The sequence below is a fragment of the Arvicanthis niloticus genome, chromosome X (genome assembly GCF_011762505.2).
Source record: "Arvicanthis niloticus isolate mArvNil1 chromosome X, mArvNil1.pat.X, whole genome shotgun sequence".
Classification (NCBI taxonomy): domain Eukaryota; kingdom Metazoa; phylum Chordata; class Mammalia; order Rodentia; family Muridae; genus Arvicanthis; species Arvicanthis niloticus.
The window spans coordinates 108340418-108393956 of record NC_047679.1 but is presented as its reverse complement, the minus strand read 5'-3'; the positions used below and the strand labels follow the sequence as shown (position 1 = coordinate 108393956).

General features: G+C 41.9%; 1 protein-coding gene across 1 annotated transcript; it reads left to right on the top strand.

Annotated features, from left to right (window-relative positions):
• Nucleotides 1-2635: 2635 nt before the first annotated feature.
• On the top strand, nucleotides 2636-40282 carry Aifm1 (apoptosis inducing factor mitochondria associated 1). The gene is made up of 16 exons (XM_034485859.2): nucleotides 2636-2873; nucleotides 11666-11808; nucleotides 17123-17222; nucleotides 19018-19142; nucleotides 19265-19395; nucleotides 21585-21675; nucleotides 29326-29410; nucleotides 29999-30075; nucleotides 30886-30994; nucleotides 32185-32292; nucleotides 32637-32725; nucleotides 33322-33462; nucleotides 35152-35294; nucleotides 37459-37583; nucleotides 39483-39679; nucleotides 40032-40282. The coding sequence occupies exons 1-16, from the start codon at nucleotides 2771-2773 to the stop codon at nucleotides 40101-40103; spliced, it is 1839 nt and encodes a 612-aa protein (XP_034341750.1). The 5' UTR covers nucleotides 2636-2770; the 3' UTR covers nucleotides 40104-40282.
• The last annotated feature ends 13257 nt before the right edge of the window (nucleotides 40283-53539 follow it).

The following is a 53539-nucleotide window of genomic DNA, read 5'->3' as shown; positions in this document are numbered from 1 at the left end:
AAGTCAGGAGGTGGTGGCACAGGCCTTTAATCCCAGCAGAGGCAGGCAGATCTCTGTGAATTTGAGGTTAGCTTAGTCTACAGAGCAAGTTCCAGGATAGCCAGGGCTATATGGAGAAAAAGCCTTTCTCCAAAAATAAAAGTCACTCATGAGGGCTGGAAAGATGGCTCAGTGGTTGTTCTTGCAGATGACTGAGGTTTAATTTTTTTTTAATTTTTTTTACATCTACATAGCCAGCTATACATAACTGATGTTATGAGGGCACCATAAATGCAAGCAAAACAGTCTTTTGCCATTTGTTTTTTATTTTTGATTTTTTGTCTTTTTATTAATTTTTATTTATATGAGTACATTGTAGCTGTGTTCAGACACACCAGAAGACGGCATTGGGTCTCATTACAGATGGTTGTGAGCCACCATGTGGTTGCTGGGAATTGAACTCAGAACCTCTGGAAAAGCAGCCAGTGCTCTTAACCACTGAACCATCTCTCTAGCCCCACCATTTGTTTTTAAGACAGAGTCTATGTGGTCCTGGCTGGCTTCCAACTCACAGAAATTCTCCTGTATCTGTCCCCCTAGTGTTGTGATTAAAGGCATATTCATTCTCTCTCTCTCTCTCTCTCTCTCTCTCTCTCTCTCTCTCCCTCTCCCTCTCCCTCTCCCTCTCCCTCTCCCTCTCCCTCTCCTCCCTCTTCCTCTCCGTCTCCCTCTCCCTGTCTCCCTCTCCCTGTCTCCCTCTCCCTCTCCTTCTCCCTCTCCCTCTCTCTCTCTTACCGAGATTTGTAGCCTCAGCTTTCCCTCAACTCACTAAATAGCTGAGGATGACCTTGAACTCCTGATCCTCCTATCTCTGCCTCCCACATGCTGTCATTATAGGTAGGTGACTCCACTCTTGGCTTCATTACTTGCAATTTTAAACACTGATCTAATCTGCTGAACAGATAATGAAACTTTGGATATTTTCATGCACTGAATCCTGCTTTCTGGGTTAAACTTCCTAAACTATGCTTTTGTAATTGTATCCCCTATTCCCTTCCACGAAGATTTAAAAAAAAAAAAAGAAATTTCATCATTTTCAAAGATTAGGGCCAAATTCATTTGACAAGTTTGGCTCCATTCCACTTGCTGTCCTTATCACTACTTCCTAATACAGCAAGTCTTTTGTTATTGTCTCCTGAAAATGGACTGAACTTTATTTATGATTTTCTTTATTTAAAACTTTGGAGGGTAATTATGTATGGTGCTTCAAACTGAAAAGAGGACCTTGGAGTGTTTAGCAAACATCCTGCCTCTGAGGTATACTCCCAGCCTTTCAGTGTTGTTTTGAAACAGTCTATGATGCTCGGGTTGGTCTCTCATTTTAATTAAGTTCCATGAGCTGAGAAATTATAGGTTTCCATCCTTAAGTCCAACTGTCTCCAGGCCAGTTGAAGTCAACTGGGTGACTTGTCCAAGTAGCAGAGAAAGGATTCAACCTAGGTTCCTATGGAGTCCAGGTCAACATGTTTAAACCCTAAAATTATTACTTTTGGCCTCAATGTATTTACCCTCTGAACTATTATTCTATCTCTTTCACCAGTGATTCTGTCCCAAACTGCTTACTTGTAGTGGCTCTATGGTAGATATCATTTAAGTGACTAATAGATCCCATTCTCTCAGCTAAACAGTGATCACCTTCCATTTTATATGCACAAAACCCTCTTAAATAGTATTGTTCAGTAACAGGGGACAGGGCCTTTTCACCACGAAGCCTTGGCTACCTTGATATAAACCAAGCTGGCTTCAAATTTACTTGCTGTCCTCCTGTCTCTGCCTCCCCAGTGCTGGGAGTACAGGTGTTAGTCCACTACACACAGCTTTTGTAAATATTTAATATGCAATTCAAACCTCCCACAGGAGAGCAAAATACCTACTTTCTCTCAGTTCCCACTCTGTGTCTCCCACAACTTTCTAAGTCCTGCTTAGGATTTCTTTCACAGAAAAATCTGTGAGGTACAAACTTTTTTTTTGTCAGCTTTCTCTTCTCAAGCACGAAAGCCATAATAGCGCGAGACAATCCACTGTCCTTGGTGCAGCATGTTTTAAGTGATAACGGGGATATAACACGGGAAGTACACGCCCCACTCCACCCCACCTCCAAAAAAAAAAAAAGGCTGCTCAAGATGGAATTTATTCAGGATTCAGGAAGTCGGATGTGATGACTAAGACTTGGGAAGACTAGAATTGGATCACAGAAAGAGATTCAGAAAGGCTTAAATGCCGGCTAGCTAGTTGCCTAAAACACACACTAACAGAAAGTAAGATTCTGGGGTCGGTTTTTGTGACATGCTATCAATTCCCTTTACCTACACAGTGGCAGCACCACCCATTGCCTCCGGGCACAAGTCTCCCTTGAACATGTTTCCTCCTAAGCGGCTCAACCTAATACAGCGCCACTAACTCCTGGAAACTTGAAAATCCGGAGGCGGGGCCCGCAGCTTTGCAGAGCGCGTGGGCAGCCGGACGCATGCGCTGACCTCCTCATGTGGAACCAATTGCAATGCGGCGCTGAGTATTACGCCTGCGCAGTAGGTCTCCAGCCTCAGTGCCTTTTTCCCGGCTCTAGCGGGCCGGTTTCTCTAGCCAATGTCCACTCGGGGCTGGGAGGAGGAGCCTGCGTAGTGTGCGTGTGACGGGAGGGGGAGCGGACCCGAGCCCGTGGTGGTTGACCGTTCGACGGTGGGTGCAAAGAAAAGGAAGGAGCGGGAGCTTCCGAGGAGCGGTCGCCAAAATGTTCCGGTGTGGAGGCCTGGCGGGTGCTTTCAAGCAGAAACTGGTGCCCCTGGTGCGGACGGTGTGCGTCCAGAGGCCGAAACAGAGGAACCGGCTTCCAGGTGACTAGCTGACCCGTCCCAGGCAACCCCTTACCCTACTTCAAAGTCCAATGGCCTAGGTGCCATAGGCTCCCCATCCCTCGCAGAGCTCCCCTATCCTTCACAAAAACTTTTCTTTCACAGTAGCAAGACTTCCAAATTGGCGGGATATGAACCCAAGAGTTTACAAGCTGAGGAATAGGCACACTTACGCCGGCCTGACCTTCAAGAGATTTGAACCCCAGAAGTCAGCATGAGGCCTTCTCCTGGGAGGCTTTGCGATTTGGGGGTAACAGAACGCTTGGCCAAACCATATTGCCCATCTTTTGCTACCTTGCTTTTTTTTTTTTTTTTTTTTTTTTTAAAGCATTGAGGTCAGATGGATGTCATTTAGTGGTTGAGACACAGTCACAAGTTTCTCCTGTAAATCAGATTATCTGCTCTACCTCCCAAAACTCCACATGAGAGCTGTATATTTGAATGCCCTATGGTGTGGAAACGGTGATATCGCCAGTAAAAACTCAACTGTACACCAGACAGCAAGAGAATTAGCTCAGAATCGACTTAAGATGACCAGACAGTTCAGTTCCTGGTGGTCTTACACGCTTCGATGAACGTTTTTTAGAATACACTGTGTTTGTTCTCTGGGAAGTTGTCTCATCAAACTTTAGAGCTGGAAGGGATTTTGTGGTAAACACCAACCCACACATTTTATGGATAATAAACTGAGGAACAGAGAGGTGAAATTACTTGCAGAAGGTCACATAATTAGTAGGTGGAGCTGAAGCTACTCTGTCAGTCTCTAGGCCCCTAACCCTATTGCTACACCCCAATCCTGCTTCCTAAAGTTTGACCTGAAACAGTTAAGAATGAATTAGCTTCTCTTTCCACTAATTAGACCACTGTGTTTCCGATATCCATGGGTTTAGCTGAGCATGGTTTGAGTCCTCTTCTTTTCTACCTATACAGATTTGTGGGAATGAATGACCCCTTTCTTCAACGTGTATTTTTAAATCAACATTTTTTTAAAAATCATCATAGAGTAATTACATTTATAATAACAAATGCCACTCTTGAGTCTTTTTTGATGTGCAGATGCCTTTTGTGTAGTTTAGGAACAAAAGAAGTGGAAAACACTTTTTCATCCTTAGGACCTTTGCAAATGGGTCCACTTGGTGGAATCAAAAATAGTTCTAAATGGGTGTTATCTGCTGGGTGTGGTGACATATGACTTTAATCCTAGGACTCTGGAGGCAGAGACAGTAGATCTCAGTGAGTTCAAGACCATCCTGGTCTACATAGCAAGTTCTAAGCCAGTTGTGGCTATATAGTCTTAAAAAAGTAAATGTTCTCTCAGTTATCTCTTAGAATTTCTGTTTTAGAAAAAAAACCCACCTCTAGGTTTCCTAAAAATCCAGTGAATAGAATTATAATTTCTGTGAGTCCTGTGTGTGGAAATGGTGGTGCTGTGTGTAAATTGCGGAGAAATATTTTAAAATTTAGATAACCGCTATGCACTTATTTTGCTCAGTACATAGCTTTTTTTAAAACCAGAATTCTGGTGGCTAACCAAATGTTCTCATCAATTATATATTCATTTGATTATAATATCAGACCTATGGAAAAATACAGATTGAATTGCTTTTTCCCCAGTGCATGGTTTGTTTGAAGGGCTCTCCTGTAGAAAATACCATGACTTCCTGACATACCTATTCATCTTTTTGCACACACTTCTTTGTCCATGCACCCAGAGTGTGCCATCACCTGCTTTAAAAATGAGTGGGGGTAGGGATACAATTTCCAAAAGAAATTATGATAATTTCATTGTAGGAATTAATGTCTTATGGCTCATTTGCCAATAGCCTTTATTCTGATTTCATTTTCCCATAGCAGCATCTGCCACATATTTTCACAGAGATGGGCAAGAGACAAGGTTTATACCACTTTGCCCTCTTTTATCCCCTCCCCCCCAAATGCTTTGCCAGGTTGTTAGCAATCTTCCTTCGTTGCTTTTATTTTTCTTGTTTTAGTGAACCTTGAGCCTGCATTGAAACTGTGCCATCTACGTCTCTCTCACCATTTTAGGTTTATTTCCATTACACTTTGCTTTTTGTCTTGAAACCTCAGTACCTGCTGCTCTGCTTTATTTGGATTTTCTGTCTCTTTCTAGAAATGACTAAAGGTAACTAAGTCACAACTCTGTGTCTGTATCTATTACTGGGCAGCAGAAGGGGTTGCTAATAGATTATTTTGTGTTCTGTAATATTTTATTTATTCACCAAGCATTATACTGCCTATTGTGACCAAACTGATCACTTAACTCCCTCACCTAAGGTTCAAATATTTAAATATTTTTCTTTATTTGGAATCATAGCATCTTTTTTTGATACAGAGTCTATTATGCTGCCCTGATTGTCCCAGAACTCACTGTGTAGACCAGGCTGACCTCATAGAGGTCTGCCTAGATCTGCCTTCTCAGTGCTAGGATTAAAGATATTCACCAATAGCTTGTCTTGAATCTTTGCATCTTTAAAGAAGAAACTGAGCTCCTTGTGACCTAGAATCCTAGATTGTGGATACTGCCAAATGGCACATTGATATTTTGAGACAAGATCTTGGTATGTATTCCAGTTGTTACAACTCACTGTGTAGCTAAGTATAACCTTGATCTCATGATCCTTCCTCTGTCTTAGCCTTTAGAGTTCTTAATTGTAGGTCTGAGCCACTGTGCTTGTAGCATCTTTTTAAAGCCTAGTTGAGTCTTCTGTACTCAACCTGCCTAGTCAAGGCTTTCCAGAAGAAAATCTTTGACAGGACAACTTTTTCTCTAAGCAGTTAATAAGTTGGATTTTTTTCTAATGTTTTGAGGGAGTTGTTGCATGTGTTAACATTTTTTTTTTTTTTTAGATTATGCTTCTGAAAGTTGCCTAGTTTTATGAATTGAGTAAAGGACAAACCCCACTTTTACTCCAGGATCTGCAAGAGACTCTTGCTTTTCTCTTTTACCAATTTAAGAATTAAGAAAGACAAACTCGGCAACTTTGGTTCTCTTTTGATTTGCTTTGAAGTTATTTTCTCATATTCAGAATTAAATAGGTACTTTTCTGTCCTAAGCCCAAGAACTGGGAGTTTTGACCTACCTGTTCTTGTGTCCCAAACATTCTGTACAATTTCTGGTACATACTGAGTTCTCAGTAAAGGGCTTCTTTTTTTTTCCTTTTTTCCTTTTTTTCTTGTTATCTAAAGCATTTTTTTCTTTTGTGCTTCTTGTAAGAATGATTCACATGGTACTATAGTTAATCATTTTTTATTATTAATTTTATTTTTTTAGTCCAGTCATTGCCCCCCTCCAAGTCCCCACTCCCATAGTTCCTCATCCTATTCCTCCCCCCCCCCCCCCCCGCCTTCAAAAGGATGCCCCCACCACCAGACCTAACCCCTCCCTGGGGCCTCAAATCTCTCAAGGTTTAGGTGAATCTTCTCCCACTGAGGCCAGACCAGGCCTCAGACCAGCCTGTGAATGCTACCTGCTTGGTGGCTCAGTGTCTCAGAGATCTCAGGGAATAGTTATCATTCTTATTTTTCTAAAATTCCAGCAAGGCTCGATACTTTTTCAAAGGCTCATAAAGTTAAATAGCTGATGCATTCTTTACAGAAAGGTATCTAGCTACAGTAGGCACTTTGAATAGACTTTGTTTTATCCATGTTGAAAAAATTAATTTGATGTTTAGGAATCAAGTTTTAAGAGCATATAGACTTCTTAATAATTTGGGATTACTAAGTGTCTCGGTGTATGAATGTGTTTCTAGAAAAGGCTGGGAGTGTGGATAATAGAAAAATTCAAAGGCTCCAAAAATGAGCTTGCTGGCTAAAGTATTACCCTCGTGATACTCTGTGGTACTTAAATTTACCAATTTTTCTACTAAGCAACATGAAATTAATGAGATCTGGTTAGAAATCTTCTCAAAGAATTTTTTTAATGTTTAGTCAATGCCAGAGTCATGGTTCATACCTGTGATCTCAGTAGGAGGATTGCCAAGATTTTGAGGTTAGCCTGTGCTACTTAGTGAGTTCCAACCCTGCCCAATCTAGAATGTGAAACCATGTCTCAAACAAACAAAACAAATAGAAATGAATGTCTAGTCAAAGTACTGGGGAGGCTTAGGTAGGGGGATTCTGAGTTCAAAGCAAGTCAGGACTTCATAGCAAATTCTCATCTCCTAAAGAAAACAACAAAAGTTTGGTAAATACCAATCAAATTAGAAAAAATTTCTGAGCTGGGTAGTGGTGGTGTACGCCTTTAATCCCAGCACTTGGGAGGCAGAGGCAGGTGGATTTCTGAGTCCGAGGCCAGCCTAGTCTACAGAGTGAGTTCCAGGACAGCCAGGGCTACACAAAGAATCCCTGTCTCGAAAAACCAAGAAAAAAGAAAAAATATCTGTTTCTCTTTCATTGTTTAGCAACATATATTAAACCAGGGCCAAGTGGCAGTGTACAGCTTTAATGCCAGCACTCTGGATATTGAGACAGACAGATTTCTGAGTTCAGGGCCGGCCTGATCTACATAGCAAGTTCTGGGCCAGTCAGGACTACATAGTGAGACCCTCACTCTTAAAATATTATTTTCTACAGTGTATCAGGAAAGTTATTACATAAGCAGAGATTGAGTTATTAGATTGCATTTTATGTGTACGTACAAAATCTGTTGCTGCAGAAAAACAAAAACAACTGGTACAGTAATGAGAAGTCTAGAGTAAGCTGCCTTCTCAGAAGACAAGTGGAGAGTCATTCAATTGTGGTCAACTGTTCCCTTGATTGCCTAAAAATGTAAAACTACAGGGAGAAGGCAGAGGAATAGTTTCATAGATCAAAATGGGGGACAGTCCCAGTGGTTTCAGAGTCTGACTCTGCAGAATTACCAGGTTTGATGCTAGCTAACATAAAAAAACCTCAAAAAAAGAAAAAGAAACAAGATAAACTTAGGGGTTTTATTTTTATAATTGACTATTACTTCTAAAAATTAAACCATTTTATTTCATGACGACAAAGAGTTCTAAGCCAGATAAGAAACAAGAAGAGTAAAGAAAAAAATGTATTTTCTTTCCTAGAGAGTGTAGGTTTAAAGACTCTTATTTATATTTCAGAAATTGAAATAGGACTATCATGCTCGTGTAACCCACATCCCAGTATGAAATTTCTGCATTTGGAAAGAGGCTACTTAAAATATTGTTTTAGATTTATTTTCTTTAACTTTATGAGTGTTTCGCTCCTAATTACATTTTTTAAAGTACCACAATATAATTTCTCTTTGATGTATTAATGGATTTGAGTGTAGATTGCTGCCCTATCCAGTGCCAGGTATATGTACTGTATATTTAAATCTGTTCAGAGTTCTAAAATACTTATGCTCCCAACAACTTTAATAAGATACTACAGACCTGGATTAGGCTTGTTAGCCCTTTGTGCCCGACACAGTGAAAGGAAAGGGAGAGTGTTGCATTTTCCTATCTCTGTAAGTTTATATAGGATACTACTACCAAAGCCTTTTCTTTTTTAATTAAACACTACTGGAAATAGACCCTAGGATTTTTGAACATGCTAGGTAAGTACCCTGTCTTGGAGGTGTGTCCCCAGCTCCTTAAAAAAAATTTTTTTTAAAAAAACCAGAAGGTCTCACTAAATTGACTTGACTGGTTTTGAACTCACTCTGTATCCCAGGAAAGCCTTGGATTTATGAATTTACCTCTGTCTCATGAATAGCTAAGATTGCAAGCCTGATCCACCAGGCCTGGCTCTGTTTGTTTGTATGCTTGTTTCATGTGTTCGTTTTGTTTTTTCTTAAGACCCTGTCTCACCATGTAGCTCTGGGTAATGCAGAACTCACTTTGTAGACCAGGTTAGCCTCGAACCAGGTTAGGTCTCCCTGCCTTTGCCTTTTAGGTGATGGGATGAAAGGCCCAGCCTTTTAAAGCCTAGTCAGGGTAAGAACTCATCTATCAGCCTTTAGACCTGTGGTTTTTCCAAGTAGTGTCCCTTTTACAAGGACATTCATCACTCAGGACCTTGTTAGAAATGGAGATAAGTACCCTGTGTACTACCCCAAGCCTGGAATTCTAGTACTCATCAGGCTAAGAGAGGAGGATTCCCCTGAGCTGCCTAGGGAGACTCTGAGTCACAAAATGAAAAAAGGCCTGTGAATGGCTTTATCAGTTACAGGCATTTGTTGCCAAGCTGAAAGACCCTGCATCCAGTGCTTAGAACCCACAATGGAAAGAGATAACTCAATCCTACAAGTTGTGCTCTGAAATCTTTGTCTAGTTGTACACATACACACATTCACACAAACTAAATAATGCAATTTTAAAAACAAAGCACAACATGCTATTAACATTAAATGCAAATTATTATGCCCTATCCAGAACTACCAGATCAAAAGTCCTGGGGGCAGGGACTGATCAGTGACCACCTCACAAATATGTCAGGGAATTGTGACATAGTTTGAAGTTTTGGGAACCACCATTTTCTTTTAGAGTATAGAACAGAGTTTATTTAGAGCATGGGAAGGGGAGTTAAGAAGGGAATGGAGACAGGGAAAGGGAGGGAGGGAGGGAGGGAAAGAAGAGGATCAGAGAGGGAGAAGGTATATAGAGAGAAGAGGGGCCAAACAGCCCCGGAAGCACCACTCTAGATCAACGTGTACATACTGCTACTACTCAACCAGATGTGGTCAGATAGTTCATACACAATTGAAGTAGATTTTACTTGTTGTTGTTGATGTATTTTATTGTTTGAGAGTTTCACTCTGTAGCTTGAGTTGGCCTAGAACTACTATATAGTCTGTCCTGTCTTTCAATTTAGGATTATCCAGCCTCACCCTCTCAAGTCCCGGAATTGAAATTGCAGGCATGACCTCCCCCCATGCCAAGGCTTTATTAATTCATTTATTTTTATAGTTTTTAGGTATTTTGAGCCATTTTCACACTGTAATCTATGCTGCAGCAAGCCTCCTGCCTCAGCCTCTGTAGTACTAAGATTATAGGTGTGAGCTACCATATACAGTGTTTATATATGTTTAAATGGCAAAGAAAACCTTAGTAATAAACAATTTATAATACTTAATAATTATTTAAAACTTAGATCTTAGTGGCTATAAATAAAGTTTTATCAGAACATAGACCTGGCCGGGCAGTGGTGCCGCATGCCTTTAATCCTAGCACTTGGGAGGCAGAGGTAGGTGGATTTCTGAGTTAGAGGCCAGCCTGGTCTACAGAATTCCAGGACAGCCAGAGATACACAGAGAAACCCTGTCTTGAAAAAAAAAACCTACATAGACCTGTGTATTTAGGGGGCTACTTTCATACCCAGCAGAATTTATTGTTACAGAGACCAGACAGCTCACAAAGCTGAAAATAAAATCACCATTCTAAGTTAGTAGTGAACACCCATATGAAATAATCTGAGAAGGTTCTAATGACAGGCCTCATCTGAAAATGTTAGTATCCACTGGTGGAAAAAAAAGAAATCTGGAAGTGTTTCACATTTTCATGTTCATAGTATGTTATGGTTATATGATTGTTACTTAGCATTACTTAGTTGTACATAAGAATGACTGTATTATCTTGAAAGACAAATCATACAATATTGGCCAACACTTTAGTTTTGTCATTCTGGAATATATGTTAAGTTCTTCAAAATTTGTGAGAGATTAAGTTCATTATGAAATTTTCGTTCTGACTTCCTTCTGATAGTTAATGTTTCTTTCTTCTAGGACACATTACTTTTCACACAAGACAGAACTGTGTGTTCCAGGGTTGTAATTAAGCAAGGTTTGAGCCTGGTAGATTGTTTTTGAAATGGGTATCATAATGTCCCAGCTAGCCTGTGTCAATTTTGTATATTTTTTGCCTTCTGTATCTGTTGGTTCTACATCCATGGATTCGGCCAACCAGTAAACAAAAGTATTTTTAAGCCAGACATGATGATATACACTTTAATCCCATCACTTGGGAGACAGAGGCAGGCTACTTAGCAAGCTCCAGACTAGCCAGGCTATTTGTGAGGCCCTGTTCATAAAAAACAAAAGGCAATAAAACTAAATAATAAATAAATAAATAAATAAATTTCTGTACTGAACATGTACAAGCTTTCTTTATCTTTTATTTTCTGGTTGTTTTCACTAAGCAATATAGTATAGCAGCTACTCACATTGTATTAATGATTATAAGTAATTCAGAGATGGTTTGAAGCATATGTGACAATAAGCATAGTTTTATGCATATTCTACACCATATTATATAAGGGACTTGAGCATATGTGAATGTTAGTTCCTTCTGGGGATTTGGAATCAAAGCTCCACAGATACTGAGGGATGGCTGTTTACTAAATAGGTTATCTCAGTGTTTACTGCATTGTAAAGATTTGTTGAACTGCTCTTTTGTTGTTGTTGTTGTTGTTGTTAACCAATTTCCTGGGAGCTGTGGATGTCCTCATTGAATAACATGCAAATTATATTCTTAAGAACTCTAACAGAAAAGCTGGGTATGGTAGTTTAGGCGTAGTATTATTACAAGTTTGATATCAGCTTGGGCTGTAAAACAGAACCCTGCCTCAAAAAAGAAGTCTGATAGCCAAAGGTTGGACATAAGTCTGTAGTATTTATGTGTACAGTTTTGGTTATATTTTTCTTGGTCATAGAACAGTGAACATCATGTACCAAAGTATAATTTTTTATTTCTATAATGCATTGATATTTAATCATAAACATGTGTTAACTATTCTGTTTGTGTGTGTGTTAACAAATTGTGTTCCTTTAGGCAACTTGTTCCAGCAATGGCCTGTTCCTCTAGAACTCCAGATGTCAAGACAAATGGCTAGCTCTGGTTCATCAGGGGGCAAAATGGATAATACTGTGTTAGTCCTTATTGTGGGCTTATCAACAATAGGAGCTGGTGCATATGTAAGTAAAAAAGCAGCTTGTGTAGAAAAGCTGCCAGACAGCTCCCATTGATTGACTCAGTACTCTGCTTTAAAACTTCTGCAACTAATTCTGCTTTCTCCTGTAGGAAAAGTTGCAAAGGCCCTTTTTAAAGTGTTTATGGGAGCCCATGTGGGGAATGACTGATAGTGTTGACTGAATTTTCTTCTTTTTACTTGTCTTTTTATTATTTGCATGAAAACTGCTGTGTTTCCTTAGTCTTGACTAACCCACAAAATTACACTTGTTCTCTTGATTGTGATGAAGTAACCTGTAAACAAAGTCAAAATTCACTGCAGCTCCTAAGCACAATATTAATTAATATTATCTAATTTGTCAATTTTTAAAAGATATTTTTTCTTAGCTTGAGTTTAAATGAACAGCTTTCAAAAAAATATATTCTAAGCATACTTAAAGGAAAACTAAATCCCTGGATCCTATTCAAAGACCAAGTTCTAGAAATGTAGAACGGCATTTTGGGGAGCTTAATTGCTTCATACTGTTAGCACAAGTACATCTCCCTAAATGGCCTGATCATCCTAGCAGGTCACAGAGAACTTCTTCTGTGGGGTTTTTTCTTTTAACTTGGCAGAGTGTACTGTAAGGTTGAGTGACTTTACTTTGATCATGCCTACCAACATCTTGATCAAAGAAAGCTGCATACTAAGAACAGAAAGTCAGATGCCACTACAGTCTTAGTTCTTTCTCTGCTGATAATAGTAAAAATTAGTTTTGTTCCTCTGGCAATAGGTTGGGGCGGGGGCATGAAGATTATTTGAAGTTACCCATATCCTCATACCTTAACCTCACTCCAAAGTGCACAAAAGGAGTAGCCAGCTCCTGTCAGTTGTAAGTTAGATCAGAGCAAGTTATAGAATAATTCTGCTTGATAACACATTTCGACAAGAGAGGCATTCTCCTCCAATCCTGAAGCAGCTTTTACCTTTATTTCTTTTTCATTTTTTTAGCACAGTAACCAAAATGCTTCTCTGCATTTGCATTAAATGTTCACTCATTAATACTTAGCTTTTTCTATTTCTTTTTGTCTCCTTCTTGGCTGTATGTTTACCTACAGTTGTGCAGTGTCATCTCCTAGGATCCCCTTCTAGATCCCTAGCGTCTGCAGGTGCTTCTGGGAAAGATGGCAGCAGCCTAGTATACTTCTTAATTGTAGGAGCAACAGTGACTGGGGCAGGAATTTATTATGTAAGATGCTTATGCTAAAATATGTTTGGGGATAGGGTGGGTAAGACCATGGTACTAATAATAACTTGGTTCATAGGATACAGTAAAGTATTCACAGCATGTGCGTTCTATAGACATTTGTTAAAGGGACATTGTCAGTCACTAGAAAGTCCTCAGATCTTATTTTTCAAACCATTGAAATTATATTAGATCAGTTCAAACCCATAAAGTTACAACCTTTTTTGAAACTTTTTTCAAATTCATGCTTCTTTTTATGCTGCTGAAGTATATTGTGCTTTAGTGCTGCATGTCTAACAAGACAGTCTCAGGAAATGCTGGATAAACAAAGAAGGGGAACTTGAGCACCTTTACTTTGAATCATTTTAGCTAAAATGTAATTTTTCTGTTTTGTGGCAAGCAGTCAACTCAGCTTTTGCTATGAAAAGGCATTTTATTGGAATGCTTCTGAGGAGGTCCTCAAAGCCATAGAGGTTGAAGTATTTTCCCAAACCACCCACAGTCTACTTCAAACTAAATTCACTTGGCAGTGTCCCTTTTGTTACTTCTAATTTGGTCAAACAAGTGGCTGAAACATTCATGTAGGCTGATGTTTTGAACACCTCTCATCTGTGATTCAGATTCTACCTTCTAAGCCTTAACTTTTCCATTTCATGTTTTTTATATCTCTTCTACCCCACTTATTTAAAAATAATTTTAAAGTGTTTGCATTAGATATGTTAATAATGATTTAAATCTCTTAAACCTCTGGTTTGTGTTGCTGACCAGAGTTAGATGGCCCCCACAGAGTTAACCATACAGATAGATACTCTTGATGCCAAACCACAAGATGTGCCAGCCACTGTTGCTTTCTCCTGTCTTAGAAATATCTGCGAAACACAAATTTCTCTCAAGTCATTCAGTTAAATGCTTCATTGCCCTCTGTGTTGTAATAAACACTGGTTGTAATAAACCTATTATAATGGCTCCAGATTAAATGATAAGCTTTTGTCTACATTTATCAAACTAGTCTGTATACGTGTGTTTCAGGTTTTAAATAGTTGAAAACTTGCTATCAAGTGGCTTCATTTTTTTTTCCTCTGAAATTCATATTAGTCATAGGAGAAACTTAACTTAAAATCAGTGTCCAGATTTGGTGAGATTTCTATAGCTGCAAATTATATAAGGTTCAGGACTGATGGGATGGTCATTGGGTAAAGTGCCTGTGGCCATGCCTGACATCTGAGTTCAATCCCTAGGATGTAAGAAACACGATTCTTTAAAGTTGTCCTCTGACCTCCCGGTACACACTGGCACTCACATGTGAATATGCACATGCAAACATACAAGCAAATGCAATAAAATAATGTAGTGCTTATATTTGTTTCTTAGACTGTCATAGCCAAATACCACTAAATGGTTTTGACTGTAGGCATTAATTTTTTCAAATTCTGGAAGCTGGAAAGTCAGACAGGGTTAAATTTCTCATGAAGGTTTTCTTCATGGTGTGTATGTGGCCAGCCATCCACATTACTCTGTCCTCACATGGGGTCATGGGCATGTTAAATGTGAATTAGGTAGTGCTGATATCTCTTCCACTTTTTATAAAAGCTCTATCCAACTTGTCACCATTCCTGTCTCTGGATACTGTCATGTTGGCAGTTAGGGCTTCAGGATATAATTTGAAGAATTTAGTCCTTAACAGTATCCCTTCCACAACTTTTTTTTTATTTTAAGAAATGTTTTTAATTTGACTATAATTAATCCTTCAATAATTCCTATATTAAGTGTTCTTTATCGCCCTGGCCCTCTTTGTCCCAGGATGTGTAGTAAGGTATGCAGTTTAGGGGGTTGGAGGATGGCTCAACAGTTAAGACATTGGCTGTTCTTCTAGAGGACCCAGATTCAATTCCCAGCACCACATAGCAGCTCAGAACTCTGTAACTCATACCCTCATACACACATTGGAGGCAAAACACCAATGCCCTTGAAATAGAAATAAATAATAAAACAAGAGTTGCAGTTTATCTTGCAACCCATTTGTTTAGAAAGATGGTCTCTACTAATATTTTTCATAAATTTGTATAATTTCTTAGCCGGCATATATTTTCCCCTCTAATTGGAAATCTGTGTAAACTAGAAATACAGAAACCCTTTGGAAGATAGAATTTGTTACTTAGTGTATATGTAAACTAAGTTTTATTTTAGAACATTGAATCTAACCTTAATTTAGTCTGTTCCCACTAAACCATCCCTGCACCACTCTTTACATGCGAGAGCATCAGGAGGTGCAGAATGGCTTAGACCATTGGGATGACCCTCTCGATATGAGCATAGCTCTGGCCTGTTTCCTCTTCACTCCTCTGGATAAGATTAAACCTTCTGGTTTACTAACTAATCTCTCAGGGCTTAGGTCCCCCATTTTCAGCGTGTCACCTAATGACTTGCTCTATAAAGTGGTCATAAAAGTCTTTTTTTCTTTATTTTTATAAGGTATTAGTGCTCAAAACCGGGCCTTGTGCCAAACATTCTACCACTGAGCCACATCCCCAACCTCACAGGAATGAATATTCTTTTTTTTTTTTTTTTTTTTTTTGGTTTTTCGAGACAGGGTTTCTCTGTGTAGCCCTGGCTGTCCTGGAACTCACTCTGTAGACCAGGCTGGCCTCAAACTCAGAAATCCGCCTGCCTCTGCCTCCCAAGTGCTGGGATTAAAGGCATGCGTCACCACCGCCCGGCAGGAATGAATATTCTTAACAGTGTATTTTATGATACTTGGTTCTGATTGTCTTTATTTCTACAATTAGTCTGAGATTTCATTTGAGATATGGCCACTTAAATTTTTATCTTGTTGACCACTTGAGATACAAAAGAACAAAAAATTGTGATTAGAAGACATATTTGGGCTCTGTTAGTAGAGCCCTTGCCTAGCACATAGGTTTGGTCTCCAGAAGTGCATCTCATCATTCAGACAGACATTGTGGTGAATGCTTGGATCCCGGGATGTGAGAGATGGAGACAGCTCATGGTGATTGACCTTCAACTACATGAGGCCCTATCAAAAAGAATCATTCTTGTGTACTACTTCTTACATTTTAGTTAATTCATTAATCCTGCTTGGCTGTGATGGTGCATGGCTTTAATCCCAGCACTTGGTAGGCAGAGGCAGGAGAGTCTCTTGAGTTTGAGGCCACTCTGGTCTATAAAGGAAGCTCCAGAACATCCATGGCTACACAAAGAAACCCAGTCTCAAAAAACATCTTCATCAGTTTTATAGCTCTGGCTGTCCCATAGAGACCAGCCTGTCTATCGCTCCATGCCAAATGTTGGAATTAAAAGATACGCTACCATGCACAGCCCATTTTTATTTATATTTATTTATTGGAGGAATCTAATCAGGGACTCTATGTAGCCTTGGCTTTCCTGGGACTTTCAATCTTTAGACCAGACTGGCTTTGAGCTCAGAGATGTCCCTGCCTCTGCATCCCGAATGCTGGGATTAAAGACATTGTGCCATTCATTTTTTAAATGAATGAATGAATGCATGAATGAGTTTACTTTTGAGATTAAGGTCTCACTATGTACTCCCACTAGCCTAGAACTCATTACGTAGACTAGGCTGGCGTCCAGCTCACAGAAGTCTGCATGCCTCTGCCACCCAAGTGCTGGGATTAAAGATGTCATTACTTTTTTGAAAGTTTCTAATTAGGACTAGGGAATATAGCTCAGCAGCCTGATATGCATAAGGCCATAGGTAGTCTCTAACTTCTAAATATTTTAAAATTAATAAATCCTGCTGTTACCTGTTATAAACATGAACAACAGAAACTAGTCATAATTAATTGGAAAGTGTAGGAGAAAGTATGCTTGAAATAAAACAGTTTAGTGAAGATGATCTTTGACCCTTACTAAGTTCAGTGCTAGAGTGCTTGATTAGTATGCACGACGCTCTGGTTCCATCCCTAGTACTGAAAAAGTAAAATTTGCTTTAGTAGTTTTGGCATAAAGGAACTAAAGTCAATGTAGACAAAAGCTTCTCATTTAATTGAAATACTATTAGCTTATGGAGATAGGTGTGTCATGAAATAAACTTTCTCTGTGTTTGGGTCTACAGGCCTACAAGACTATAAAAGAAGACCAAAAAAGATACAATGAAAGGATGATGGGATTAGGATTGTCACCAGAAGAGAAACAGAGAAGGGCCATTGCCTCTGGTAAGGATTCCTCTGTGTCTCTTCTGTATGTCTTGAGATTAAGCAAGGGTAAGTGACTAAGTGACTAAGGCTGAGGTACTATGATTTGCTAATATCTTGTTGAAGTGTAAGAGTGTGAGATTATAAGCTTCTAGAAACTATGGTTTTACCCTCCAACAGGGAGTGATCTCCTTAAGTATTTGGTTGGCATTTTAAGTCTGAGAGTAAAATTAATTATTGTGGGTACCTCTCCTTTTTTCCATGTTGGATTTTTGTTGTTGTTTTATTTATATTCCAAATGTTACCCCACTTCTTGGTCCCCTCTCCAAGAGTTCTTAACTCCCCCCCCCTTTGCCTCTGAGAGGGTGCTCTTCCCCTGCCACCTTCACCCCCCCACATCCTCCTTCCCTGGGGCATCAATCTCTACAGGATTAGGCACATCCTCTTCTTGAGAGGCTAGACAAGGCAGTCCTCTGCTACATATGTGTCAGGGGCCTGAGACCAGCCTGTGTATGTTCTTTAGTGGCTCAGTCTCTGGTGGCTCAGTCTCTGGGAGCTCTCTGATGTCTAGGTTAGTTGACACTTTTGTTCTTCCTATGGGGTTGTCATCCCCTTCAGCTCCTTCAGTCCTTCCCTTATTTCTTCCATAGGGGTCCTAGACCTCAGTCCAATGGTTGGGTGTATCTGTATCTGTCTCAGTCAGCTGCTGGTAGAGCCTCTCAGAGGACAGCCATGCTAGGTGCCTGTCTGCAAGCACAGCATCGCATCAGTAATAGTGCTGGGGTTTTGTCTACCTATGGGATGGATCCCAAGTTGGGTCAGTCACTGGATGGCCTTTCCTTCAGTCTCTGCTCCATTTTTGTCCCTGCATTTCTTTTAGACAGGAATCATTCTGTGTCAAGAATTTTGAAGGTAGGTTGATGTAAGTTTGGTGGAAAAAACTACCGGAAAAGATAGGAAAGCCATTTTTCCAATGACTAAACCTTTTCAGTCACATTAATTCCCTTGAATCTTTGGAGGTTTGAGTTGTTATAGATGTGTTTTCCTGTAGCATAAAGCTCTAGCCTATTTGATTCACTTGGCTTTTCAAAGAATTTTTTAATCCTTTAGTTAGGCCTATAATCTGTGTAGGCGGTTTGTATTGCTTTTTTTCAGTAATGCCTCCTTCTTCATGAACATTGTATAATAATCCCCAATTGACCTCCTAGGTGTTTCCCCTTTATGCTAACAAAAGGTGCAACTGAACTTGATATTTTCCCGGTGGTCAGTAGAAAAATAATAAGGGCAGAAGCCTTTTAATGTATGTTTTCTAATATATTTGAAAAATAAATAGCCAGGTGTGATGATATATTTTTTAATACCAGCATATGGAAAGATTAGGCCAGCTGGGGCTACATAGTGAGACCCTATCTTAAAAGGGGAGGGATAAGGAAAAGACTACTCTTTAAGTAGGCTCTAGAGCCAGTGTAGACCTAATGAGTGAAAGACATTGCAACTCATCCATCCTCTTAAAATGTTTTTGCCACTGGTAAAATGAAAGGAATACTTGCTTTTTCCCCTTCCACTGTAATGTTATGAAGATTGGGGGGGGGGGGGTTTCCTTGTTTTTTTTTTTTTTGTTTGTTTTTTTTTCATTTCTTGCTGTCAAACTCAGAATCTTGGATATGATAAGCAAGCTTTACCACTGAGTTATAACTTAATCTCAATAAGTTTTTTGATTAATATAGGCGTGCTAAAGGAGTAAAATTTTGAAATAGTGTCAAAGAGTCATCAGAGCCTTTTAGAAGACTTACTCTGTTTGCTCTGTCTTTTACAGCTGCAGAGGGAGGCTCAGTTCCTCAAATTAGGGTACCAAGTCACGTCCCTTTCCTGCTGATTGGTGGAGGTACTGCTGCTTTTGCAGCAGCCAGATCCATCCGGGCTCGGGATCCTGGGGCCAGGGTAAGGTGCATGTTCTTTTGCTTGGCATAGAGAGTATAGTCTGCAACACCTAGTCAGTGGGAATGCTTTGACATTTTCCTCTTAAATTACTCAGCTCTGATAAGATCATTTTGTGTCTACAGGTCCTGATTGTATCTGAAGACCCTGAACTGCCATACATGCGACCTCCTCTTTCAAAAGAATTATGGTTTTCAGATGATCCAAATGTCACAAAGACACTGCAATTCAGACAGTGGAATGGAAAAGAGAGAAGGTGTGTTTCTCTACATAAAATGGGCCTGGCCATCATTTTTAGCTGAGCATGGGGAGCAGGTCAGGATTTTGTAACTGACCATGGATGATAAATTGGAAAGCTGTACATGGGAATCTGCTATTGTGCATACTTGATGAGGCTCAGAGACAACAGACCACAAAGAAAATTCTAACTTCTGTTCCCCCAGTTACCAACAGTCCAGTTTAATGCTGGACTGTGAAATATTAGGGTTCCTGGTTCTGGGACCTTTAGGTTAGATTTTTCTGTTGGATATTAGCTTAGTTGGTGTTGCCAGTTCTTTATAAATACCTAGGCATGTCACATAAAAGTAGGTGAAGCTAATTTTTGGCACTCTTACTTATTTTGTGGTATGTATATATGTATGTGTTCATATGCATACATACATTGAAGCAGAGGTTAACTTTTGGTGTCATTCATCAAGTGCCAGGTACCATTTTTTTTTTTGAGACAGGCTCTCTCACTGGTCTGGGACTCAACTAAATAGGTTAGGCTGGCTAGTCAATGAACATCAAGGATTTTCCTGCCCTTGCTTCCAGTGTTGGAATTAGAGGTACATGTCACCATGCCTGCTTCTTTATGTGGGTTCTGGGGCTAAAACTTAGTACGTATGCCTCTACAGCAAGCGCTAACTGAACTGTCTCCCTAGGCCACTAATGGCACTTTGACACTCTAGCCAGCATTCATAATTGTGGGGGCAGAGTGGGAAGACTATAATGAAGAGCCGCATCAGAATGTATACACAAACAACACTTAGAGCTAGCTGGGCATGATGGTGCATACCTGAGACCCTAGCACTGAGAGGATGAGGCAAGACAATCAGGAGTTCAAGACTAGCCTCTGAGTAACAAGAGTAACAGCCTCTGTCTCAAAGATACAAAACAAGCAAACAAAAACCCAAGTCTTGGAGCTATAGGCCCAGGAGCTTTTTTCTTCTAAATGATTCCTTAGGTCTCTCAATTTCAGTACTGTTCTTGGGACTCTAGTGTTTTTCTCTCTGGTGTTGAATTAAAATTTTACAAACCTGGGCCAGAGAGATGGGTCAGCATTTTAGAGCCCTTTTTGTTTTTGCACAGGACCCATGTTCAATTTCCAGCAGTCATGAGGTGGTTTCACCACCATCTATAACTCCAGTTCTAGGGGATAGGACATCCTTTTCTGACCCTTGGAAGCACAAACAGGCATGCAGGGAAAAGCATTCACAAACATAAATAAATCTAAAAAAATTTAAACACTAAGATGTGTTTCCCTCCCTCATCTTTACTGTCATGTTCTATTTTCAAACAGAATGCATACTTTCAACTGAGTTATCTCTGCTTACTATATCATAATTATTTACTTAGTCTTTTAAATTTTTTTATTTTTTTATTTTTATTTTATTTTATTTATTTATTTATTTATTTTTGGTTTTTCCAGACAGGGTTTCTCTGTATAGCCTTGGCTGTCCTGGAACTCACTCGGTAGACCAGGTTGGCCTTGAACTCAGAAATCCGCCTGCCTCTGCCTCCCAAGTGCTGGGATTAAAGGCGTGCTCCACCACTGCCTGGCATCTTTTAAATTTATATTCTCACTTTGTTGCCCTGGCTAGCCCCAAACTACTGGGTTCAAGCAATATTCCTCATTCTTCCTGAGTAGTTGAGACTCTAGATACATGCCAACACAGCAGCTAACTTGTTTTAGACAGAATCGTCTAGGAGCAAGATCTTGGTCCATTGACCAGCAACACCATTCTGAAAAATTAATGGGGGTCGATATGTGAAGCCAGGCTCCTTGAATGCCCTTATTCTTAATTCTATATCTAAAGTGTCATGCTTCTGCATCATTGATTGCTATTTGAGGCAACATACTTTTTTGGAGGTAAGGGCTGTCCTGTATAGCACATATCCCTCTTTCTAGCTACCAGATACAATAACATCCCCTTTTAAGTTGTAATCTAAAATGTCTCCAGAAATTGTCAAATGTCCTATGGGGCTAAAGTGCCCAATTGAGAACCATTGATCTATAATACTTCTCAATAAGCAGGTCACCACCAAGCTCTAGTGGCTAGAGACTTACTCTGAAAAAAAATGTGCCTGAATGTATTTTTCTTGATGGACATCATTTTACTAAAGCTATAGGGGGGACCTATAGCAGTTCCAGATGCTTATACTGTTCTCCTCTTCCCCATATAGCATCTATTTCCAGCCACCTTCATTCTACGTCTCTGCTCAGGACCTGCCTCATATTGAGAATGGTGGTGTGGCTGTCCTCACTGGGAAGAAGGTGAGCTCGTAGGCTGCTTTTTCTTTGGGACTCAATGTAGTTACCAACCAGCAAGTACAGTAGTGTGCTTTTCCATTTCAATCCATGTTTCCTCTCCCATTGTAGTTCAAGGAAAAGCCAAAGCATTTTAGGATTAATACTGTTTAGTGTTTCTGTCTAGGGAAAGCCCATAGCCAAGCCTAGAGGATGAAGTTACCTAAGCTTTGCTAGGGAAAGTCCCACTGTCAGATACTGAAATTGTACAAGCTCTTGCCACTTTTCTTTGTGCTTCTGCATTTTCCTCCTTCCTATTGTTTTCTTTACCTTTCTCTGCTCTTGCTGATGACAAGAGTTTAGACCAAATTTGCAGCATACTGCAGCACTTCAGTCATAACGCAGCATGGAAAATACTGTCGGATTTAACCATGGTGGTTGCCTAAGTAAGGAGAACAGTTATTGGAGGATGTTTGTGGAATCCCAGGAAGGCTTTGTAGTCTTGTTTTATTTGTTGTGTTGTCCTTTGTCAATGGGAAACAGGAGGCTATGTTTGTCAGCTAATGTCAGTGTTTCAATAGAGGGAGTGTGAAGGGGATGAGGAGCACAAATGGAAGATTCACCTGTGACCACTGCTTCCATAATAGAGCCGCAGAACGTGCTTAAGCTGGTCGTGAGATGTTATGTTGAATGTCCCTGATGTGAAACACAGGAGCCCTGTTCCCTAAGGGAGAACAGAAACAAGCAGGAGCACAGACAGATAATCATATCTCAGAAATGTCTAGGAGATGTGTGTGCTGGGAGCTAGTAGGAGGAAGAGTGTACAGTGCAGTAATGAATGCAAGGGAACTGTCCTGGAGAAAAATCTTATAGACCTAAAATCTTACTAAACTGTGTCTTTTAGCTTTATTTATTTTATTTTGTGTCTATGAGTGTTTGCCTGTATGTATGTATGTGTATGTGTGTGTGTGTGTATGTATGTATGCATACATAAACACATACATACAATGTGTGTGCCTGGTGCCCTTGAAAGTTAGAAGAGGGAACCTTGGATTCCCTGGAGCTAAAGTTATATATGGTTATGGGCCATCATTGTGGGTTCTGGGAACTGAACTGAGGTCCTTGACAAGAGCAAAATTGTCTGTTTCTTGGTGTGTGTGTATATATGTGTGAGTATGGTATGTGTGGGCGTAGTGTAAGGAGGAGGGTGTCACATGTCCTACTTTATTACTCTGCCTGATATATTCCTTTTGAACAGGGTCTCTTAGTGACCCTGAGGCTAGGCTGGTGGCCAGCAAGCTACAGTTATCCTCCTGTCTCTGTCTCTTCTCAGTGCTGCCTTTATAGATTTATACACTGCTCTGCCTGGCTTTTTTTAAATGAGTTTCAAGGAGTGTAGCTCATGCCCTCCGGTTCATACAACAAGTGTTCTTATCTACTGAGCCGTCTCCCTAGCCCTAGAGCAGAGAATATTAAAGAATGAAGAGGCATAGACTACAGAGGAACAAAGAACACTTGGAGAATAACATTTAAGGGAAGACGTAACATCATAAGCAAGTGCCCAGCAGTACAGAAAAGCACACTTAGTCCAAGGGAAAGAATCAGCTAGCTACTGATAATCAGAAACCTTGATGAGGGGACTGGGAATGTAGCTTAGGGTGGAATAGTTGTCTTGAATGGCTAAGGTGCAACTTGGCAAAAGAAATGAGAGATTTGAAAATAAGTATAAGACTTTACATTGTTGTTGTCAGGCTTCTTTTTTTCGAGGGGTGGTTTGCAACAAGGTTTCTGTGTCACCCTGGCTGTCCTGGAACCCGTTATGTAGAACAGGCTGGCCTTGAACTGACAGAGATCTACCTGCCTCTGCCTCCTAAGTGCTGGGATTAAAGAAAAAAATTTTTTTAAAAAATATTCAAGTTGGGAAGTAGCCAGAGGCAAACCTGAGAACTTTGACTAGGGACTAGTTCTGAAAAGCTTTTGCCATGTAGGAGAGCTTGAACTTTAGATACACTGGGGAGCTAGTAACACTTGGACAAAGATATCAAATACTTGAAGTGAACTTTAGATAATTACTATTGACTATGACATGATGCATTTCTGGGGAATACAACTAGATATGTGGGGGGGGGGGCAGAGAAATGGCTCAGCAGTTAAGAACACTGGCTTCTCTCCTAACAGAACTGAGTTCAATTCAAGGCATCTACATAGTGCCTCAAAACAATCCAGGCACACATATATGGTGCACATACATACATGCAGACAGAACACCCATCCATATAAAGGTTAAAAAAATGGTTTTTGAGACAGAGTTTCTTGGTGTAGCTTTGGCTATACTGGAAATCACTTTGTAGACCAAGCTGGCCTTGAACTCAGATATGTACCTGCCTTAGCTTCCTGATTGCTGAGATTAAAAGTATGTGCCACCATTGCCTAGCTATAAAGTAAATTTTATAAGTAGAGATAGACTATTTCAAAAATTATTATAGACAAAAAAATTATGACAGTTCACATTAGGATATGGTGGTGGTGATCAAGAAGATGAGGACTGTAAGGGATAACATATAGTACCTATTTTAACCTTGTTTTTATTTATTGATTTTATATATATGAGAACACTGTAGCTGTCTTCACACACACACCAGAAGGCGGCATCAGATTCTATCACAGATGGTTGTGAGCCACCATGTGGTTGCTGGGAGTTGAACTCAGGACCTCCGGCAGAGTGGTTAGTGCTCTTAACCACTGCACATTTCTCCACCCTCCTCCCTTAAAGATGGGTCCTTATGTAGCACAGAATGGTGTTGAACTTATGTAGCCAAGAATGACTTTGAACTCTGGTTCTCCGGCTTCATGTCCCAAGCCTCCACCTTCTAGGTGTGGAGGTTTATAGACATGACCACCACACCTGGTTTATTCAGTACTAGAGAGCAAATTCAGGGCTTTATGCATACTAAGCAAGCACTCTGTGCACTGAGCAGCATCCGCAGACCAGTGACTCTGAACTCCTTTTTACATTACTGGAGATTGAACCAAGGGCCTCCTGCATACTAGTCAGGCACTCTACTAGCTGAACTATATTCCCAGCCTTCCTGTTGGAATCTTATAAGCAAAGTTTTTAAAATGCTTTATGTTCATTATCTCTTACAGTTCTTTTGTCCTTACAATAATCTGACGATATACAAATTTCATTTCATAGAGAAAAAATTTTAATAAAGAAATTTTAAGTAACTGTCCTAAACTTAGTACAACTAATAAATGAGAGATAGAATATGAACCCAGGCTTATCTGACTAGAGAGGTGGAACCCAGAAATTCTAACCAGACCCCAAGCTCCTAATAATGTATTACTTCTTGTGTAGCACTGCATTAGATGCCCAGCATGGAGGAAAATACTTGATCAGAGTGAGGGCCATGCTTGAGGAATGTTTACAAGGCAAACATCCCTAAGGCTTGAAGATGGATTAAAAGGGGGAGATGGAGAGTAAAGAGACCTCTACTGGCCCCCAGCTCAGAAAAACAATGTAAGAGGAAGATCTGGTTTAAGGGGAAAGATAGGAAAAGATAAAAAATAAAAAAATCTGTTTGGATACCAGGCATGATAGTGGATGCCTTTAATTGCAGCACCTGGGATGCAGAAGTAGCTAGATGTCTGCAAGATTGAGAGCAGCCTGGTCTTCATAGAGAGTTCCAGGCTGGCTAAGGCTACACACTGAGCCCTTGTCTCAAACAACAAAAACAACAGAAAATAACTTAGAGAGATAAAAGGAAGCCTAGCATAAGAGCCAAGGTTTCAGGTACTTGGAAGAAGCAGAACATGACCCATAGTTTGACTATTACCAAGGAACTTGGTAAGGAAAGAACTATAGGTGTCCCCTTCTGGTGGTTTAGGTAACATTGCAAAGTTAAACTACCCTTTACTTTTTTGCATGTGTATATTCATGTTGACATTGTGTGTGCACATGCATGTAGAGGCCAGAGGTTGACATATGGAACCTCTCTCTACCCTGTTTACTGTGCCAGAGTTTCTTGTCGAACATAGGGCTTACTAGTTCTGCTAGTCTGCTAGCTGGCTCAGCCTGGAGATCCCCTGTCTCCACTTTGCTAGCACTGTGATTACAAGTGGGTGGCTACAACTACAAAGTTTTTATGTGGATATTGGGGTCTGAATTCTGTTCCTCATGCTTGCAGTTCCTTACTCAGTGAGCCATCTCCATAGCCCCTACACTATTGTTTCGTTCAATTTAAATGATCTAGAGGGGTAAGGTGCTTGAGGACCTGAGCTCAATGCCCAGAGCCCATGAACAACATATCCAGAGGTGGTGGAACATGTTTGTAATCCCAGTGCTGGGAAGGCAGAGACAGGTGGATCCCTAGGGCTTGCTGGCCAGCCACCTTAGTGTATTTGGTGAGTTCTAGGTCTCTTAATATGAGACCTGCCTGGTCTCAAAAAAAAAAGATGGACAGGGAAGGGCTTGAGGAAACAATACCCAAGTTTGTCTATGTTTTCTACATGAATGAGCACATGCATCCACGCAGACATGAAAACACACACACACAAGTTTAAATGAAATTTGGGCATGTAGGTCACACTTTTTTTTTGTTTGTTTTTCGAGACAGGGTTTCTCTGTGTAGTCCTGGCTGTCCTGGAACTCACTCTGTAGACCAGGCTGGCCTCGAACTCAGAAATCCGCCTGCCTCTGCCTCCCAAATGCTGGGATTAAAGGCGTGTGCCACCACCACTTTTAATTTCAGTATTTTGGAAACTGAGTCAGAAGGACTGGGATACAGTATAGTCTATTGTAGACCTATCTGGGTAAAAGAGTGACCTCATCTCTTAAAACTTAATGGTTAGAGGTGTAGCTTAGTGGTAAAGAGCTTGCATGGCATGCACAAGGATCTGGGTTCAATTTCAGCACAGTAAAAGTAAGTAAATAAAATAATGATTGGTGTGTGGGTATTTCTTTTTTGAAAATCCTAAATTAGAAGTTGAAATAAGCAGAGCTGGCAATTGGATAAAAGTTTGAAGAGGACATAGAATCAAAGATTGATTTTACTGGATAAAATAATGGACTGAGATCTAAGACCACAGGAGAGGGTAGAGGAATGAATGGACCAGGTGAAGATTCTGAAAAAGAATAAAATGGTAAGACGCAAAGGAATAGAACAGTCCCCTTATTCAATAGCTGGAAAAAAGGAAGTAAAATATGGCTCACTTTGTGTGAATATGTATATGTGTGTGCATATGTATATGGAGGTACCACTGTATGTGTATGCACATGTGGAGTCTAGGTATTGACATTGAGTGTCTTAGCTATTTCTCTCCACATTAGTTTTTTGAGACAGGGTCTCTCATTGAACCTGGAGCTCACTAATTCAGTTAGATTGGCTAGCGAATACCTGGATATGCCTGTCTCTGTCTCCATGCTTGCATTGCAGGCACACCTATTGGCCTCACCTGATTTCCTAGTAAGACAGGATATAAGGTGGTTATCAAGGTGGAGGGGGGAGGAAATGGTTATCTGAAAGAATAGTCTAGAGTTGAATTGTCAGGCTCTATTGAAGAGAGCTTATGAAGGACAAAGCAAAGGAGGCTAAAGGAGCTACTCATTCATCTATGCTATTGCCTCTAGAAAGCCTTACCCAACTCAGCCTGACTCGAATGCCCTCACCCCGTGTTTCTAGTGCCACCTGCTCTGCCCCATGTCTATAAGATTTGTCACACCTTACCATTGTTAGTGTTTGTTAAAGTGCTGCTTTTGTCTTAATATACTCTAAAGGCAGAGAAAATAATGTCTTTCTCATCACTGTGTCTCCTGCACATAAATCTGCCTCTAAAGCACCATAGATGTTTCACAGGTATTTCTTGATGGGATGGTCTCACAACTAGAAAGGAATAGTGCAGATAATACAAACTAACCTCTCAGACTCAAGATCTTAACCTTAGTGAAGACAAGGGGATTAAGAGTATTGACAAAAGAACCATTTGAATGGTCTACCATTGGTCCAAATTATTTGGAATGAAACTGCCAACTAAATAATCAGAAAATTGGAAGTACAAAAGACAGTGAAGCTGGACTGAGGATGTAGCTTCATGGTACAGTGCTTGCCTAAACATACACAAAGCCCCAAGTACATTCTCCACACTGCAACAAACAAACAAAAAAATTTAGGAGTAAGTAACAATGGGAATTAAGAAAACAGTGAAGCTAGGCTTGTGTACATGTATAGTGGTGTGTGCCTTAATCCCGGTGCTCAAGAGGCAGAAGCAGGTGGATTTCTGTGAGTTTGAGGCAAGGATGGTATACATAGCAAGTTTCAGGCTAGACAGGCTACGTAATGAGATCCTCTCGCAAACAAAGGAACACACAGAAAACGAAACAACCAATGAGCCTGAGAGAAAATTGTGGTAAGATAGTTGAGGTAAAAATAGTAGTTTAGGAGATAACAAGAGTTAGGATGTGGCATAGAAGAAAATAGCCAAATTCCAAGGTCCTTAGACATAAGGAGCAGTGGCAGGAAGTAGTTTCCTAGCAGTGATTTAAAAGGGTGTAGGGTATAAGGGAATGCCAGTCAGAGGAGGATGAATGCACAAGACTCTAGAATACCTTTCTCTTCTTGGACCTGTGATATCTCTAAGTTCACATCCCAGAGGGATAGCTGAGTTTCAGTGAAGACTACAAGTTGGAGAAACATTCTGCAGAGATGTTGGGAATGTAGTAGAGTTGTTAGCAAAGAAATAAGAATTCTAAATGGCAAGGCAGGAAAGACTTTCTCTATGGTTCATTTCAGTAAATCAGAATGGAAGTTTGGGGATCCACCTGATGCTAATATTGGTTGCTTAAAGACCCTGGGTCCCAAAAACTGTGGTCCCAATAATTACTTAGGCAGGGCAGTGGTGGCACCCACCTTTAATCCCATCACTTGGGAGGCAGAGGCAGGCAGATCCTTGTGAGTTGGAGGCCAGCCTGGTCTAGAGTGAGTTCCAGGACAGCCAGGGGTATTACACAGAGAAACCCTGTTTTAACCTTTCTCTAAGCCCCCCCCAAAAAAACCTAATAATTACTTAGAACAAGTTTTCTTTTTTTGTTTTTTTGAGACAGGGTGTCTCTGTGTAGCCTTGGCTGTCCTGGAACTCACTCTGTAAACCAGGCTGGCCTCGAACTCAGAAATCCACCTGCCTCTGCCTCTGCCTCCCAAGTGCTGGGATTAAAGGCATGTGCCACCACTGCCCGGCTAGAAACAATTTCACAATTTCTTTTTTTGTTTTGTTTTGTTTTGTTTTGTTTTGTTTTGTTTTGTTTTTCGAGACAGGGTTTCCCTGTGTAGTCCTGGCTATCCTGGAACTCACTCTGTAGACCAGGCTGGCCTCGAACTCAGAAATCTGCCTGCCTCTGCCTCCCAAGTGCTGGGATTAAAGGCGTGCGCCACCACCGCCCGTAGAAACAATTTCTTAAGGATGGTTTTGGTCAAAAACTAATTCTTCTCACTGAGGTGACAACATAGCTTTGGAGGCCTTTTTTTTTAATTTGGTGGGCATGAAATGGTCTACAATTAGATAGTGGTGACTAGACTAAAAACGAATAAAATGTAGACTTTTAAGTGGTGAATATTATATTCCAGTAGTTCTTCATAACTTCCTCATCTCTACCTCTTGTGTGTATGTATTCAACTATACCAGGTAGTACAGCTGGATGTAAGAGGCAACATGGTGAAACTTAATGACGGCTCTCAGATTACCTTTGAAAAGTGCTTGATTGCAACAGGTGAGTATTTCTGGAGGTAGCTGTCTTCTCAACTATGGTAGCTCATTTAAGCCTTAGAGTCTACCCTTCTCTTAAAAAGATACTATAATTTATCCTTAAGAAAATTGATGTCCAGAATCTCTAATGTAGATATCTGCTTATTTGGGGTATGTGATGTTTTATTTATTGGCAATTTTTATAATAAAGTTTATTAAAAGAAGTGGCTGTTATCTTAGTGAGTTTCTGGCCAACCTGAGCTACATAGTAACAGCCTGTCTCAGAAAACTGACGGAGAAAGACAAATACACACCATGAAAAAGGGAAGGAAGCCTTTCTGGCTTAGCTAGTCATTGAGGCAAGGTCCCCTAAAAGGAGACTCAGCTCTCCTTCTTAAAGGAAGCCTGCTCTAAGGCAAACTATCTTATCTGCTAGTCACTCCATGGTAGTATTAGCAGGAGCAGCGACCACAGCTGCTATGACCACCACCACTACTGCTGGAACAGCGAGCATACTTAACCACAGTCAAAGCAGACAGCTCCTTCCTTTAGGGGTTATTTGGGCTAGCTCCTGCTTGTCAGGCTAAAGGACTCTCTTTCCCGTTATTTCCAGGGGGCACTCCAAGAAGTCTGTCTGCCATTGATAGGGCTGGAGCAGAGGTGAAGAGCAGAACGACACTTTTCAGAAAGGTACCTGCTGTGGTGGGCTGTGTGTGTGCTGTTTTGAAGAGGTAACACTTCTGTGCCCCCCCCCCCCAGTGCTCCCTCCAATTGTGAGATCCAAGTTCTATTTATAGCACTTCTCCAGACTTGCTATCTGGCTTTGGAGCAAGTCACTTCTCCTGTACCTCCAATCCTCAAGGGTTTTGTTGTTCTCAAGGAGGAAACAACATTTGCTTTTCATTGCTTGTATAGTTTGACTGCCCTTCCACAGTTGTTTTCTCTCACATTTGATCCACCAGAACTCTTTGTGGTCTCTTGGCATTTTTCATTACAAATACTCTGTGAACCCTTTGGTGCAAAAGGTTGAGTATGCAAGGACAAAGGAAAGGAGATTGTTTGCTGCTTCTCCTATGCCTTGCTAGAATTTTCTATCTACACTAGGTATATTGGATGAAGTTTGTATTGTCTTTTATGTTCTTGATTGTTATGCTGAATAATTCTTTGTGTGGAGGCTGTCTTTTACTTTGTAGGATGTTGGCAGCATCACTGGCTTCTCCACTAGAGGCTAGGAGCATCTTGTCCTGACAGCCAAAATGTGTCTGAATACTTCGACATACTCACCTTGGACTGGGGAGAAAAACTGATACCAGTTGACAACCACTCTTGCTAGAAGGAATGTTACATATTCACATTAAAAACCTAGGGGGTATAATCCACTTTGTACAAAATATTATGTGCAAATTTCTGTTGCAGTAAACTTAGAGGAAAATATTTGCTTAGATTATTATCTTGTACCCCTTTGGGAAATCAGTGGACTAAACTGGTGTGATCCTACAGATTGGAGATTTTAGAGCCTTGGAGAAGATCTCACGGGAAGTGAAGTCAATTACAGTTATTGGTGGAGGCTTCCTTGGGAGTGAACTGGCCTGTGCTCTTGGCAGAAAGTGTGAGTATTGAGAACTGTCCTCAACTTTCTTTCTCTAGTCATATATCATACATCTTGGTGAACTGTAAAAAATTCCAGAAATATATTTGCCAGGAGGAGTTCAAGTGTGATCAGTGTTTATAAAATGAGTCCAGGCATACTTATAATTCCAGAAATCAGGAGATGGAAACAGGAATATTTTGAGTTATATTTTAGACTGGCTGGCATAGTGAATTCACGGCTAGTCTGGGATTGCAAAGCAAACCTTCTCTTACCTCACTCCGAAAATGTTATAGAATAAAAAACTGAGTACTAAGATTAGGATAAGGATCTCTTATCTAGTTAGTTTCTATTGCTGTGATGGCCAGAGCAAGTTGGGGTGGGGAAGGTATATTTGGTTTATGTTTCTACATTCCTGTTGATCACAGGCATCCTGTCAGGCAGGAGCCTAGAGGCAGGAGCTTTCTTACAGAATCTAGGACCACCTCTCTGAAGATGATACATCCCACAGTGTGCCGGGCTCACTCACAGCAATCATTATTCAAAAACTGTCCCCACACTTGCCTACATACCATTTGATGGAGGCATTCTCTCAATTGAGGTTCCTCTTCCCATGTAACTCCAGCTTTTGTCAAGTTGACAAAAAACAAAAGCAATGAGAACAGACCAGAAAATTGTCACCTAAATAACTTTATAGTAGGGCTTTCTTTCCTTTTCTATACCTTAAAGAAGTGGGTTAGTAAGGTAAAAAGATCCACGGAAACTAAAGAACCATATGGAGTATGATGCTCCCAGATAAACAGGTCTTTGGGTTCTGGTTTGAATGTTTCATGGCCACTGTGTTTCTATTTAAATTATATTTATTTCTTTCTTTGGTGGGGATGGGGGTGGGGTTATGTGAATGCACATGCTAATCTCTGGATATCTTAGGAGAGTGCTTCCTATTCAGAGCTTGAGAAGCCCTTATGTAAGCCTCTGGTGAGCACACGAGTAGATGTACACTAGATTCACAGTGGGTACCTTAATCCAGGGACAGGAGTTCTGGCACCTCTGTGTTTGCCGTTGAATAAACACAGCCATTAAGGTTATCTTGCCCTAGTGCCCCACAGGTAGGAGCTGTGGCCTCAGGATTGAGTAACTCTCCTTTGCTTCCCCTCCTGTCTTCCTGGGGTTGGCTTTTGCCTTCTCTAACTAGTTCTCCTTCTTCCCAGCTCAAGCCTCGGGCATAGAAGTGATCCAGCTGTTCCCTGAGAAAGGAAATATGGGGAAGATCCTTCCTGAATACCTTAGCAACTGGACCATGGAAAAAGTCAAACGAGGTAGAAAGGCTGTCCATAGCTGCTCTTTCTCTTGAGAGTAACTGAAAGCAAAGTTAGCTTTTTGGGGGAACTCCCTTGCCATAATTCCTGACACCTGGCAAAGGAAATGTTTCACTGTTGCTCAGTCAGACAAGGTCACAAGCATTCAGAATCTGAGGCACCACATTCCCAGACATGCTAAAAATGGACTGTGTGTGTAGGTTTTTGTGGTTGGTTCCTCAAAGCTGCCTGCATCTGAGGATGACTGATTTTTACCACACAGGAGGCCTCCAGCCAGCTTCCTTACTCTTCACAGAAGTCCCAGGCTTGTGAAGTTCAGTTTGGTGTCTCATTTTCCTTTACAGAGGGAGTAAAAGTGATGCCCAATGCAATTGTACAATCAGTTGGAGTCAGTGGTGGCAAGTTACTCATCAAGCTGAAAGATGGAAGGAAGGTAAGGAGGAGGAGACAGAATGCCAGAAGGCCTTCAGTCCTTCCTTTCCATTTCCTTATTCTCATTCCTTTACTTGGCATCATTGATTTTTTTTCTAAGCCGCCAATATTAACATCTGCCAATTCTCAGAATTAACCATCCCTCTGTCAAAATAGAATGGTGAGAACGAGAGTGGACACAATGTGAACTGTTCTCCCTTAGTCTCTTCCCGACTGTGCTGGCCTTTAGTCCTTAGTCCTTCCTCAGGTAGCAGATTTCTGTTAGGTGATGTGAAATATATATGGGCTTTATAAAAGCAGAGCTTAAAGTCTCTTTACTGCAAGTTAACCTATGATTATTTTTGAAGCTCTAATACTATTTTCCTTAGTTTTCTTTTTCTTTGTTTTGGACAACAATTTCCTGCATGCTACAAAAGCATTCTACCTACCACTGAGCTACACCCCAGACCCTTGATTTTTTAAAAAAGCCTGAATTATTGGGCTCCTGAGGACATTAACTGTTTGAAAGTCTGATTTTTTAATGATGTGATATAATGTTGTGATGTGAAGGAGCATCAGTGAAAGCTGCTAATCGACCGAATCACTTTTTCCTTTCAGGTAGAAACTGACCACATTGTGACAGCTGTGGGCCTAGAGCCCAATGTTGAGTTGGCCAAGACTGGTGGACTGGAAATCGATTCAGATTTTGGTGGCTTCCGGGTGAATGCAGAGCTCCAAGCACGTTCTAACATCTGGGTGGTAAGTGTGCGCCAGCATAACCTAGTGGGATCCATTCCTTCTAGCCTGTAGGGGAGGCTGGCCGAGGACTAAAGCTCAGTAGGAAAGAAGAAAAGTAAGCAAGCAAGCAAACCCAGTTCACTGCTAGCTTAACCAAATAGAGTGACAGTGTTTGATGGCCGCAGAGAGACACTAGAAACCTGTGAAGTGCTTGAGTTAGGAGAGCACCTATGGTGCCGTCTGCAAGCTATGGCACAGTGACAAGGGCAACGTGGATAACTATGGGAACAGAACTCTTAACAGTTCTGGGGCTCCAGCTCTCAGCCATGCCTCCTGTTCCCATAGCTCAAAGTCTAGAGAATGTCGGGTGAAGCACTTTCCCAATGTGCTCCCTAGAAAGAAACGTCATTCTGTTTTCATTTGCCTTGAGTACTATTTTCAGCTATTTTTAAAACCTATTACGACAAAACCAAGACTTTCATATGTAGAAACTATGACGTAACTTCCCCCTTGCTAGAACACTGCAATCTATTGTTTGGTTATGGATTCTGTAACTAAGGCCATGGGTGCTGGGAAGAGATATTTTTCTCCTCCAGTGTCTGGGATTTTTTTGCGTATTGTACTATGTATTCATTGTAGAAAACACAGACAAGAAAGAGAAAAGGGGGTCAGTCACCTGTAGCCACCAGAAATGTCTTAGTTTATTTCCTTCCCTTTGTTTTCTTGAACATAAAGGTTTTTCCCCCTTTGTTTTATGTGGTTGAGGTGAGCCTACTATATATAAACATTTGTGTTCTGCTATTTTTCACTTAATATTATAAAAGTAAGTATTTTCAGACTTGTTGCTTCAGACTCTGTAAAGAGTTTAATGATTACATAATATCCCATTAAATGGACTTCATAGTTTACTTTGCTGTTGTTCACTTATTGGATTTTTAGGTTGCTTTGGGGAAGTCTGAATAGATATAAAAAAAAAAAATGAACAAGAGTTGGAGAGCTGAAATACCACATCCTGCATGAAGCTGGCCCTGTTCACCCCTAGCTGAGGGTTCTCAGAAGCACTTAGCATGTTGAATCTATACCTCTTCTAGGGCACAGTACTTGTTTACATTGCCTTGTGAAGAACAGTGCTGTATCTTTCCTGTGCTAGGGTCTATCTACACTCCCCGTAGGAAAGGCCATGTACAAGAACCCAGCTTTTGTAAATAATAAATACTCCATAACCACACAGTGACTGACTACTGAATAGTGGAAAAAACTTCTCTTAGGAAAGATCTCTAGGCAACAGACAGTCGCATCTGAAAACTACTTTCCACTTAGAGAAAGGAGTATTCTGGGATGAATATGGTAATGAAGGCTTATGATCCTGGCACTAGGGGGGCTGATACAGGAGAATCATTAGTTTTGAGGCCAGCCTGAGCTATAGAGAGAGACAGACCCTGTCCCCAAAATAATGAAAAGTGTATCCTCTAATACTCCATTATTAAGTAGCCTATCTGCTATAACAAAATGGAGAGAAATAAGCATACATGAAGGAAAGAAGATAGTTTGTTTTCTTTAAAAATGGATTCTCACTTATTTAGAAATGAGTACAGCTTATAGATAGAAAACATTAACATTGCAACGTCCTTTGCAACCCAAAGTTTATATTCTGCCTTTAACTTGTTTTTTTTTTTTTTAATCTGTTCTTTCCATAATTTGTTTGTGAAGGCAGGAGATGCTGCATGTTTCTATGATATAAAGTTGGGTCGAAGGCGAGTCGAGCATCATGATCATGCTGTTGTGAGTGGAAGACTGGCTGGAGAGAATATGACAGGGGCTGCAAAGCCGTACTGGCATCAGTCAATGTTCTGGTAAGAGTTCTGTGCCTTGGGGACACAACTGCTGAGAACTCTATTAGTGAGCTCAAAATACAGAGGTTTTTTTTTTTTTATTTGGTTTTTGATTTGGTTTCCTTGTAGTCCATTTACCTTTCATCAGAAGGGAAATAGTTCCACCTCATTGCCATACCCTCTGCCCCTAACGTAATGGGTTATTGAATAAAAGTACCGTTTGACAGGCAGAAAATGAGTGGAAATTTCACCAGTGCTTCTGGGAAACTAAGACTTTGAATGATAGTAGTTGGTACAGGGGTACAGCCTTAAGAATAGGCAGCAGTGTATTTTAATTAGTCTTTACTAGTATCCCTAATGGTCCCAACATGCTTGGAAAAACACAGCCCATTCATGTAACCTTTAAGATCAGCAATTTGCCAGGAATGGTGACATATGCTTTTAATTTCAGCACTTGGGAAACAGAGGCAGGCAGATTTCTGTGAGTTCAAGGCCAGCTTGACTAAGCTGTTCCAGGCTAGCTAGACCTACATGGTAAGACCCTATTTCAGTAATTTTTTAAAAATCACAAGCATAAGACAGTTGTTTGAATGTTAAAGGGTTAAGAGTGGGCAATACTGTCTTCTGGCCTCCATGGGCGACAGGCACCCATGTGATAGACAACATATAGGCAAAAGACCCAGACACATAAGAAGACAAAGGCAACAAAACAAAACCCAACACAAACACAAACCCATCCTATCTCTAAGAGGGAAAAGAGAAAGAGCAACTCTGATTTATTGATTAATTGATTAGTAGTAATTAGTACTGAAAATTCTTAAGTCCTCAGGGCTAACCCTATTTAGTAGTCTTTGATCTTCATTTTTAATTACAAGATAAGGTGAGCTGGACTGTGCCTAACTATAATCTAACTATAAGTAGGGAGCTGGGGAGGAGACCATCAAGCTTGAGGCTAATCTGGAACAATCAGTAGGCTTCTGTCTCATATTAAAGGAATGGGAGTATAGTTTTAGTGGTAGACCAGTTAGCATGGATAGGATCCTGGGCCCAGTGTCCAGTACTCTTATAAAAACATGGAAATATGGGCTACAGAAATAAAAGCCTCAAGGTTTCAGAAGACAAAGTTGTTGATGTTGAAGATATTCATGGCTAATAGAAGTACTTTATAGGACAATCACACATGGTTTTATGTTTGAACAACCAAAAATTAACAAATTTCTTGGTCAACGCATACAACACAGTTAGAAAAAATGAGTCCATAATTATAGTTATCTGGGCTTAGGTATAGATTCTAAGGGTTTGTTGTTGAGTCTTCTCTGAACATACTAAGTTTAATATCTATTGTAGCAAAGAAAATAAAACATGTACCAGAGAAAGCAGTATCTTAGATTATGACCCCAAAACATAATAATGACATGTCTGTCCCTCGGATAGTCTGTCCAGTGCCTGACATATTAAGAAGGATATATGAAATAAAAGGAGTCGCAGTGAGGTGGCTCAGCAAGTAAGCAATTGTTTGTTGCCAAGCTTGTTGACCCCAATCTAATTCCTGGGATCTACATGGTAAAAAGAACCCACTTCCACAGATTGTCTTCTGACCTCCACCTGTACCATACCACATGCATATATCCATAAATACACACTCAAGAAAGAAGGAAGGGAGGAAGAAAGGAAGTCACTTCCTGTGAAGACAAGGGAGTAGTACTATAATAATAAAACCATAATCATTAGTTTCCAAATTTCACCAAATCGGATACATTTTAAAGTTCCAAAAAGGCAGTTTTAATGTGAGTTAAAGAAAAGCAGAGAGTATCAAAAGTAGGGAGCGTGGGCCAGGCAGTGGTGGTGCGTGTCTGTAATCCCAGCTATCAGGAGACAGAGGCAAGTAGACCTACAAGTTCAAGGCTATCCTGGCCTACAGAGCTGGTTCCAGGATAGCCAGGGTTACACAATGAGCCTGTCTTGAAAATAAACAAACAAAAAGGTTGGGAACCTAGACCACCCCATATGTGTTATGGGATAAAAATCACAAAATTCAGGAAGTTTAAATCATTATATGGGTACAATGGGTATAGCAGCTTCTTGAAGATGCTCTCTCATACATGTCCTCAGATGTCCTGGTAACAGTAAATCTGCTTGCCATTTCTTATGGTCCTTTAATAGAATGCCCTCTTTTCTTCCATAGGAGTGATTTGGGTCCTGATGTTGGCTATGAAGCTATTGGTCTGGTGGATAGTAGTTTGCCCACAGTTGGTGTTTTTGCAAAAGCAACTGCAAAAGACACCCCAAAATCTGCCACAGAGCAGTCAGGTAAGGAAGCCCAACTACTTCTCTAGGAAGAATGTTGACAAGTAGTGGGCCTGAGTTCTCCTGAACAAGTTGATTCAGTATGGGCCAGAGGCAGCTGCCATTCAAAAGCCTCTATATTGTGCTTTTTTTTTAAAAAAAAAAAAAGTAACCAAGCTAGGCAGTGGTGTCACATACCTTTAATCCCAGCACTTGGGAGGCAGAGGCAGGTGGATTTCTAAGTTCAAGGCCAGCCTGGTCTACAGAGTGAGTTCCAGGGCAGCCAGGGCTACAATGGAGGAACCCTGTCTTGACAAAAAAAGTAACCAAACCCAGACTTTCTACTCCTTGCTGGTCTAAGATCCCAGTCAAAGCAGAGACTCAGATACTATAGATACCCATCCTAGACAGTGGGCAGCACCCTGCTCAGTGACTCTAGTTTGTCTCTCAGGGCTGAGAAAATGTAAGTGATGAAGCAAACCTGAACTTTTTTTTTCCTTAAATTACCTGCTTCATAATAATCTCAAGAAACAAATGAGAGCCTCCGTGCAGGGCCTGCTGCCTTCCCTGGACCTTGGGAAGTGAAGAACTGGGCTAAGGAGTTGTGGATGCCAGGTCTACCTCAGATAGGAAGCACCACTCTTGGAATGGGCTTTTTTCCTATAGGCATCTCTTTCATTAGCTCCTTGGCCTTATTCCATGACCTTGGCTTAAGTTATTTAACCATCTTTTTTTTTTTTTTTTTTTTTTTTTTTTTTTTTTTTTTTTTTCTGAATATGTTTCATGAACAAGTCACTTTTTCAGAAGGAGAAAGCAGGACATTATCTGTAAATTTAAGGTCAGTCTGATCTACATGAGACCCTGTCTCAGAAAAGAAGAAAACCCTGAATTCTGTGGTTTAGTTAATTACAAACAATTTTCATTATTTAAATAGCTGTATGAGGCTAGTGGCTACTGTTGTGAAGCACTGTCCTAGTTTGCTTTCTGTTTCTGTGATGAGAGACTATGCCACTTGGAGGGACAGGCTTATTCAGCTTAAATATCCTAGTCTCACAATCTGTCACTTAGTGAAGCCAATACAGGAACGATAGCAGAGACCGTAGAGGAAAGATGCTTATGGGCTTGCTTCCCAAGGCTTAGTTAGCTGAGTATATAAGGAAGAACCACCAGCCAGGGTGGTACCCTCAATACTTGCTTGTGGTTTGGGCCCACCTACATCAGTCATTAATCAGGAAAATCCCCCACAGACTGGCCTACAGGCCAATCTGATGGAGGCAGGTATTCCCAGATGACTCTACCTTGTATCAAATTCACACACACACACACAAATACAAAAAAACTAACCAGTACAATCATGCTTCTGAGAAGATGAGTTCAAACACTTTATAGTTTGGAAAGATCCAAATACCTAGAAATGTCTGTAGCATAAAATGAAAATGAAGTAGTAAAGTAAGACAGTGTAAGGTGAGGTTCAGCAGTGCCCAGGAGACAACTGTTAATCAAAGGTGGTTAGAGAATACGCTGAGGAATATTGAAAAGAAAAAAAAAATATCTAGAAGTAGCTTGAAGCCAATTTCAAAAGAAACTCTCTAGGCTGGGGAGCTATCTCAGTTGAGAAAAGTGCTTGTCTTATAGATATGAGGAGCTGAGTTCAAGGCCCAGAAAGCATATTTTAAAAGGCAGGCAGAGTGGTACATGATTGTCATTGCAGCACTGGGGACTCGGAAACAGGTTTGCTGGGCTTGCTTGCTGGCCATTGAGAAAGACCCTCTTAAGAAGAAACAAGCCTGAGGTGATACCTGAGGTTGTCACATGCACATACACATGTGTACCTATATACATTCATACAGACACTTGCCTTCTAGAATTTTTCAAGCTCAACACGACTGAACTTTGGTTTTTTATTTGTGGAATTGGTCACAGGAACTGGTATCCGTTCGGAGAGTGAAACAGAATCAGAAGCTTCCGAAATCACAATTCCTCCCAGTGCCCCTGCAGTCCCACAAGTCCCTGTTGAAGGGGAGGACTACGGCAAAGGTGTCATCTTCTACCTCAGGGACAAAGTTGTGGTGGGGATTGTGCTATGGAACGTCTTTAACCGAATGCCAATTGCAAGGAAGGTAGGTGCCTGTCAGCACCCTTAGAGGAAGATGAGAGTGGGGGTTGGCCACCATTCCTGTGACCTCACCAGGTGCCTTGAAATGCATTGTCCACCAAGGTCAGATTGTACTTAAGCAAAACAAAGGCACTGTCTTACCTCAGAAACATTACTTGTTTTACTTGAAACTTGGCTGGGCAGCCAGAGGGTTGTCAAGCTTCTCATTTGGGGTTAGTAGAAAGCTGTTCCCACAATCCCCTCCAGTTTGTAACTGGAGACTAGCCCAGTTTGTGGGCCAGGCTGCCCCATTGTGTGGGCCAGGACAGGGTGCACATAGAATGAGTTTAAGAACCTATTGTTACTCTATCCCTCAGATCATTAAGGACGGTGAGCAACATGAAGATCTCAATGAAGTAGCCAAACTCTTCAACATTCATGAAGATTGAATCCGTATCGTGGAATACACAAGCACTTTCCCATCCCTGACAGGGATGGGTGGATAAAAGAACATTTTTTTTTATTCTGCATTTTCTTCCTTTATGTAGGAGCAGGAATCGAACAAGCCTCTGTGAATATTTTCATCTGTATAAATGCACATCACAAATTAAAATCTGATTCTTTTCAATTTGGTTGTTTTATCTTAAAGGGGGTAGGTAGATGAAGTGGGAAATGTATGTACACTAACAAGCTGATGGCAGCTACAAGTTTATGATTTTTCTCAGCCATGTATTCAACAATCTGACAACTCTCTAATCTCGACCTGATGTACCTCTAAGGCCACAGCATGGATTTTATGTAATGTATATGGGTGTTTTGCCTGTACATATATCTGTGCAACTTGTGTGCCTAGTACCTTTGGAAGCCAGAAATGGGTGGTAGATCCCCTTAGACTGGAGTTACATCCTGTTCTGAGCCACCATATGGGTGTTGGGAACACTGATCCCCTACAAGAGCAACCAATGATGCTCTTAACCACTGAGCCATCTCTCTAACCCCATAAGGAAAGAAGGAAAGGGTTTGGTTGGGTATTTAAGTAGGGTCTCACTGTTGCTCTTCTGGCCTAGAATTTGCTGCGTAAAACATGTTGGCTCCATGAAATGCCTACGTCTGTTTCCCGAGTACTGGCATTAAAGGTGTACACTACCGTGCTCAGCTTGAGCTCTACTTCTAGAGGCATGTTCACTGTTTCTACAAAGATCTGGCCTTTCAAACCCAACCCTATTTCTTTCTCACTACTGATGCATGGCTTTCTGGAAGCGGGCACCATGACATTAAGGTCTTGCTCATGGTCATATCTGCACGAGCAAGAATGGGCAAGCAAAGTGAAGCACTCAGCTTTACACTGAACAACTAACTGCTCCAGAATTGAATTGGTCCTATGGACAGAAAGGGTGACTCTGTGTGTGTGTGTGTGTGTGTGTGTGTGTGTGTGTGTGTGTGTGTGTGTGTGTGTTACATTCTAAGCAAATAGTCTACAACAGAGCTACATCCTCCTGTCTCCCTTTTTGCTTTTATTTCAAAACAGTCTCATAAAGTTGCCCAGGGTGACCTTGAACTTACTAGCCCAAGTAGGCCTTGGACCTAGAATCTTCTTGCCATGGCTTCTTTAGTAGCTGTGATTACAGGACTATACCATAAAGCCCAACTAAATTATGTAACTTAAAATTGAATCTCATTTTCCCAATGGTAGCCCAGTGGTAGAATGTATGCTTAGAATATAGGAGGAACTCTGTTCAATCCCCAGCATTGGAAATAAGTAAAAATTTAAAGTAAAATCTATTTCCATCAGAACTTTTTTTTACTACTTTTTAATAGCCCTCTGTTGGTCAGCTCAATGGTAGAACACTTGTGTACCATGTATAAGGTCCCAGGTTCTGTTCTCCACAACACAGAATTGAGAGCACAGTTATGAATATCTCTATAAACAGAAAATTGCCACTTGCCTGATTTTTTATGATTTATTTGTTTTTATTTTATATACATTGGCGTTCTGCCTGCATGTATGTCTATGTGAAGGTGTTACAATCCCTGAAACTAGGATTATAGACAGTTGTGAGCTGCTGTGTGGGTGCTAGGAATTGAACCTGAGACCTTGAGAAAAGAGCAGCCAGTGCTCTTAACTGCTGAGCTGTCTCTCTGGTCCTGACCAAAGCTGAGACCTAGACCAGCTGGAAGCATGTATAAATGCTCACACTGGCAGCTGGTAGTCATAGTGTCCTTGGTGCCATCAGCAAGCACAGGTTCCACTGGATCTGTACTTTCCACCACCTCTCCCTCGAGAATGGCAGGGTTCATGTGTCCTCTTTTCTCAAATAAAATGATGTAACTTAAAAAAATAACTAAAAATGAAAGGAAATTTACAATTGTATCCCTCCTGAATACCAGAGCAGGCCATGTTTGACTACCAAAATCACCTGCACCAGGACAGGTTTTTATTATATGGAAACGGGTTTAGTAAACTATGATCTGATTCATGACATCTCCAACTGGTATATAGAAATGTCTTCAGTACCCTATAAAATAAGAATCATTATGCAGTACTATCTGCTACTTATATAGCTGGGGTAGGACATTTCAAAATGATTGATTGATTGATTGATTGATTGATTCATATTACATCTTCTCTCCCCCAGATCCACCCCTCCTCCCTTTCCCTTCAGAAAAGGGCAAGCCTCCAATGGGTATCAACCAAACATGACATATCAAGTTGCAGTAAGACTAGACATATTATCCCTTCATATTAAGGCAGGACTAGGCAACCCGGTAAGAGGAAAGAATCCCAAAAGCAGGCTCCCTCTGTTAAGGAGTCCCACAAAGACACCAAGCAACACAACTATAATATATATGCAGAAGACATAGGTTAGACCCATGCAGGCATCCTGATTGTCAGTTCAGTCTCTGTGAGCTTGAGTACAGGTTTGTTGATTCTGTGGGTTTCCTGTGGTGGTCTTGACCCTCTGGCTCCTACAATCCTTCTTCTTCCTCTTCAGCAGGATTCACTGAGTTCCATTTCTAAAAATCACATTCTCTCAGGAGACAGAGGCAATCAGATCTCAGTGAGTTAGAGACCCACCTGGTCTACATAATGAACCTGTCTTTTAAAGAAAATCAGATTTGTATTTGTTCTTATGATATTGACAGTTCAGTTTAATTCTCTGGCAGCTGTTTTTGTGTCACTGTAATGCAATGAACTAAAAAATTAAGTGACCTATTTCATCTAATCCATGCCCATTGCCTTCTATGAGCCAAGTAGATGCCATCACTGTTAAATACATAAAAATATGACCAGGGTTGGACATGGTGGTACATGGTTTTAATGCTAGTACCCAAAGGCAGAGGCTGCTGAGTTTGTGGCCACTTTGGTCTACATAGCAAGTTTTAGACCAGCCAGTCCAAAACAACAACAAAAATGCACAGTGGGGCTAGGTAATAATCAGTCAATAAGGTGCTGGCCACGCAAGCACTAAGCCTGAGGGCCTGGATCATCACCAGAACCCATGGAAATACCAGGTGGCTGTGTTGACACCCAATAGTCCCAGTGCTCTTGAGATGGTAGCAGAATCTCTGGAGCAAATTAGCTAATTGATTGCCTGTATCGGTGAGCTCCAGGTTCACCTGAGAGACCCTGCCCCAATGAATGCAAGGGAGATAGATTGAGGAAGACTCCTGAGTTTAGCCCTTGGCCTTCACATGCATGTCCACATACAGGCATACCAGCCACAAGTGTATACTCACACATATGCAAACACGGATGCATATAGATATCACATCTACTTGAGAAAATAAAGAAGCTGTCCATAATGGTACACACCTTTACTCCCAGAATCAAGAGATACTTCTGAGTTTAAAACCAACCTGGATTAAATAGTGAATTCCAGGCAAGGGAAGGCTACACAGCTGTTTCAAAAAGAAAAAGGGAAAAAAAATAAGTTCCTGTTTGTCACCAACACATCAATTCCAAAGTGTCTTATAACAAACAGTCTATGGTCTCAGCTCACTCTTCCTGCCTACATCCTGTCTCATGACTTTTTTTTTTTTATTTTATTTTCGAGACTGACCCTGGATGGCCTGGAACTCTATGTACACCAGGCTGGCCTCAAACTCAAAGATTTACCTCCCTCTGCCTCCCAAGTACTGGGAGTAAAGGTATGTACCACCATCCCTGGCCTTTCTCGTAACTTTTATAAAATGTACTCACATGTGCATACAAATACACTCACATATGAGTTACTATGCTCTCTAAACTTGGTTTCATTCCTACTACATATAAAACACCATTACCCTTCCCTTTCATCTTTCAACCCAAATTAAACCCTGCCTTGGACTAGTGTGCATGTATAATTTCTCTCATCTCTGAGTTCCAATTGCAATTATTACCTTAATCCATATTGTTCTTTTGATATCTTAAAAATTCTTATTACATGTATTTATTGTACAAATAACATGTCATGGCTTGTGTGTGAGGTCAGAAAGCAAGTTTCTGGATTCAGTTCACTATGTCAGTCCTGGGAATCAAACCCAGGTTGTCAGGCTTAACAGCAAGCACCTTAACCTCCTGATCCATCTCACCAGGTCTGCTCTTTGGATTCTTATTAGTTTTTGGTTAACACATTTTATGTATATTAAAACAGTCCAGTATAGCATAGATGTATGCAGTGACACACACTGGTCAAATACAAACCCCTTTCTCCACTCCCACACTTCCCAGCTTCCAGTATTTATTTTTTCAACTAATTTGTTTCTAGCTTCCTTCCATCGATGAGATAGAACATTGCTAGGAGTGGTGATGCATAGTCTTAAGCCCAGCAACCAGGAGGCAAAGGCAGCTGGATCTTTGTGAGTTAGAGGCCAGTCTGGTCTACAAAGTAAGGTCCAGGATAGTCAGGGCTATGCAGTAAGACCATGTCTCAAAAACAGACAAACAACAACAACAAAAAGAACAAATTGATTGCTCTTTTCAATTTTCTTAAATTAATTTTTAAAGCTGATACATCAAAACAAAAATGGTGGTTTGTGATGTTTTGGTTTTGGTTTATGTATATACATTCTATAATTTTCAAATCAGGGTAAAGATATTCCTCTCCTCACCTCCCATGCTAGATATAGAGCCCGGAGCCTTGACTGCTATTGATTGATCCATACTATCAACCTATAGCCACTGGTCTTTATGTCATTCTAAAGGAATTGCGGGCTGTCCCAGAGCACAAACTGCCCCCCTCCACTCCAAGATGTTGACCATATGTCATAACCCAGATAACTCAGGCCGAGTATTGAAAGAGTCCTTCCTTGGTTGATTGAATGATATTGGGTAACAAGTTTGATTGTAAAACGAGCCTCTTATAGGCTCTGATCTTTGTAATTCAGATTGTTTACAAAAGGATGTTCAAGCCCCATCACATCACCTACTGCCATAAGTTGCCCTTTACCCAGGATACATGTAATCAGCCTAGGACATGGAAGATCACAGAGTCTGATTTCTAACTTCACAGAAAAACGCAGTGCCAGTTGAGGTTTAGCTTCATGTAGTACCTCTACGGTTAGCAGGGCCATACAAGCATGCAGGACAGGGCAAGGCATGCCCTGGGATGAAAAGTCAGAGCTTTTCCAGAATACCAAGTATTTGGAGCCCACCCTCTTGAATTCAACCTTGTTCCTTTTGCCATTTTCCAAATGCTGTCAGATGGTACCTTGCCACCTCTTATTGCTGCTTGGCTACCCATAAGGCATGAAACAAGATGTCCTAATATTTTAAGCCTGGCAAGATGCAACTAAGAGGGGGTTCACTTGATTTGAAAGGGATAAGATTAAGCCTCTCTATAAAGGATGAGGTCAACGCATGTGGTTTATTTTTATGTTTTGTTGTAATCAACAAGGCCTGTTTTGGAGACAGGAGACTTACAACAGAAAGGGATGGGGGTGGGAACACACAGTGACCTACTGCAAGCTGTTTCCTTGAAGGAAAACCAGCAGCTTCTCTAGAGACCCATTTATACAAAGGAACTCTCCCCTCCCTTCCACGGCTACCTCTTCCCTTTCCCGCTCCTCTCAAATTTGGCTGCTGCAGTATCCCTTCTGTCCTTCACTGACTCCACCCAAAGCAGAGTACCCTTGCTGTCCAGAAGATTGTTGGGATTCCATCCTAACACCTCACTCTCTGGGCAGAGGGAAAATCCTGCTGGGACCACAGTAGAAGAAGTAGGTCTACCTCTGGCTTCATTCCTATCTTATCAGAGAATTTCTGGTGGTCACAGACACATATACACAATACCACACAGAGATACATATAGCCCAGCCAGTAATGACGTCTCCCAGCCTGGCTGGTTCTACATATGGGTGTGACTGGGTCATAGTACAGGGAGGGTCTAAATACTTAGATACTGGACTGCCAAACTCTGGTTGTAAACCAGAGATCATCTCAAAACAGTCTGAGAAGGGAAAATACCCCAACACCCGGAAACTGACTGGGTACTATCGGGAAGGCCTTGTTATGGCTAGTAACTGACCTGGCATTCATAGGTCCAAGTACTGTTTTGAACATAAACTCACAGAACATTGGCACCACACAAGGCTCTGCGTGACCATGATGAATCCAGACCAAAAATAGAGTGAGAGAGAGAGAGAGAGAGAGAGAGAGAGAGAGAGAGAGAGAGAGAGACTTCTATATTGTCCTTTCAGGCAAAAACATGCACATCATGGAAACCACAGGAAATGACCAAATATCCCTGAGCCTGGGTAATCTAAGTGACTGCTACTTCATTACCAATCATACATGATTTATTAAGATAGCCAACATAGGAAGAGTGTGGTAATCTAGACCCTTAACCTCAGCACTTGGGAGGCAGAGGCAGGTGATTCTCTGTGTTCTGAACTAGTGAGTTCCAGGACAGCCAGGGCTACTAATAAGACCCTGTCTCAAATAGAAATAGAAATAGAAATAAAGCCAAACCAATCATGGGATGACTCCTGTTCCCTGGCAGCAACTAGTCCAGAGCAAAGCCCAGCTTCCTTAAACCTTCCCCCAACCAACATCTTCTAAATCTTTTCTAGCACTCTCGGCTGGCTCCCATGATGCGCCACCTTCCTGGCTGCAATGACCAATAAGCACAACCCATCCCGCCACAAGGCTAGTATCCTGGGCCTTGGCTAGGAAGTGCTGACAACTTGGAGACAAAAGTGAACTCCCCAGCAGGTCCATTACCAGTCTTGCCCTTTCTGAATCACCTTTCATAGTCCCCAGGAGCCTTCTAGGTCTGCAAGTCAGTTGAGGAAAGCCTAGGAGGAACATCTCCAGTCAGGTCCCCACCCAGCGCTCTGCATGGGGAGCGTTAATACGAGTGTTGAATTTGGAAATACACGCAGAGGTTTATTCATTCGTGTAACATTTGTCCAGCCCTTTCTGACAACTCCCCCATATCATGTTAAGTCCCGGAGATAAGAAGATGAGTCATATATAGGCCCTGCCTTCAGTGGCTTTATAACCTGGTGGCAGAAATGGACACACCAAAAGGGACTGTCGGCGCAGCACAGGTGCTGGGAGTATACTGTGTGAATGTCAAATGAAACTTCATTACCTCTCACATTGCTTTATTATCCTACTTCACTGACTAAACCATTTTCCGATTGCATCTGCTCTGTTCTTCCCTATGACAAAACATGGAGTGAACTACGCTTAGTGGAAGATGGAGTCTGAAGTCCTTTTGCCCAGCCTGGTTCCACATCTCTCTTCCGTTTTCTTCGAGCCTTCCACTCTCTTGTTTCCTCCTGCCACCACACACTTGCTTCCATTCGCCTCGTGTTTCTTCCTTAGGTTGCAGCAGGTACTCCCTGCCTCTATGTTTTCTGCTGAGGCAGCAGCGGAGCACAGTGGAGTGAGTACGAATGTGTTTGAGTGTTCTGCTACCACTACCTGCATGGCCTTCAGTGACCACTCTCTTAGGTACCGGTCTTCCCATCCATAATGTGAAGGTAACAGGGTAGATGATCTCTCTCTACCTTTGCTCTAACATCGTGTGTGTGTGTGTGTGTGTGTGTGTGTGTGTGTGTGTGTGTGTGTTTAAATGTCTCTGTGTTTTATCTGACCATGGTCTCCATTAGCACCCGTCATTCCTGAGCCCTAGAGTAGATGCTAAGAGAACCTGAAGCCCTTGGAAAACGTCTCCTCACTGTGACTCTCCTCCCCCTTTGGCTGAACTAGAGGTTTGTTGTTTTGTTTCAGAAACAGAGTCTCACTGAAACCTAATGTTTACTCCTTACTTGCATCAATGGCATAGCATCCATTACCACACCTGGCTGTCTTCAGCTTTTATGGCTTTCAAATCTTTTTGTTTTGCTTGGTTTGGTTTGGTTGTTTTGTTTCATTTTGTTTCTCCCTCCCCCAAGACAGGGGTTTCTCTGTGTAGCCCTGGCTGTCCTGGAATTTACTCTGTAGACCAGGCTGCCTTTGAGCTCAGAGATCCACCTGCCTCTGCCTCCCAAGTGCCCAGGTTAAGGCTGTGTATCACTATCATCCAACTGAGTCTTTTTTTAACCTAGCAAGTTATATCTGAACCTAGAAGCCATAGAAAAATGATCCTGCTTGATCTTCCCTTTATGGCGAACCTGACATCTTCAAAACTGGTCTCTGAAATATGACATCCCTTTAGCCCCTAAAGTCATGTTTGGCTTTAAACCCAGAATCCACTCCCCCTACCCTCAAGAAAGCTGAGCGTCATCCTTCTCAGGCATGGCATTCTGTACATATTCCTATCCGGCCATTTAAGGGAGCCAATCCTTCCCAAACACTTTGCACAGCTGACAGGTGGAAAGCTACCATAACCCAAGATGAGATGGTTCTCAATTTGATGTGAATGAAGCATTTCAGAAAGTCTTCCCCAAGCCAGAGAAGCCCCCAAAGCCTTGCCCTTACACCACTCCCTTACTGTTAGTTAAGTCCGTGGTCATGTCCACACTGACATTGGCCTTGGCAGCACCATGCCCTGAAGTACAGTGTGATAAATGAGCCAGGAAGCTTGTGACCTTCTGCGCCGAGCTGTTAACCATATGCAAGCACAAAAGGAAACTGTGCTCAGGGTAGGAGGAGGGTGTGCATTCTAGTTCCGTGATTTGCTAGGTAAGAAATTATGTTCTAAGGATCATGCCTCTTGGGACTGGAGAGATGGCTCAGTGTTTAGGAACACTTGTTGCCCTTGTAGAAGACCAGGGTTCCATTCCCAGAATCCACATGGTTGTTCTTAATTATCATACATGTAAAATAAATAAACTATTTTTTTTAAAGAACTATTTATTATATGCACGTGAATACATTGTAGCTGTCTTCAGACACACCAGAAGAGGGCATCAGATCCCATGACAGATGGTTGTGAGCCACCATGTGGTTGCTGGAAATTGAACTCAGGACCTCTGGAAGATCAATCAGTGCTCTTAACCTCTGAGCCATCTCTCCAGCCCCCTAAATAAACTCTTTAAATGAAAAAAAAAAAAGATTGTGCCCCTCAAGAAGGAAAAAACAGGTTTTGTGTTTTAGACATCAGAGATCCAGCTTGAAGCTGTCCTCTACCTAAGCCCGAGGCCTTCAGCTTCCTTGTTGAAAGAATACTCCAAGCAACAGATGAGGAATTCTGGTTTCCACCCAGAAAGACAAGCCAATTGCCCTGGCCTTCCACTGTCCTCATATAGTGGCGCAAAAGGATGTGGTGAAAAGCACCGCACAGTCCCCTCCACCCCAACCTGTACCTGTCCAGTACCAAGTTCCAGAAGGAACAGTCACAATGACTCATCAAGTAATCATCTCGACTTGATTATTGGGTCCAGGCCAGTTCAAAGCTCAGAACACTCCAAACTGGTCCTCTTGGTGGCACAAGCCTTAGTGAGCCACCCTTACCCCAGCAAGCCACGCTCAATAGTACAGGGGGTTCCAAAGAGAAGTCCTCAGTTTTTATGATTTCCTAGGCAATCCTGAGACCCTAGAGACAGAAAACAGGTCTTTCCAGCAATCTTCTTAGCAGACCCTTCCCTTAGGCGGTGGTTACCTGGAAAAGGATACCTAAAGAAAGAGTTGCCCAAAGTTGCAAATATATTGTTGTTCTCAGCCCGGAAACCCAGTGCGCCTCAGAATCGTGTAGCCTGGTGGGGTAGAACGCTGTGTGGGAGGTCTCCACGTGGACTCATACCAACACTTACCTCCCAGCTGCCCCCACGGAACCCTTTCCCGGGAGCCGACTCTGCTGCTAGCCTGCGGAACTAAAGGAAGGAGATGGAGGGGGCGGGAGCAAGAAAGAAGGAATTGAGGCAAAGTTTCAAGGGGTGTGCCCAGCAGGGCGGAGGATTCTCGTCGTCCTCTTGAGTCAGCGGATCAGGGGCCCAGCGTGACTTCACTGCTTCCCAGGAAGAGGCGCCCTAGGGCAGAAGGCCGCTTAAAGTGCAGCTGCAGGACTGGAAAGGTTAGAACATGGGCTGCTCGAGCCACGCAGGGCTCCGGCTTGGGGCCAGGCTGGCTAAGACACTTGTGGCCATGCGCCATCCGGGAAAGTTGGAGGGGCTGGGGGGGCTGGGGGGGCTGGGGGGGCTGGGGGGGCAGAAGAGCAGACCTCTCCTGTTCTCTGGGAGATGCCAGTTTGGAACTTGGCTACAGCGGTCAGAATCGCTGCGCCTTACGCGTTCTGCCTGTAGGTGGCGCTGCAGAGGCGTCCTGCGAGCACCGAGAGGGTAGGTGGGAGCGCTGGGCTCCTAGAAAAAGGATGGCGAGGAAAGACGTGGCGGGCAGTCAGAGCCCCACCGCTCATTGTGATGTTTATTCTGTCTCAAAATAAGGTCTTTTCCTTTCCAAATAGCAGGACTGCTGCTCCTACTATAGAGGGAAAACGCGAGATTTTCCCTTAATCCCTCGGGCCACCTCTCAGACCCTTGCTGAGTTTGAGACCAGGCTGCTCACTTCAGCCCAGGCCTTGCCTTTTTTCAGAGCCTCTTTGCAATCTGGGGATGGTCCTCTTGACCTGTGGGCAGTAGAATGGAAACTTTGAGTCGCGTCTTGGACGCTGGGGGTGGGTTTCCCTGAAAAGCTACTCTCTAGCCTGGCTCCCTTGAGACCACAGAGCTCCAGTACAGAGCTACAGATTGTGGTCAGGACTGAGGCACAGGCTGGGACCAACGCTTAACCTAGATGAGCGTTCAGCCTGAGACTGGATCTGGGGCGACCATTAGGGGTTCCGTGCTTGTCAGTTCAATCTTCTGCAGTTACATAGAAAGAAAACGCTGGGGCGCAAACTTTGCAGCTTTGCTCGCTGCAGATACAGTTTAACTCTCAAGGATTTATTATTATTTCTAAGTATGTCTATAGGGGTTTGTACGTGGGAATTTAGTTGTCGGTGGAGTCCAGAGGAAGGTGTCAGATCCTCTGGAGATGGAGTTACCGTGGGTTTTGAGCACCCACCCCCTTACTGTAGGTGCTGGGAACTGAACTATGGTCTTCTGAAAGAGCAGTAGGTGCACTTAACCACTAAGCCATTTCTCCTAACTCTTCACCTGCCCGGAACTAGGAGCCATGATGTTGGCTAGAGCTTCCATTGTGTGTAGTTTATAGCTATGTGGTAACTGTTGAGGTAACAAATGGAGTCTATCGAGGCCCCAAAACAACCCGTGGCCAGACACCTTTGAGCTGAGAGGGAACAACTGGGGACTCCAGCCTAATCCTTTCCAAAGACCAGTGGGCCAGTTTCCATGATACAACTTTACAGATAAAAATATATGGGCAGAGTAACTCCCTCTTTGCTGAATCTAAATAAATAAGTAAATGCAGACCCTGTCCCAGCATTCGGGGTGCCTCTTCTCCTCTGCTGGTCTTTCCAGCTCTGTGCTTTCAGGGCGTTCAGTCATCTGAGAAAGTTATCTAAAGATTTTTCCATAAAGAAGAGGAAAGAGGGAAAAAAAACTGAAAAGACCCTAAACGTTCCCAGGTTTCACTGTGTGCCAGGAGAAATACAGTCTGTCTCTTGCCCAGACCTCAGAACCCCCGGCCTCTTTCCTAGGGCTGGTGCCTAGCTAAACTATTCCTGGAAGCACCTCCCTTCCACTAGCCCCTCCCCCAAGGTGCCTCTCGCAGAGCATGAGTAAAAGGGATCGATGAGCAAAACGTGATGCTCCCTGCCTCCCTTCTCTACTTCTGGAGTGTACCCCAACTTGACTTCCAGTTCTCAGCCTATGACCCACTGCTATCACCCGTGTTGTCCTCCAGCTCCGGTCTGGCTCCGTGCCCTGCTAGGTGACTGGGAGACAATCTGATATACTAATTTGTGTTAATGTGATAATGGGTGCTTAATGGGGGTCACATGCTAACCATGGACTAAACTCTAACTCGGCTTCTTTGCTTCAATATCAAGTCCAGGCTTTGGGAACTAGAATCTGGGAAACTTGGGCTGACTAATCTCCACTACCGGCTGGGGGAGTAGGGGAGTGGGAGGACGCCAAGGCCAGGGAAGATCCCTGGGTGCTAGTGCATTAGAGCTGCCGCCTCGGTTTCGGTTTCATCCTTGGCTGCCACTTTCCTCTGTCCAGTGGAATTGCTTTGGTTTTCCTCCAGCCCCTCTTCCCTCCCCTGCTAGCCCACTTTTGGACTGATTCCTTCCCTCTGTCAGCCCTTCACTTTGTAAAGAGAGGGAGATGGGAAGATAATTTGCCAGCAGTGGGGGGGGGGGGGGGGGGAGAGGAATGGACACGTAGTCACCCTGAGATGCACAGGCTCACATACCACATTGCCTTGCAGACGTACACATGTGCATGCCTTACACACACACACACACACACACCACACACACACACACACACACACACACACTTATAGCCATGAGACCCACACAGAAGCACACTTAAGCAAGCAACCCTCTAGCGGAGAGCCATGCCACACACTCATTCTCTCGCACACAAACCAGCAGCAGCCAGAGTTGGATGGGTTCCTCAAAAGAGGGCTGGAAAATTTGTTTGCTGCCAGCGAAGGGGCCTAGACATTCCATGCAATGACTCATAGTGCACCTTTATAGAGATTAAATAGTGCATTAAACAACAACAACACTCAAAGCCTGATGTGGTGTCAGGGTGGGGAAACCGAGGAGTGGCTCGGTGGGCTATGTCTCAGGCTTGTCTTTGATTTCCTGTATGATGGGGGTCATCCAAAGAGAACAGAATCATTCACCTCCTGGTACTATCTGCAACCTGGACTTGCCCCTCAGCAGCAACTGGCTATGCTGCAGAGTCTAATGGTACCCCAGCCTCTTTCCCCTCCCCATCCCCTGTTCTGGATCCCTGGGAAGTGAGCTCATCCCTCACATGGTAACCAGTTATCGATTTTCATAACAACCTCTGTTTCTATCCAGGTTCTCTCCCCAACTTCCCTATCTCTGTCTTTACTGTTGCTGTTATTTTGCACAGCCTGGGGGTGGGCACTCACCTTAGAAAACATACATAGTCTCGTATATGGCTGGAGCCCTTTCCTCTTCCAAGATATTCTTCTCTATCATGGGAGGGAAAACCAACTTCTTGGCTGCTGAGCACTCCTCTGGCAAAACCAGCAAAACACAAACCCAACCTTTCCATGTTTTGATATTCTGATCCACTCACACTGTGCTGTGGGCAGGTTAGCTGGGCCCAAGCCTCTCCGGTTTCATTCGAAGGACACATCAGAAGTCAAAGGGACAGCGCAGCACAGTGTGCACACACGCTTGCAAGAACCCATTATAGCATGCACAGACACAAAAGAATTATAATTTTCTCTAAAAAGATGACACAGACATGTTTTAGGCCAGAAATGAGTGAGGAGTAAAGGGTGAACTCTGGTTTCACTGATCAGTGGCCCTGAACCCTTAGATGCTGTACTATCTCTGATAGATTCCCG

What these genes read in the sequence shown, in the direction of transcription:
- Aifm1 (XM_034485859.2), top strand. Translation starts at nt 2,771, where the DNA reads ATGTTCCGGTGTGGAGGCCTGGCGGGTGCTTTCAAGCAGAAACTGGTG. An exon ending in CTGTCCTCACTGGGAAGAAG is followed by an intron (nt 21,676 to 29,325) that starts GTGAGCTCGTAG and finishes CAACTATACCAG; the next exon opens with GTAGTACAGCTGGATGTAAG. An exon ending in CACGTTCTAACATCTGGGTG is followed by an intron (nt 33,463 to 35,151) that starts GTAAGTGTGCGC and finishes TTGTTTGTGAAG; the next exon opens with GCAGGAGATGCTGCATGTTT.